General features: G+C 37.4%; 1 protein-coding gene and 1 long non-coding RNA gene across 4 annotated transcripts; both read left to right on the top strand.

Annotated features, from left to right (window-relative positions):
• The first annotated feature begins 2,986 nt into the window (after positions 1-2,986).
• MAD2L1 (mitotic arrest deficient 2 like 1) lies at positions 2,987-13,680 on the top strand. The gene is made up of 5 exons (XM_002815095.6): positions 2,987-6,515; positions 7,375-7,521; positions 11,045-11,165; positions 12,165-12,268; positions 12,826-13,680. Exons 1-5 carry the CDS (start codon positions 6,158-6,160, stop codon positions 12,996-12,998), a joined length of 903 nt encoding a protein of 300 aa, XP_002815141.3. The 5' UTR covers positions 2,987-6,157; the 3' UTR covers positions 12,999-13,680.
• A 23,036-nt stretch (positions 13,681-36,716) lies between these two features.
• On the top strand, positions 36,717-71,265 carry LOC129059066 (uncharacterized). Of its 3 annotated transcripts, XR_008524732.2 has the most exons (8): positions 36,717-36,968; positions 38,024-38,305; positions 41,903-42,050; positions 64,212-64,384; positions 65,769-65,919; positions 68,435-68,544; positions 69,393-69,581; positions 70,773-71,265. It is a non-coding gene; the product is annotated as an uncharacterized LOC129059066 (long non-coding RNA). The 3 variants fall into 3 exon arrangements; XR_008524733.2 differs by lacking the exon at positions 41,903-42,050 and having other exon boundaries at positions 36,722-36,968; XR_008524735.1 differs by lacking the exons at positions 36,717-36,968; positions 38,024-38,305; positions 41,903-42,050 and having other exon boundaries at positions 62,287-64,384.
• Positions 71,266-72,089: the final 824 nt, after the last annotated feature.

Genomic DNA, 72,089 nt, shown 5'->3' with positions numbered 1-72,089 from the left:
GCTGTCAAATCCAGTTGATTGTACCCAGGTTTCATATATATATTTATACATATACACATACACATAGTCTATATAATATATATTCCATATATATGGCCCACATATATATTCAGTCTCTGAAGATCAAATATTAATAAATTATCATCTACCTTTCAAATTCTATCTTTCTGTACCTGTGATTGAGCTATGAGAAGACTACGTGACTATATATCACTGACAAAATAAAATTATAATATCGAAATAAAATCATACTATAACATAGTACCGCTTTCTGGAAAAAAAAAAAATACCTGTAATTTTCATAACAAGACCTTATGGAACTATTATTTTTTCAATAATATTTAGTATTTTTTACTACAGCTAAAATCTTAATAGCCTATATATGCAACTGGATCATTAAAAATTATGAATTCTGCCAGTATGGAGATATACCTGTTGACTTTATTAAGCCATGGCTTGTTGATAAAATGTTATTAATCAAATTTGTGCTATTTTTTTGAGCATGCAAACCCAAATCAAAGAGGCCTTAGGAGAAAAGTATGGGAGAGGAGGGGACTTTAGGAGATGTAGATCATGCAATTTAATTCTTAGGCCCATGAAAAAAATCTACAAAATAAACCCTAAGTAATCAAAGTAGAAAATTACGGACTTAATCATAGCCCTCACATAAAATGAAAAATAAACTCTATGATACAACAAACAGAATAACTGTAAGTTTTATGAAAGAGTTTTAAAAAAAAGCAAATTCTCATACTGACATAATCAAATACATGTGGGCAAAAATATTTTTTCAAAATTTGTTCTTATTAAAATTATCATAAAAATAAGTGTTCCTTACTGTTTTATAAAATTTTAAAAAACTGCTCTGTTTCAAGATGTTGGCCTCAGGAATAAAATAACTTCTATTTGATTTAAAAAAACTCTGTAAGTTTATGAGAATAATAATATACTTTAAAAAATGTTTTCTAAGTAAGAATAAGCAAATTAAATGGTGTACGTGTACACACACACACACATATACACATATACATAAAACCTCACACAGGATAAGTACCCTTTTATCTGAAATGCTTGGGACCAGAAGTGTTTCAGAGTTTGGATTTTTTCGGATTTGGGAATATTTGCATTATATATACTTAGTGATTTAGTATCCAAAATTTGAAATGCTCCAATGTGCATTTCCTATGAGCATTATGTCAGTGCTCAAAACATTTCAGATTTTACAGCATGTCAGATTTCAGATTTTCAGATTAGGGATGCTCAACCTGTGTATGTATGCTTTCAGTATGTGTGTGTGTGTGCGTGTATACTAAATGCTTAAGAGGATTTAAATGTTTAAAAGGATACCAGTTCTGGGCCGGGCGCAGTGGCTCACACCTGTAATTCCAGCATTTTGGGAGGCCAAGTCAGGCGGATGACAAGGTCAGGAGTTGGAGACCAGCCTGGCCAACATAGTGAAACCCCGTCTCTACTAAAAATACAAAAATTGGCTGGGCATGGTGGCATGTGCCTGTAGTCTCAGCTACTTGGGAGTCCGAGGCAGGAGAATTGCTTGAACCTGGGAGGCAGAGGTTGCAGCGAGTTGACATCATGCCACTGCACTGCAGCCTGGGTGACAGAACAAGACTCTGTCTCAAAAAACAAACAAAAAAGGATACCAGTTTTGTAATATATTATGATTCCACATGTCATTCTGAAGTATTCCACACATATTAATACCTTAGAAAATAATAAATTCATTTTTCCTTGAACTAAAGCACATTCACATGTACTGGTTTTAAAAGGTAGTATTTCGCATGCATACGGTGCCACCTTGTGGCAGTTGCAACTATTTGTATATCTACATAAAATTATGGTTCGTATTAAATAACTGCCATTTTTTTTGACAAGTTATGTGTATAGGTTATTGAGTAAAAATCCTTAGCCTAAAATCTGTTGTTTTTTTCAAAATAACCTTTGAAAAAGAACATTTTTCAGAATGTCTTCAGATGGATATAATTTAAAAGGAGACTAAGTCAGAAACCCTAGATTGTCTGCTAACTATACCACTATCAAGATACTGAATCTTAAACTGTATAGCCATTCTGGACCTCAGTTTCCATATCTTTAAGGTTGTTCAACTAATCATTAATTAAGTCACTTTCATCCTAAAATTGTATTTGATTTTAGCTTTAGAAAATTATATTTCTATTTTTAGCACCCTAATATGAAATAAAGGGCTGTTTATGACACACCTTATCTCTTTTACTAATATTTTGTTTGGTTATGCATTCTGCTTGAATTTTCTTCAGAAAAAAGTCTTAATTTATTCTTCTCTCTGTCCAAATAGCCTTCCCCTAAACAATACACATTAAAAAGATTTCATTGAATTATAAAGAAAAGTAAGCTAAAGTAACTGAAAACAAGTTTTGAAACATTCTGTAAAGATAAGTGTGCATGTATTTGATAAGATGCGGTCAATGGCAAATCAAGTTCCCAAAAGTTAATATGGAAGAAGTCCCTCCAAAGCTTTTAGAATCTTGGGTGTTACTTTGATAAATAAGAACTAGTACAAGTTCAGAGGTCAGGCAGCTCTTTCTACCATAATGTGGATCAAATACTACCCTGTATTGCAGATGTGGCACCTCAGATTTATCTGAACTACCGCTTCATTCTTCCATTATCAATCATCAACTCAGTCCTTGTTTCAAAATGTCTTTTCCTAAAGTATCTCTTCTTATTCAACCTCTCTGGCACCCATTTATTTCAGACACTCAACTTCCTAGCCCTGCAGGCTAAAATATCCATCACAGTATCTTGTGTTTTAGCGACTGGTCTAAGAACTTGCATCAGAATCACTTGGAATGCTTGTTAAAACATGTCATTCTCTAGACCCCACACTGTAGACAAATACTGTCCAATAAAAATATACGAGTCACATACATAATTTTAAATGTCATGGTAATCACACTGAAAATAAACTAAAAAGAAGCCAGTGAAATCATTTTAATAATATATTTTATTTAATCCAATGCATGTAAAATATTATTTCAAGATGTAATCAATTAGAAAACATATTAACATAATACTTTATATCCATTAGTTTAGATGTCTTTGAAATCTGGTATTTTACACTTGCAGCATGTTACAATTTGGATTAGCATACTTCAGGTGCTTAAGTGCGGCCTGAACCAGTTCTGAGGGGAAGATGGAATAAAAGCCAGGAATTTACAAAACACACAGGTAATTCTACATGATCAAGTTTGAGGCCACTACCCTAGACTGTCCTGTACACAATCCATTCTACAACCATTACTGAATTAACATTTGAAAAAAAAATGCCCCTTTAATTATGTCAGTCCTAAGAACCTAGAAAACCCTGGTACCTCCAATTCAATCAATGCAGATGAATATTCACAGTTCTCTAAAAGTGACCTCATTCATCCATCCAACCTACTCTTCAATTAGAAAATGTTTTGGATTCTTCCATAAAGCTTTCCTAAGCAAATATTCATTCATTCAACAAATATTTGTTGAGAACCCACTAAATGCCATCATGGATCTTACAGGTGTTAAAAAAAATAAAATAAAAATGGAAGTCACAGTTTAGCTATACATCAAGACCAACTGCCCATAACCACATAAACCAAAACGTAAGTCATCCTGATTTCCCTGAAATGCTCTAATCATAAATATAAAACATAAGCTTTACATTTTTGTTAGTATGATTCCGTGAAATCAAGCCAATCAACTACAGACAAATCAACTTAAACAGCTGTTTGCCCCCCACCCCAAAATCTTAATGTATAAGGACCAATAATGGAAAAGCTCAAAATCCTTCCTCCTTTATCCTTATAAGCTGTGCCGTTACTGGTGAGTGCAAGCTTCTTACCACCCTTCCCACTTGATTTGAAGTCTCCTGGATTCTGATCTGTACTTTTTCTATGACAATAAACTTTTAGATTCATCTTAATTTTATTTTTGATACAGGAAAACAGATCAGGTATAACACAAACCATTACACAATTTTTTACAATAAAATAAATGCTCTGAAATAGCACTATGAGATGCTATGAAAATACATCAGAGAGGTCCTTATACAGTCTGAAGGGCCAAGGAAAATGTCTTTAAGCAAAGTAACATTTAAGTTAAGAAAGGGTGTGAATATAATTAGGAATCTGAGCAGATAAAATGAAATTTCTAGGTAGAGAAGGAGTGTACATTATGGAAAGCCCTAAGGTGGAAAAGAACATGGAGGGCCAAGTTACTGAAAGGAGCAGACAGATGAGGAAAGTGATCTGATAGGGGGCTTCCCAGGCAGGCAGAAACCAGATAAGGCCAAACTCATGAGCTTCCAATTTTCCTTTAAAAAAAAAGTATAAATACTTAAACCAAAGTAGACTACAAACTCCTCAAAAGACACAGAGCATTCCTTCTAAACCTCATGTCTTATGTTTCCTCACAGAGCACAGATATTTAGTACTTCCTCTGTACATAGAAAAATCGTAATTATGCCAGCCTTTTAATTTCTAGAATTTCCAGGTTATACTAACAATTATGTGTAGTTTCAGGTAACTTAAAAAGCACATTACCATGAAACTCAAGAAAACCTTTCCTAAAGTGCTGAGTTTTAACATAAAGTTCCTTAGAAAGAGAGGCAGTTTTTATGTGGAAAAACATGGGCACCATGGTCTACCAGCGTGATGCCAAAATTCTAGCTCTACCCAAGCTCCCAGTGGAAGGGGTGAAGGACATCCAACTCCCTTGCTTCTTTACTCCTCACTTTCCCTGACATTGTTCTTCATATCAAAGATTGTGATTTATACACACACAGAGATTAAAGGATTTAAGGAAAAAAATTTTACTGGGTCAAGTCAACCTGTTACCTAGCACACCCATGCCTTACTCTTCCAACTGATCGAAACATGATATACAGCGCTGTACAGGCAGAATTCTAAGCTAGTTCCCCACATTCCTGGCCCCTAGAGAGCGCATCTACATAATCCCCTCCCCTGGAGTTTGGGTAGAACCTACAAATATGAGCAGATATCACTTCTGGGAGAGGTTCATCAACAGGGAGATCTGACTGGGTCTGACTTAATCAGGTGAGCCTTTAAAAAGGGCTGGGGGCTCCCTAAAGCCACGGAGATGGGAAGTGTTAGAAGGCCTGTGAAAGGGCTAGCTGACATACAGCTGGCCTCTGGCCAACAGCTGGCGAGACAAAAAGGGACCTCAGTCCAACAACCACAACGAAATTCTGCCAGAGGGCTTAGAAGGACCCCAAACCTCAGATGAGATCCCACTTGCAGACCCTTTGATTTCAACCTTGTGTGACTGAGCAAAGCCGTCAACTATGCCACGTCCAGACTTCTGACCTACAGGACTGAGAAAACGAATAGGTGTTGTTTTGAAGCCACTGATTTGTGGTAATTCGTTATGCAGCAATAGAAAACTAACAACACTCAAGTATTTCTCATATAATGTCCGGCAGATATGAAAGTTTTTCAGGCGTCATTTTACAAATATCTTCCTAGCTGCTTTAAGAATAAAATTTTTTCAAAATTGACAGAACATTAATCGTGCAATATCTCCTTAATAATTCTCACCCTTTTCAATGAAAAGTCATTGAGTTTGGTGAGTCAAGATTCACTGAAATATTCTTCAATGTTGATGGGCCTCTTTGGTGAGGTGACCTTATTCCTGTCCTGCCCCGTAAGGGTGGGCAAGGTGGACAGAACGCAGCCTGGACTTCCGGACGCAGCCCCCTACCACCCCGGACTCGCCTACCCCCCTGGCCTCTGAGGGGGGGCCCTAAGCCCAGAACAGGCGTGGGAAAAGGGCAGTAAAAAGGATGCAGTTCTTCTCTTTAATCCCCAACCCAATTTCTCGGGAAAAGCCGCGTTCCCACACAGAAGGCGAACCCTGTAAAGCTGTGGCTTGGCTGCCGCGCACGCAGTCGCTTTACGAATTCCCAAAGCATCTAGCGGAACTTTAGACCGTTCACTAGGGGTCACATGGGCCACTTCGGGAGCAGCTGGCGAACAGTTCCTTTCAGTTTGAAAGTATCTTTGAAACTCGGAAATTGTGCTCCTAGGTCTTTCAGCCTAGAGGGTGGCTACTGAAATTGGAATCGTCATCTTCCCTCGGCCCCAACTAGTAGACCACAACCAGAAGACATATGCTAACCTACACCTACCGTAGTGTCACACCCGGCACAGCGCGACCAGGTCCACCAACTGCGCCTGCGCGAACCGGCCGCTCCCGCGAGATCACAGGAAGGCTGAGAGAAAGAGCAGGTCCCCGCTGCGTGGGGCTGGGCTTAAAGGCTCGTCGCGCCTGCGCAAAGGACCTGACGACGTGCTGCGTCGTTACTTTTGAAACGCTTGGCGGGGAAGTGCTGTTGGAGCCGCTGTGGTTGCTGTCCGCGGAGTGGAAGCGCGTGCCTTTGTTTGTGTCCCTGGCCATGGCGCTGCAGCTCTCCCGGGAGCAGGGAATCACCCTGCGCGGGAGCGCCGAAATCGTGGCCGAGTTCTTCTGTAAGTGCTCGCGCAGGCCAATATATTGGGGGGAAAGGAGTCGTGACGGCTCAGTAGGCCCACAGCTCGGCCTCTGATACCAGAGAAGTAATCTGGGGAGAGGCAGCTGCAGGCACTTCCTCCAGACGCGTTGCTAATGTGGAGCTACAGGTCTGCGTGCTGCTGGAGCCTACCTCGCGGCGTAGCCTATTCCGGAGCGTTTCTTCCTTTAAGTGCAGATCCGTCCCACCTCCCACCCCTTACTTTCCGATGCAGGACACAGTGTGACTGGAGTGGGCCCCAGTGTATGCGTGTGTGTGTGTTTTTCTTTTTTTTTTTTTTTTTTTTAAACTGCGAGAGCACCCTCACCCTCCCACTCTAAGTGATTATTAGGCCTGAGACTGGCGGTAAACAAGACTTTGGGAACTCTTGTTCTCGAACAGGCCAGCTGCACGTTGTAAAGGAACCTGGCAGGATTTGGGAGGGAAAGGGGAAGATATAGGCTTGTCTGGAGCACAATGACTATTCAGTCAGTTGCTGACTCGAATGCAACAGCCTGTTTTGACATCCTCTAGCCTCGTAATCTGAATTTGGACTTGCATTACAATGAGGTGAAATTTGGCAATAATAAGTTGATACACTTTGGCTTTTTTTTTTTTTTTTTTTGCCACATGAAAGCAATTATCTTTTTTTACTTAGAAGCAAGACTTAAGGAGTTTTAATGCCACTTTGTACCTACTCTGCTTTCAGCAAGATACACGTGTGTTCAGTCACTTATAGCTGTATAGCCTAATGAAAATATAGCCACATCTAAATATATTTTATTTTCCAGAGTTATGCAGTGATAATGAATTTTCTGTAACATTTCTTTTGCTTGCAGCATTCGGCATCAACAGCATTTTATATCAGCGTGGCATATATCCATCTGAAACCTTTACTCGAGTGCAGAAATATGGACTCACCTTGCTTGTAACTACTGATCTTGAGCTCATAAAATACCTAAATAATGTGGTGGAACAACTGAAAGGTATTTAATCATTGGAAACAATTTGAGTGCAGATTTTCTAGCAATCTAAGTAGTCATTCTTCCGCTCTGCACATAGGAGTGTACTGACATCTCAAATATATTTTCAATTGAGAGGAAGAAAATAATATATAAAATGGAAGAAATCCACTCTTCCCCTACTACGTTGTGAGTGGGCTGAATATTTTGATGTTAGAAATCTGATATGGCTAAAAAAATAGTCATCAACTCCCTTAGAAGTGGCTTTTGCAGTTAATGTGGCCAAATGGAACAGGTTGGAATTTTACATAATTATAATGGTGTTCACTATCTGAGACAATATACACTACATATTCTCAATATAATGTATTAATTTTCTGTAACTAATTAATTTTCTGTACTCTAATGTTATCATTAGATTAAGATCAAGGAAATTGGATTCAACCAGAGAACTAAACTTCAAAAAGAGAAAAGATTGGCTACTAAATAACAGAACACTCACAGTTTTTTTGTTTGTTTTTCATGCATTTCTATTTGTCGTTTTCAAAAATTCTGCCAGTGATTCAGTAAGCCTTTTCTGTCTGAACACTCGTTTTTCTTTAGCTCAAGACATTGCTGTATTACCTGTTGGGTGAATACTTGTTCTTCATCGATTTCTTTTTCCTTTCTAGAATTCCTGTTAGTTTCTCTTTCATGTTACCCTCCACTTAGGATTCTCATTTCTAATTGTTCAAATGTTTCTCCCATTTGATCTTCTAAAATTTTAAAAAGTACTACAGTGGCCATCTTTTTTTTTTAATTTAGAAATTATTTCTTTTGTTGTTGACCAGAAATGTGTCTTTTTTACCGTTTTTATTGCGTTTTTACTAACCCATTTTTAGTATGCCCTTCCAATGATGGCCATGTGAACTTTTTTAGCTTGGTAACTCTCTTTCAAGCTATACTATCCTCTAGATAAACTGTTAGCATTGCCTTGCCATTTATGTGTACAGGAGGGGAATCCCTCAACAACCTGTGGATGTCAGATCTCAAATTGATAGGCAAGGGAAGATAGCCCTGTTGACACTTTGGCCTGGGTATTTCTTTGGTATGGGTGCTTTTCTGTGTGTTATAGAATGTTTACCAACAACTATGGCCTTTACTCACCAAATGCCAGTAACAAACCCTCTTGCTCTGACAACCAGAAATGCCTCCATATATTATATTGCCAGATGTGCCCTAGGGGACAAAATTGCCCTTGGTTGAGAACTTCTGCTATAGTAGATTGGTATTGTCAAAGTAGCAAGATGAGACCTCTTTTGGTGTGGGAATAGACCTCTGTTCTCAAGTGTACACAGGAAAGACACTGATAAGAGTGTCCACCTCTCCCAGAGTTGCATCCAAAATTGAGGGTCAGGAATAAATCATCTATAGTGATTCATAGGGCTGTGCTCAGGTCGTTTGGCCTGGAACCTCCAGGCAACTATGGATGTGTGTTTTCATCTTAATTTGCTGGAGAAGCAAGCATTGCCTAAGCCAATGGTTTTTAGGTTGTCTTCCTTTGAGACTGCATTGATGACATTTCACCTTATTTGTGTCTAGACCTTCCTATTTAACTTCTCCCTTTTATTTTAGTTAAAGTGGAAAAATTGCTCTTCCCTAGAGGCAAGTTGTTCTGTTTGTTTGTTGTTTGGAGTCTCACTCTGGCACCCAGGCTGGAGTGCAGTGGCGTGATCTCCGCTCACTGCAACCTCTGCCCCCCACCACAGCCTCCCGAGTAGCTGAAATTATAAGCGCCTGCCACCGTGCCCGGCTAATTTTTATATTTTTACTAGAGACAGGGTTTACCATCTTGGCCAGGCTGGTCTTGAACTCCTGACCTCGTGATCCACCCACCTCTGCCTCCCAAAGTGCTGGGATTACAGGCATGAGCCGCCACGCCCGGCCAATTGTTTTGTTTTGAATGTAATTTCCTCTAGCCTTTTTCAGGGTCTTTATCCTGTTCTCTCTTATATTTTCTGCTTTTGTGTTTTGATTTTAATTATCCCCATTGGTTTCATCTTTCCAGTTTTAAAGGAAGAACAAATTACCACCCAGTCTCCTCCTTTTCAGAGTGAAACTAATAAAAAGTTGTTGATAAATGCCAGGGATCACAAGGCCCACAGGCCACATCCAACAAGTGGCCTGTTTTTGCACTGCCCACAAGCTAAGAGTGTTTTTACACTTACAGGTTTGTTTAAAAATAAGCAACAGAGATCTTGGTGGCTGATAAGCCTAAAATATTTACTAATTACTCTGTTTCTTTACAAAAACTTCGCTGACTCCTGAATATGCTGTTTCAATTTCCAAGATTACTTCAAGGCTCAATCTGAGCCCCCGTTCTGTGTTTATAATTTCTCTATAGGTGATCTCTGACCTGTGTATAGCTTCACTAACAACCTCTGTGTAGTCAACTCACAAACTTATATCTATCCCAAGCCTCTTTCTCCAGACTCATATATCCAGCAGCTATATCTTTATGTAGCTATCCCAGAGATAATGTACACTCAAGCATACTAAAAACTAAAGTTAGGATCATCTCCAAGATTGATACTCTTTAATTCTCTTTTTTTCTCTCAATGAATGACTAAACCGTCCAGCCAGAAATAAAAGAAACTTGGAAGCTGTCCCTGAATCATGCTTCTTAGTATCATGACTAAACCCAATAAATTTTAACCATGAAATCTCTTAAATCTACCTACTGCTCCATATCTACCAGTTTATCCTCCTACAAGCTTTCATTAACTCTTGCTTGAATTACTGATTGACTAACTAGTGTCTCTAGATCCCCTCTTTAACATCTCCAGTCCACTTTCCGTATCACAGCTAGAATGATAGTTTTGAAATACAAGTCTAATTGCTTTACATCCTATTCACACACAGTAATGACTTCCCTGGTCTTGAAGTGTATATTTTTTTAATTTGATCCACCAGGCTTTGCGTGGTCTGGCTCCTATTAATCTTGCAAGGATTACTTTGTTTTATTTTGTTTGTTTGTTTGTTTCTTGATTGCACTTGTAGTGGGCTGCTTCCAGCCCTCTATATGCTCTTCCCTTGGGAGTATTTGAGGCCTGTATCTTCTTTCCTATCCTTTTGCATATTTAATGCTGTTTATCCCTAGAGCTAAACTCAGACCTTTTCTGACCTCCCTGAGTGGCTCAAATTTTCCTTTTTTTATGCTCTCATTGCATCTTAATCTCTCTTTCATAGCAGCCATTACAATGATAATTTCTCATTTATTGGTGCGATGAGTAGATTAATGCCCATCTCCTATGCTTTTATCTTGGATTAGGATGAAACTACCACATGTTCAGTATTCTGTCCTCAGCACCAATTACTGTCTGATACAGATACTGAGAATTTGAAAACCGAAGTTAGATTATTGATGGTGCAAATTTTCTTGCACATAGGAGGAGGTCCCAGATAGCAGTGGTAGGAATTTGCTGAGGTTAGGGAGTGGGACCTAAGAAGAGAGCTACTTTATGATGCAGTGGACCAAGAAAGATGTCTTCCTTTTTATGTGTTGCAGATTGGTTATACAAGTGTTCAGTTCAGAAACTGGTTGTAGTTATCTCAAATATTGAAAGTGGTGAGGTCCTGGAAAGATGGCAGTTTGATATTGAGTGTGACAAGACTGCAAAAGATGACAGGTAAATAGAAATTACATTATTTCTACTTTGATATATTTTTTTCAAAACTTATTTTTATTACTAATTGAGTTCTAATTATATTGAACTAGTTTTATATAAAATATGGTTTGTTTCTAATTTATATTTTCTAAGATATCCTCAGTCACCTATGGAAAAGAATTGTGCTCAGTTTAGCAGATCATTGATTTGTATATATAATATAATTTTAACATAATTGCCTTTAGTCTAAATCAGTAGTTTTCAAACAGTATTTATGGTGATATATACAAAACTACACATGATATACTAGATGAACCATTTAATGAATTGTTCTAAGATATTTTTAACTATAAGGAATGATATTAGACTCATACAATTTAAGATGTAGCTCTGCTGTACTTCCTTTAATGCCATCTACTTCCTAAAACACTTCATACATTTCTGAAGGTTCCAGACTCCCCGGAAGAGAAATGCATTGTCCTAGGCATGCTTTTCTATAAACTGAGAACCATTTCTTATAGTGAAATGTAGTTTGCTTCTGAAGGCTTTGGTGTATTTTAGGAAATTTTTAGCTTATAAAATAATTTGATATACAATTTAATGTTTTATTTGAGAAAATAGGAAATTAGACATTTAGGCATTACTAAAAATGCCAAAATGATTATACCAATAAATATTTTACATATCACTTGTTATTTTTATTTCAAGAGATGCTGAAGTGTCCCGAACTTGAAGTGATTGGCAAATTTTCTAGTCATCTGATACTAAATGACCTGACACTAAGACCAGCTCTAAAAGATGACTGGCAGGATAAATGAAGTAATAAGGATGTATGTTGTGCCTACTAGGTTGTAGGTCCGAAGGATAGTTTCACTCACATTTTTTACAAACCTCCTTTCTCAAATAAGCCCTGCTTATTTGATGTTGAGAGCATTTAATCAGATAAATAATCTAACTACTGTGTTTGAAATAGCTTGTTAAGACCTGAAATGAATTAATTGATTTGATTTTTTTTGACAGTGCACCCAGAGAAAAGTCTCAGAAAGCTATCCAGGATGAAATCCGTTCAGTGATCAGACAGATCACAGCTACAGTGACATTTCTGCCACTGTTGGAAGTTTCTTGTAAGTATTATACAACTTCTTGTTGAATTAAATTGATTGGCAAAAAGACTAAGCTACTGCCGTAATCACCCCCTTATTAAATTTTGTCTTATTTATCAGATTTACGTAATATAAATTGAAGGAAAAACGTTATCATGCAAAAGTAATGTATCGTAGTCTCCCTTACCTGAAACCATGGATAGTATGAACCCTATATAATGTTTTTTTCTTAGGCATACATACCTATGATAAAATTTAATATGTAAATTAAGCATAGTAAGGGTTAATAATAAACTGGAACAATTATAACAATATGCTGGCATCACTATTCTTGCGCTTCAGGACTTATTAAATAAGATAGGGGTTACTTGAACACAATCACTAAATTGCACAGAAGTTAGATACAATATTTTCTTTACTGAAATAAATGTTCATTGAGCAAAATAAATTAACTAGTGATTGGAGACCAAGCCAAATGACCTTTTCCAGCAGTGAGTGGTTCAAAATAGAAGAGAGGCAGCAAGATTAGTTTTACTTTTAGAAAATAATGTACTTCAATGATCTTATCCCCAATTTAGGTTCATTTGATCTGCTGATTTATACAGACAAAGATTTGGTTGTACCTGAAAAATGGGAAGAGTCGGGACCACAGTTTATTACCAATTCTGAGGAAGTCCGCCTTCGTTCATTTACTACTACAATCCACAAAGTAAATAGCATGGTGGCCTACAAAATTCCTGTCAATGACTGAGGATGACATGAGGAAAATAATGTAATTGTAATTTTGAAATGTGGTTTTCCTGAAATCAAGTCATCTATAGTTGATATGTTTTATTTCATTGGTTAATTTTTACATGGAGAAAACCAAAATGATACTTACTGAACTGTGTGTAATTGTTCCTTTTATTTTTTGGTACCTATTTGACTTACCATGGAGTTAACATCATGAATTTATTGCACATTGTTCAAAAGGAACCAGGAGGTTTTTTTGTCAACATTGTGATGTATATTCCTTTGAAGATAGTAACTGTAGATGGAAAAACTCGTGCTATAAAACTAGATGCTTTCCTAAATCAGATGTTTTGGTCAAGTAGCTTGACTCAGTATAGGTAGGGAGATATTTAAGTATCAAATACAACAAAGGAAGTCTAAATATTCAGAATCTTTGTTAAGGTCCTGAAAGTAACTCATAATCTATAAACAATGAAATATTGCTGTATAGCTCCTTTTGACCTTCATTTCATGTATAGTTTTCCCTATTGAATCAGTTTCCAATTATTTGACTTTAATTTATGTAACTTGAACCTATGAAGCAATGGATATTTGTACTGTTTAATGTTCTGTGATACAGAACTCTTAAAAATTTTTTTTGTGTGTTTTATAAAATCAAGTTTTAAGTGAAAGTGAGGAAATAAAGTTAAGTTTGTTTTAAATTTGTCTTAAAACATTTTGATACTGGTTTGGTGTTGATATAGTTAAATGCTAATTAGAATTGATTCAGCATAGCTAATGAATTCTTGTTCCTACGAAGTTATAGAACTTAAGGATACAAAGCTGAGTGAGTCTTGAGGTGTCTTCAATCTAATGGATAAACTTTGATCACATCCTGTTCATCTCATAGCAATAGACTTAAAGCTATTCATCATTGTGAAAGGATAAATGTCCTTTGGAATTAGTCCAACAATTCCAGTTGAACAAGTGTTGATTTTAGTACTTTACTATACTCTTAGCCTTATTGTCAGCCTACTTTTCCTTATATGTTTAAATACTATGCTTATTTAAGCACAGGAATGTGCTTTCATTAATACCCTCATCTGGTACATGCTTTCTATCCAGTTCTCACCTGTTTTTCCAAGGTCAGTTTAAGGCAGATTTGTAAAGTCTTCTCTAATCTCTAATCTAAATCTGACCTCATTTTGTAAAAATTCAGTTTATTAATGCTTATTATTAGACACTCTAAGTTCTGTATGTGTATTAACTTATTTAACCTTCACTATTTTTAACTAATTGCACATAATCTGAATCTGCTCATTCAGAAATTACATATTGAGCAAATACTGTGGATCAATGGCAGTTTCTGGGTTCTTACTGTAGACTCTTCATATCTTTATGGAATAAGTGGACCACTGGTGTTACCAAGCTAGATGACTTCAAGAAAAGTGGCAATTAAATGCTTCATTTGTATTTTAACTATTTGAGAAGTCAGACTAAATTCTGTGAAATCACTTTTTTTTCCCCCCAAGATGGAGTCTTATTCTGTCGCCCAGGCTGGAGTACAGTGACGCAGCTCAGCTCACTACAACTTCCGCCTCCCGGATTCCAGCAATTCTCCCGTCTCAGCCTCCCGAGTAGCTGGAATTACAGGCATGTGCCACCACACCTGGCTAATTTTTATATTTTTAGTAGAGAGGGGGTTTCACCATGTTGGCCAGGCTAGTCTTGAACTCCTGACCTCATGAGTATTGGGATTACAGGCGTGAGCCACTGCGCCCGGCTCAAATCACATTTTTAAAGGTTGTGTATATACTCTGGTCATTTCAACTCAGCTACCATTATTAACAGGATTAAATTCTTAGATTTTTGTATCATTTGCATGTTACTATTTACTCTGAGGTTTCTGGAGAGCTAGTCATGATGAGTCATTTTACCCCTTACAGATTATATAATCAATTAAGAAATACACATTTTGAGCTGGGCCCAGTGGCTCATGCCTGTAATCCCAGCACTTTGGGAAGCCGAGGCAGGTGGATCACGAGGTCAGGAGTTTGAGACCAGCCTGGCCAAGATGGTGAAACCCCGTCTCTACTAAAAATACAAAAATTAGCTGGGCGTGGTGGCGGGCGCATCTCAGCTACTTGGGAGGCTGAGGCAGGAGAAACCGCTTGAACCCATGAGGCGGAGGTTGCAGTGAGCCAAGACTGTGCCACTGTACTCTAGCCTGGGTGACAGAGCAAGGCTCCATCTCAAAAAATAATAAATAAAAAAGAAATACACACTTTGGAGCTAAGTGGGAGCCAAACTACGAGCTTTATTGAGGTGAAGCTAGACTGGAAAAGCTTTGCCCTGTAGCTCCAAGTGGACTGTCCCATCCTCTTTCTAGACCTTGAGGCTTACCTCAAGAGGATGATGTTTAAATCAACAGCTGAAAGACTTGTGAGTGGTTTCTACACCATGTTAAAGATAAGGTTCTAAGACAGCATGATGGGCCTCTAGGCCTGGCCTGGACTCTGGCTCAGTGTTGCTTACCATATGTAGAGGGATGAAGAGAGGTTAAGCCCATCAAGGTCTGAAGTAGAGCCCAGGAGGAACTGAACTATATCTGGCTTTCGGGATCCTTTTCCCAGTGTCATCAGTCAGAGAAGTCAAACCTCTGTGAGAATGCTTATGCAGAGGTATAACAGTCTCATGTATTGGTTGGCTTTTGCTGCACCTATCTCATTCTGTTGGAGGGACATTGGTTAGTCAGGACTCAAGGCCAGCTTTTTCACACTGACCAAAGCAAGTGAAGGCCAAGCCTAACTTTAGTGGGACCAGGAAGTATACTCCCATGGAGGTGGTGGGAATGGCACGGAGAAGTTTGATGACGGTTATCTAATGGACTAGAGGTTGGCAAACTTTCTGTAAATGGCCAGGTAGCAAATAGTTCTGCTTTTGAAGGCATATGGTCTCTTGCACCTACTCAAGAAGCTGAAAGCAGCCATAGACAATACATAAATGAATGAGCGTGAGTGTGTTCCAATAAGAAAAAAACATGGCGGTTTGCTTCGGCCCCAGGGTTGTAGCTTACCAGTCCTGTAATAGATCACAGTTTGCTCTTTTGGTCACAAATACTTGAACCCCTCCCTAGTTCAGAGCATTTGATAACGTAATATTTAAATCTCACTTGTAAAACATCGTTTGTTGCCTCCATCCATAGTATCTCAAACAGAATGTCTCTCCCAAATATACCTAAATTCCATATTCTCTGAAGCATAACTAGCTATTTTCTTGACATACTTCCTAACACCCCACAGTTCACAATTTGATCTGAAAACTTAAGGGAGGTTCTTTGGCATGTGATGCCATAAAAAGAGAGGTATGAGCTCTCCTTTAAAAAAGAGACCCTTTTTATGAGACTCACAATAGGATAAAGAGCCCATGCCTATTTTTAATCATTTTTTCACTATATAGACATGCATGCTGAAAAGTGTTTTTATTAGTATAATGCTAATTATACTAATAAAAGCTAACGAACGTTTCTTATGTTCATTAACCTCCTATATATTTTAGCATATAGATTCAAAGATTATTAGCACAATAAGGTAGATAACTTCATAGACCATTTCTTCATCTTGTTTTCATTTAGTATGTAAAATTTATCTGAAATTTACATGAAAGATCAGAATAGCTATGTAATGCTACATTATAACTCATATTTTCCACCAGATGTCACTAATGCTGTAATATTCAAATTAAGATGACTTTCTTTTGGTTCTAAAGGCTATAAGCTTATTGGAAAGGCAATGTTACTCATAGCATTGGAATTTCTGGCAACAAATATATAAATACATTAGGGGAATAAACACTTAGCATTTATTATTTACTAGTCACTTCACATGAATTTTTATTTAATTCTCATGCTTTTGTGCACAAGTAAAACTGGGGGTCAATGGGCATGCAAATTGTGTCGTGGTTTTTGAAGTTTAGTGGTCTCTTCTATCCCTGGCCAAGGAAGTATGCAAATTGTATCGTGGTTTTTGAAGTTTAGATGATCTCTTCCTTCTATCCCTAGCCAAGGAAGTTCATCCTGACTCCCCAACAAGCATATCAAAAGGAATGTTTCGTCACCTTTTTCCTCTTACCCTTTACATCCTTTTAGCAATAAAGTGTTCAGAACAAATTGGTTTTCCTTTACTGTGCTTTGCAAAACTTGTTCATGTTTTATTGGGTGACTTTGTATTTACACTTTTCCTCAGATAGTCTGTTGTCAGATGACTTTGACCAATGATTGGGAGGAACCAAATACAGAGGATTTTATCCTATACCTAATCTATATTGTCTACAGAATGAATCAGATATGAATTTGTGAACAGTAATGAAACATAATTTTCCAACTAATCAGAAGAATTGTTTGTTAAGTAACCTTAATTACTCAGTTTTTGGTGAATTGTTTGCAGCTTAACTTGTAAATAATTTCTTATTCTTTTTTTAAATGTATGAAATATTTCTAGTTATTTTGTTCAATGTGACTGATAAAAAGTTTATATTGGAATAGCTGTGAAATGGAAACCATCTACTCAATTTTAAATTTTATTAGTTATATATTTTTAAAAATAGATCTTTTAGAGATCTTTCCATTCTTCATAATTATGACTTTTAAAGCCAGCAGTATTCACTGAGGCTAAAAAAAAAAAAAAACGTAGTTGGGCAAGCTACTTAATCTTCATTAGAGTTGACAATTCTGTTCCAATCTGGCAAAAACATTGTAGCCCTAGCAACAAGACTATTAGAAAAGGCCTAGAGTGAAAAATGTCAGAGTTGACCCTCTGATTACACAAGTCCGTTTATGTTACCATGTCACCTATTTTTGTCCTCCACCATGTGATCTATTTTTATACCAGAGAAACATAATATAGTTACATTTATTTGTACAAAGCCCATTTTGTCTACATTTATCTGCACCATTTTGCTATGCAAGCTTGTTTGCACAAAGGAACTTACATGAGATCAAAATCTTATGGTCTTGGAATTTTATCTGTGTGGAAAAAGCCATCCCAAATATAAGCTGGACCACCCATAGTCCATTTCCTTGCAAGGGAAAGATTCCAAACACTTTAAAAAACTTTCTAGATATGGACATATCTAGTGGATGCCTAGACGTGGATATGAATTTCTTTCTGAAATGGCAGTCTCACTGACCAAGTACAGATGCTAGTGGTTTTAAAGATTGGGTCTGTGATGTGCAAAATATTTCATATCTAACATGCAGTTATTGGATCACTGTGTTCACACTCATAATAGTCAGTACAGCTCTGTAAAAACAGGCTGTAAAGCCTACAGCCTCCAAGTCTAGGAAAGGAAATTCATGGGTATTGATCATCTACTGTGTGCCAGGCACCACTGCAGTGCTTTACATCTGTTCAGCTGTCTCCTGAATGAATGGAGGTTGGGGTTAGTGGGGAAATGGAAGACTTGGGCCACAAGCTCTGGTCTTAGAAACTGACGATGGGACATGAGGAGAGCCATGAGATAAAGGAAATGAAGTCTGAGTTCCAAATGAGGAGTCCTTGGGAGCAAGGAACAGCCCCCAAACCTCAATTTAGGGCTGTGAGGGAGAATAGGGTGGGGAGAGAAGGACTGCATCCAAAATGGAAGTTCTACAACTCCGCTGATGCCTCCATGGCCCCAGAAGAGACCCATAAAGCAAAACCATGAAGAAACACTGGGGAGTCCGAATCCTTTATAGAGCATCTTTAGCTCAGTTTGTGGACAGGGAAGGGATCAGGCTTCAAATTCATTCATTACATGCATTATCTCAATCCTCACAACAACCCTGTGAGAATTGATATCCCTACTATATAGATTTAAGAACTAAGATTCAGGAAGGATAAGTAATTTGCCCAACTGCAAACATCCAGAATCCATGTGCTGGCCCAATTCCCAAACCAGTTAAGAATCAAATCCTTTTATTATATCTTGTTTCCTCTCAGAGTCGAGGGGACAGAGGAAGGTTCTCCTGCTCCAGACTTAGCTACAAAGAGACTAGAATACTGTGTGAATCTCACTCCAAATTGAGGAAGTAAGAACTTGTAATCAAAATATTTGAATATTGCATTAACTTTTCATAATACTGCCGTTAAATGTTCACACAGGGCATTTTGCTTTAAAACAAGAGTGTTCATTTTCTTTCCAGCAACATTTCTTCTCTAATTCTTTCACTTGTTTTTGTAACCAAAGGTGTGTTGGAATTCGTGTTTAACATGTACTCCTGATCCTTCTACTTTGTGAGTTTTAACCAACTTGAGACATAGATGCAGGAAACAGAAGAAGATAGAAATTTATTATATATATTATTACCCAAATTACAGCACTCTATAGTAAAGCTGGGTTGGAGAATGAGCCTTACACTTAAGTCAGAAATAGGGTTTGCTACTCCTTCTTAAGTGAACCAAGCAGCCTGTGTAGTCACAGGTGGAAGGGCCAGACAACTTCATTCTTCCTTCTCCAGCCCAACTCCAACCTAGGAGGAAGGCTTGCATGCTGAATTGCCAAGGGCAAAATTAGAAAGCACTGTACTTGAGCTCCTACAAGCCACAGAAAAATTTCTTCTTTGCTGCTTGGGATGGACTGAGAGAAAATGTGGAGAGAGGGCTCCAGAATATTACTCCAGTGCTGTTTTCTGTCATCAGGATTGGAACAGAAACCCTAAGAGTGGAGTAACAAGCATCCCTCCTGCTATTTGCCAGCTTTTTCGTCTCTTAGTATATTACAGTGTGTGTTCCACTGGCATTACGTAAGTTGACTTTAGGTAGCATGATGACAGGCATTTTTTTAAAAAGTTTTAGTAATAATATATATGTTGTAATGAGAAAAATATGTAACACTGTTTATCATGAGTAAAAAATTGAGCGAAAGATTTTAAAAGTGTGCACAATATTTAAGGAAAAATATTATATCAGTATTAGTGTGAGCGATATGCAGACAAGAAGGCCACATACATATGAAGGAAGGCTGGGAAACAATGTCATAACCCACTGGACTTAAGCAACTTGGAAGTAAGCCAGGGTGGGCTGTTCCTCTCAGCAGGGAAGGTGCTTGCTCACAGGGCCGTTGTGTTCTCACTTTCCTAAACCCTCCTTCTTTCCACACTAATTCCCTCCAGAGCTGCCAATGGGCATTTTGCTTTTTGCCAACAAAAGTCTCTAGCAACATGAGTCAGACAGAACTGCATGCAGCACCCTAAGCAGAAAATGTATTCCCCATTCTATTTCCTATTACTGATTATGCTCAGTCATGTTGTCCAGAATGAATGAATGTATTCATGAAATGAATGCCAAGACCAGATCAACAACATAAAAATATTCTAAAGTTGAATAATATGAAACTCTTCTCATTTTTTAACCCTCCAAACTAAATTCCATTGCAAATAAAAAGCCCATACAAATTAAAGTCAAATTCCTTCATTCCCAATTCTATACAATTGGCTCATTCTCAGCCAGAGGGTCTTACACTGATCTCTGGGTTCCTATAAGTTCAGCTGTAACCTGGGCTGTCTTTCATAGGAATGGTTACAGCTTCTTCAGTCTCTTCAAAATTAATTCAAATTTCTAACTAGTTCAGCTCTCCAAGGGGTAACTAATCACAAAAGAAACTGCAGCTCCACTATGTAAGTTATTACAAGCAAAATTATGGTCCCCAAATTAAGTGAATGGTGTAATCTTTTTTGACACGGCTGTCGCCACCCAAAGGGCATGGCAGATAACTTAATGGTACCTGTGTTGTAGACAGAAGGACCTGAAAACAGCTGGGTTTCTGTTCCAAGGAGGGCCAGTCAGCTGTGCCAGTGTCAAGAGTTCACAGGCTGTAAATCTATATACACTGAGCAGAAACTGCCCATCAACAATTATGCTTCCACATGTTTAATGTGTGTGTATGTGTGTGTGTGTGTGTGGTGGTGGTGGTGGTGGTAGGTGTGGTGGCAATGCTTCTGGCAAACTCCTCATGTGTATTACCTACTTTCTCAGGAAATGGCATTTGAGACATTATTCCTTCTTAAAAAATTTAGATGTTCTGATTTCTTCATGTCTAGCATTTCATGCTTTTGGCACTTCAATGCAAGACTGTGATTAGTCTAGATTAAACCTGTACTCCCAAATATCTTCAGGCGCGTTCTCTCTAGGAGCGTGAAGTCTCTCCTTTGTGGAAACATGAGGAATGGAGTAGTGACCATCACTCTACTCCCTTAGCACTATTTTAACTTAATAATATATCACATTTTATTTATTCAGATAATAGTAATTGTCACCACTATTCCATAGGCTTTTCATTCCTACCTAGGCAGGTCAGGTTGGTCCCAGCTGACCAATAGTTAACCATAGTCAAAATTAAAAAAAAAAAAAAGTTAAAACTCAAGGATCACAGAAAGAGCCAGGGAGTCAAGCTTACTCTTCTCAAGAAATAAGAGAATGATGTTAAAGTTTAGCAAAGCTTTAAGGAGATTCTAGATCTGATGGATTGAAATAGTCAAAAGTTAGTATTCCAAAGAATTAGGCCCCTGTAAAGACAGAACACAGTAAATTGAAAGAAGACCCCAGAAACCCTGAACTTCAGGGCAGGTGATTTTTCTGTTGCCCTTTAATTTCTTCCTGTCTCAACTGGACCTGACCATGAGTATGAGGAGAGTGACTGCAGCTGGGGAAAGAAATAGTGCCAAGAGCTGCAGCTGCAGAAAGTTTTGTTTTCATTTTTTTAACTTTTATGGTGTAAAATTAATATACTCATAAGTTAATAAAATCAAACCGTGCAGAATGGTACCAAATGAAGAGTAAATTATCCACCTGTCTTCATTCCCCCACTCCCCACTTCTAATCTAGCTCCTTATTTTCAAACAGGTTTTGTTCTGTTAGTGGTTATCACCATACCTTTAAGCATATGTCAATATTCCTATTTTTTTTTGTTTTTCAACTTTAGGTCACATCTACTGAAAGAAGAGAAACTTAGTTCGTATTTCTTTACCCATCTACTCCTGAGTTTTTCTAGTCATATTATTTTCTTCTGGTGGTTATCTTTATAATTTTAAAGAATATGTTTAAACTCTATGTTTTGTTACATCAATTTTAGTATGTTGATTCCTTGCTATAGAAGGTACGAGAATTTGTGTCTGACATTGCTGGCCACATCTCTCTACTACCTTAACATTCAGACTTTTGTTTTTTTTCCATTATCAGTTTTAATACTAGTTAGATTCTCTTTTATAGTTATTATTGTCTTCCAGTTTCGTTGATTTGTTGACTCTACAAATTGAAATAGCATTTTCATTATCCTGATTATTAAATTACCCCTTATTGATGGATCAAATAGCATGAGTCTACCTATTAAGGGGAGAAAATGTAATCTAGTTCATTAATACTGAACGACGAATGTTCCAAGTGACAAGATCAAAAAGGAGTCCATAAACTCAATCTTCAAGCCTTCTTATTAAATTATTCATTTAGCCTATGATATCTTTAATATCCAAGAAATTAAACATAAGACATAAACATTTTTTATTGTGCTTGATTCTAGCCACCCATTCATTTGCTTCTTGACTATGAAGATGTTAATATTTGTTAAGAGATCAATTTTTCTTCTGTTCTCTTAATTACCTACTTTCTTCAGGAGTCACCTAGTATATCTGCTCCACTTGGACCTTCTCATTTTTGCTGTTTATTTCTCCTAAATTTTGTGAGTTTTAAAAATCTATATGAATGATGGAAAAAAAGGTGATCAATACTGGTAGCATGGTTTTCTACTGTGATACTAGGACTTTCCCTTTAATAAAAAGACAGATGCCATGGCTTGTGTATACAGAAGCTAGGAGTACGATTTAGGGTACATTTAGACGTTTTGTTCATCATGTATTTTTTACAGTTATTATGACTTTTAAAAATATTACATTAAAATATTATTTATCTAATTTAGTTAGTTTGGGGGCTCACCCTCAAAGTTTTGTGTTCCAGGCTTCGTTCTTCTCACTGTTGTACTTGCCTTGAGACAGGGCCTGAAAGAGTAACCATCATTTCCAGTTACGGCCAGCAGAGGGCAGAAAAGGGCAGTGGAGTACGTGCTTGCTCTCAGGGCCTGGGCATCCTTCACTTTGTGGAGGCAAAAATCAGGAACTGGGAAGTAGAGGTCCAGATGGCCAGAATTAGAAGGGAAACTACTCACAGTGACAGTGACCCAGGATAGAGACCAGGCTGAGCAGAGAGTGAAAAGGTTTAGTCAAAAGGGAGCCACAATTCGCAGCCCAGTACCTGCCATAGAGATGTGAGCAAGCCGACCTCAGGAGGTGAATCATCATTTGAGTTCTTTCGCAGTCCTGACTGCGACTCCCAGAGTCTCTCAAGCCCGCGGTGTGGCTCCTTAAAGTCTCAGGCATCTACTATCAACTGTGGAAGAGAATGCAAACTTCCTGTCTGAGAGTTGGTAACATGCTGCCAAGTGCTTAGGGTTTCCAGAACCAGCCATTTTGGGGAGGAGAGATTGAGTGGAGTATGAGCACCAAATACAAACGCTGAAGGATGATGACGATATTCCCATGTACATGCCAGCTAAATAATTTGGGAGCCTGCCTAAATGCGATGTGCTTTAAAATATAGTCCTGCCCCCCCGAGCCAACACACGTCTGGGAGGAAACGTTGTTTCGTTGTGGAAACACTATGTGACTTTGGAATCAGACACATTGGACTCTGAATTGTTCGGTATGTGGCTCTTGGTTACTTAACTGACAGAGCCTCAGTTTCTCCATCTGTAAAAATGAAAATACTGATTCTTATAAGGCTACTTCGAGGAAATGCAAATGATGTACATGAACTACCTGGCAAAGAGCTTGGCCACCTGTAGTTGCTCGATTGACTTTACTACCTTTTCTCTCTTCCTTCCCTTTGGTCATGGAAGAATATCTGTAATATTGCTTGCTATTTTGAAATGTAAAGTCTTCCCATAAGCATAATTGACATTAACTGAGAGATTACTATGTGGGTACCATAGTAAGTTTTCTATGGTATTATTTAAAATTCATAACAACCGTATGAGGTAACTTATCATCATCTCTGTCTTGCAGATGAGGACATGGAGGCTTTAATAGTATAACTGGTTTTCCCAGTGTCACATAGGTAGTAAGTAATGATCAGGGATTCAAAACCAGGTAGTAGTTTGATTCCAGAGCTCATGCTCTTAACAGTATACAACCTCCTTTTCTATACAGACATTTCATCATCGATTAAAAATTTTAAGAGAAAAAAATAGAATTAAGAAAAGAAAAAAGAGAAAGAGAGCGAGAGGGAGAAAGAGAGAGGGAGGGAGAAAGAGAGAGAGGGAGAAAGAGAGATAAAGAGAGAAGGAGGAAATAGTGTAGTTTTGTCTTTGCGATGTGCTTAAATGTTGGTATTACTGGCATAGCATCACCTTGTACTATCTCTTCTATTTGATTTTTAGGATGAAAATTCAGTTTAAAGAAATAAATGAGAGACTGCTATGGACTGAATTGTGTCCCCCTAAATTCATATATTGAAGCCCTCACCTCTCTCTCTCCCTGCCGTGTAAAAATATAGTGAAAAAGTGGCTGTCTACAAGCCAGAAAGAGAGCCCCTACCAGAAACTGAAAATGCCAGCACCTTGATCTTGGACTTCTAACCTCCTGTGAGAAATAATTTTTTCTGTGAGAAATTTATTTTCACTGTGAGAAATAAACTTTTGTTGTTTAAGTAACCCAGTCTATGGGATTTGGTTATGGTGGCTTGAGCTGACTGAGACACAGACTGTCTCACAGACTGAGACACAGACTGAGACACAGATAACAGACTGTTATTCTATTAAGAGCTCATCCATCAAATTAAAATAAATAACAAGAATAATTCTTATTGGCTTTTTTCTCATTTTTTTTCTAGTTTTTTAAATTGTTTTTTACATAACATAAATTTGCCATCATATTAAGTGTACAATCAGTAGCATTAAACACATTCATAATGTTAGGCAACCATCACCACCATCCATCTCCATAACCTTTTTCATCCTGTAAAATGAAAATGCTATTACCATTAAACAATAAACCCTCATTCTCCCCTCCCTCCAGCCCCTGGTAACCACCATGCTTCTTTTTGTAATCATAATTTTGTCTGATAGATCTAGCTGATTCATGTGTTAAGTTCACTATTTCCTATCTATTTTTTGTCTGGTTGTCCTATTCGTTATTGACAGTGGGATATTAAAATCTCCAACTATTATTGTAGAACTGATTATCCATTGAATTTTCAGTTTTTGCTTTATATATTTTAATTGGCTGTTTTTAGATGCATGCATGTTTATACTTGTTATAACTTCTTGCTGGGTTGAGCCCTCTAAGTGTGCAATGTCCTTCTTTGTCTCCTCCTTTGTCTCTTGTTCTTCTTGTCTTTTTTGATGTAAAGCTTTTTTAAAAAACAATATTTGTATAGCCATCTCTTCTCTCTTCTGGTTACTGTTTGCATGGAACATCTTTTTTTTCATTCTTTCACATTCCATCTATTTGTGCCTTTGGATCTAAAGTGAATCTCAATGTCAGGCGCAGTAGTATATGCCTGTAGTGATAGCAACCCGGGAGGCTGAGGCAGGAGGACCATTTCAGCCCAGGAGTTCGAGTCCAGCCTGGGCAACATAGTGAGATCCCATATCTCATAAAAAATTTTAAAATTAAAAAAAATAAATAAAGTGAGCCTCCTGCACAGAACATATATTTGGATTATGGTTTTTAATCCATTTGGCCAATCCTTTAATTGGAGTGTTTAATGCATTTACATTTAAAGTAATTACTAATAACAAAGGATTACTTCTAACAGCTTGCTGCTTGTTTTCTATATGGTTTGTAGTTGTCAATAATTTTCTGCATTACTGTCTTCTTTTGTGTTCACTTGATATTTTATATTAAAACATTTACGTTTCTTTCTCATTTCCATTTTTATATATTTTATAGTGATTTTTCTTTGTGGCTGCCATGGGGATTACATCTGACATCCTAAAGTTATGCCAATCTAATTGGAATTTTTACCAGCTTCACCTCAATAACATCCACATCTGTGCTCCCTTACAGGTTCGTCCCTACTCCTTTTGGTTGATGTCTTAAAATCATATTTGTGTACATTGTTTGCCCCAAAACATAAACTAATACAGGCATACCTTGTTTTGTTGTGCATTTTATCACACACACAGATACTGCATTTTTCACAAATTGAAGGTTTGTGGCAACCCTGCATAGAACAAATCTATCAGTGTTTTTTTTCTAACGACACACAGTCACTTTGTGTCTCTGTCACATTTTGGCAATTCTCACAATATTTCACACTTCTTCATTATGATCATATTCATTTTTGTGATCTGTGATCAGTGATCTCTGATGTTACTATTGTGATTATTTTGGTGTCCCGTGAACTTAAGATGATGAACTTAATCACCTCTAAGTGTTCAAGTGAAAGAAAGTGTTGCATGTCTTTCACTTTAAATCAAAAGGTACAAATGATTAAGTTTAGTGAGGAAAGCACGTCAAAAGCCAAGAAGACTGAAGAGTCTTACAACAATTAGCCAAGTTGTGAATGCAGAGTAAAGATTCTTAAAGGACAGTAAAAGTGCTAATCTAGTGAACACATGAATGATAAGAAAGCGAAACAGCCTTATTCCAAATATGGAGAAAGTTTTAGTGGTCTGGATGGAAGATCAAACCAGCCACAGCATTCCCTTAAGCCAAAGCCTATTGCAGAGCAAGGCCTAACTCTCTTCAATTCTCTTAAACCTGAGAGAGGTGAAGAAGCTGAAGAAAAGAAGTTGGAAGCTGGCAGAGGTTGGTTGATGAGGTTGAAGGGAAGAAGCATCTCCATAACATGAAAGGGCAACATGAAGCAGCAAATGCTGATGTAAATAAAAGCTGCATCAAGTGATCCTGAAGATCTAAATAAGATCACTGAAGATGGTGGCCACACTAAACAACAAATTCTTCAATGTAGATGAAACAGCCTTAATATTGGAAGAACATGCCATCTAGGACTTTCATAGCTAGAGAGTAGAAGTCAATGCCTGGCTTCCAATCTTCACAGGACAAGCTGACTTTCTTGTCAGGGTTTGATGCAGCTGGTGGCTTTAAGTTGAAGCCAATGCTCATTTACCATTCAGAACATCCTAGGGCCCTCAAGAATGATGCTAAATCTACTCTGTGCACTAGAGATGGAACAACAAAGTCTGAATGTCAGCACATCTGTTTACAGCATGGCATTTTAAGCCCACTGCTGAGAACTAATGCTCAGAAAAAAAAAAAAAAGAGTGCTTTCAAAATATTACTGCTTACTGATAATATACCTGGTCACCCAAGAGCTCTAATGGAAATGTACAAGGAGATTAGAGTTATCTTTGTGCCTGCTAACACAGCATCCATACTGTGGCACATGGATATTATTTAAGAATACATTTTTCAAGGATATAGCTGTCATAGATAGTCATCCTTCTGATGGATCTGAGCAAAGCAAACTGAAAACCTTCTGGAAAGGAGTCACCATCCTAGATGCCATTAAGGACATTTATGATTTCTGGGAGGAGGTCAAAATATAAACATTAACAGAAGTTTGTAAGAAGTTGATTCCATCCCTCATGCATGAGTGTGAAGTGTGCAAGACTTCAGTGAAGGAAGTAAGCACATATGTGGTGGAAATAGCAAGAGAACTAGAATTGTAAGTAGAATCTAAAGATGAAACTGAATTGCTGTAATTCTATGACAAAACTTGAATGGCTGGGTGCAGTGGCTCACGCCTGTAGTCCCAGCATTTTGGTAGGCCGAGGCGGGCAGATCACCTGAGGTCAGGAGTTGGAGACCAGCCTGGCCAACATGGTGAAACCCTGTCTCTACTAAAAATTAGCCAGGTGTAGTGGCAGGTGCCTGTAATCCCAGCTACTCGGGAGGCTGAGGCAGGAGAATCACTTGAACCCAGGAGGCGGAGGTTTCAGTGAACCAAGATCGTGCCATTGCACTCCAGCCTGGGTGACAAGAGCAAGACTTTCTCTCAAATAAATAAATAAATAAATAAATAAATAAATAAATAAAAATAAAAAAACTTGAACAGATGAGAAGTTGCTTCTTATGGATGAGCAAATAAAGTGGTTTCTTGAGATGAAATCTACTCCTGGTGAAGATGCTGTGACTTGTTGAAATGACAGCAAAGGATTTAAAGTATTTTATAAACTTACCTGATAAAGCAGTGGCATAGTTTGAGAGGATTGACTCTAATTTTGAGAGCAGTTACAATGTGGGTAAAATGCTCTCAAGCACCATGAAATGCTACAAAGAAATCTATTGTGAAAGGAAGAGTCAATCAATATGGCAAACCTTACTGTTGTCTTAGTTTAATAAATTACACCAGCAATTCCAATCTTCAACAGCCACTACCCTGATCAGTCAGCAGCTAACAACACTGAGGCAAGACCCTCCATCAGCAAAAAGTTCAGGACTCATTGAAGGCTCAGATGATTGTTAGAATTTTTCAGCAACAAAGTATTTTTATTTAAGGTAAGTAAAAAGTAATGGCAAAATCTGCAATTACTTTTGCACCAGCCTAATACATTGCGTTTCAGACATAATACTATTGCACACTGAATAGACTACAGTATAGTGGTATAAACCTAACTCATGCACTGGGAAACCAAGCATTTTGTGTGAATTGTTTTATTGTGATATTCACTTCATTGCCACAGTCTGAAATCAAACCTGCAATACCTCCAAGATATGTCCATAATTATTTTAAATGCATTAGTGTCTTAAATTATGGGAAAACAAAACGTAGAGTTACTAATTATCATAATGCTACCTTTTATACTAGTGGTTGTTTTTTTAAAAAATCTATTTTTTTTTTTTTTGGAGACGGAGTCTCGCACTGTTACCCAGGCTGGAGTGCAGTGGCGTGAACTTCTCTCACTGCAACCTCTGCCTTCCAGGTTCAAGCAATTCTCCTGCCTCAGCTTCCCAAGCAGCTGGGATTACAGGCACCCACCACCACACCTGGTTAATATTTTTGTATTTTTACTAGAGATGGGGTTTCACCATGTTGGCCAGGCTGGTCTCAAATTCCTGACCTCAGGTGTTCCACCCGCCTTGGCCTCCCAAAGGGCTGGGATTATAGGTGTGAGCCACTGCAAGGAATGTTGCGTGGCTACATAGTTTTCGTCTCACTTTTCAAACACGGTTTTGTAAAATATAGGATTCTTGGTTGACAGCTTTTTTTTTTCTCTTAAAACTTTGAATATATTGGCCTATTGCCTTCAGAGTCCAAAGTTTCTGTGGAGAAATGTGCTGATAATCTTAATGAGGATCACCTACCTGTGATGAGTTGCTTCATTCTCACTGAGTTCAAGATTCTCTGTTTTTTTTCAAAGCATGGTATAGGGTAATTTAAAAAAAATCTTTTTCTTTGACTTTTCAAAAATTGATTAAATGTGTGTCTCAGTGTTGGTCTCTTTGAGTTCATCTTGCTTGGAGTTTGCTGAGCTTCTTGCATATTTTTAGTCATGACTTTCATCAAACTGGGATGTTTTCAGCCATTATTTCTTCAAATATTCTGTCTCTTTCTCTCCTTTTCTTCTATTTCCCACAATGTGTACTTTGGTTCACTTGATGGTATTCCATATGTCTCTTAGGTTCTGTTCACTTTTATTTAATCTCTTTTCTTTCTATTCCTTAGACTTGATGTTTTTCACTGTCTTTTCTTTACATTTGCTGATCCTTTCTTCTTCCTGCTCAAATCTGCCTCTGAACCCACCTAATGAACCTTTCCGTTCAGTTAGTGTACTTTTCAGCTCCAGAAATGTTAGTTTCTTTTTAGGTTTTCTATCTCTTTATTAATATTTCCATATTGTTCATACACTGTTTTCTTGGCTTTCTCCACATCCTCCTTTAGTTCTTTGAGCATCTTTTAGACAACTGTTTTAAAATCTTTTTCTAATAGATTTGCCATTAGGCCTACTTCAGAGGACAGGTTCTATTGAATAATTTTTTTTCCTTTGAATGACAGTGCTTTCTTGTTTTCTTGTACACCTTTTTGGGGAAAACTGGACATTTGAATATAACGTGAGAATCCTAGAAATCAGATTCTCTCTCTTCTTCAGGTTTTTCTGTTTTCTGTTATTGTTTTTGTGTAATGTTAAAAATTGTTTTAGGTTGTTTCTACGACAAGGATCAGCCTGAGGTATAAATTTAAGGTCTTCTGAGGTCTTTTCTGAGCCTGTATTTGTCCCTGAGCATAAGTGTTCACTTTCTCATTTCCCCCATTTTGCAGTTGCTTTTGAATGTCCTAGTCTATATTGTCTGGCTCTCAAGAGCGGAAAAAACAGAAAAATGAAGGGGTATGGGGAAAGACCAGTGATACTTTATGTCCCTCGGAATTAACTTCAGCCTGAGGGGCAGGAGCTTATAACAATTGCGGGGAGGTGTAGATTTTTGGTGGGAGACAAATTTCTGGTGCTTCCCAGTCTTCCCAGAATTCTCTGAACAATTATATTTTGGAAGAAATTGAACTTTAGCTATTACATGTAAAAGTAATTATTACATGACTAAGGAAAGCTCCACTCATCTTTTTTTTTTTTTTTTTTTTTCTGAGACCAAGTCTAACTTACTCTGCCACCCAAGCTGGAGTGCAGTGGCACAATCTCGGCTCACTGCAACCTCTACCTCCCAGGTTCAGGAGATTTTCCTGCCTCAGCCTCCTGAGTAGCTGGGATTACTGGTGTGCAACACCACACCCGGCTAATTTTTGTATATGTTTTGTGGAGACGGCATTTCACCATGTTGGCCAGGCTGGTCTCGAACTCTTGACCTCAAGTGATCCACCTGCCTCGGCCTCCCAAAGTGCTGGGATTACAGGTGTGAGCCACTGCACCCAACAAGCTCCCTTCATCTGTCTAAGGAAATGTTTTCTCTCCTTTGCTTCACTATGAGAAGATGTTATCAGAACATCATATTTTTTTCAATATATGCCTAAAAACATCATTCACAATACTGGTTACATGTAAGAATCACCTGAAAAGCTTTTTAAAAATAGCGGGTTTTTTTGTATTTGATAAATCAGTACCTCTGGAGTGCAGTCAGGGGCGGGTGCATAAAAACTCCCACAAGTAATTCTAATGCATATAAGATTTGGTTGCCAGTGGCTAGTTCTAGAAGGACAGAGGTCTGTAACTCTGTGTAATGGAGGAGTAGGGATAGGAAGAGTCACCCTGCGATAATTTGGGAATTAGGAAAGGTACAGAGGTAAGTCAGCCTACATTTCTTACCTTGAATATGTTCTGACAGATGTTTCATGGAAGGCCAGAAAGTGTTACCAATGAAATTTCAAGATTCTAAAAGTCAGGCTGGTCCCAAACTTGCACTGTCCCTTTAAAAGCTGTTAGATGTCTGTTGAGGCCACTATCTAGAAGCCATTTCTATGCCAGTTGGTTTTTAGGATAAAAGGCCTTAACAAGATCTAAACAGACTAATGGGATTTGCATTTTTGGCCTCCACCTACCTACCACTCTAGAATTGTTTCACTTTCCTGTACTTTCAGTTGGTGTCTCCAATTCAGCAAACTATTTTATGTCTCTGAAACTTGATATAATCAAATTATATCCCTTCTTCATTAAATTATGAAATTTCTCCTCTCAACATATTTTCTCCTCCCACCTGTCCTCTCTCTCTCTTTTCCCTCTCCACCACCCTGCCCCAGTTAATTCCAAATTATTTTTTTAAAGCTTATTTCAAATGAGCTCTTCAAAGAGGCCTTCCTTGCCTGCCTCTCCATAATCTAAGTAAGGTTTCACTCCCTCTTTACATCTTGTGCCTTACTCTCATTTTTCTTTGCAGTATTTACCAAAGTCTGATGTTAAACAGTTATTGATGTGAGTATTCGGTAAATGTTTACCTTTCTCATTTAAATCTAGTTTTTGTGAAAGTTGGACCTGGCTCCTTTTTGTTCGCTGCCACCCAGATCTAACCAAGTGCCTTTCTCCTGCTACAGGCTCAAACACTATTTGTTAAATGAATGAAGTAAACAAAATAGAGACTTTCTTGTCCCCATCCATGGAAGAAAACAATTTATTCATTCAACAAAGTTTTTCAGATGTCCCCAAAGTGCCAAAGTCTGTGAGAATTAAATAATAAATCCGATATAGCCTCTTTCCTTCAAGTTTTCAGAGTCTAGAGGGGAATGAAAAATACATATTCAAATAAGTATTTAAAGAACTGTAAGGGAAACCATAAACTTTATTAGTAAGATCAAATTTCAGTCCTACAAGGATGCCAAAGGAAGGAGACTCTCCACATGAGAAGACTGAGGTGGCCTCACTGCCCTGGGCTTGTGACCTCCTACATCAGCTGGATTTGAGTCCCCGCGTTATTTCATGGTTGCTTGGCTTCCAGGCATTTCACCTATTTGTGCAGCCACCTCCTCCTCTATGAAAAGGTCAGTCTTCTAGTGGAAAGGGAATGCTGTTTTTACATAAAATGTTTTTGGCAGAATACTGTAAATTCTATAATACTGAAGAAGATATGCAGATGACAAATCAACACATGAAAATAAGTTCAGCATAATTAACCATCAGGGAAATTCAAGTTAAGTACACAATGAGATATCACTACACACCTGTTAGCACAGCTAGCATGAACAGTGACACCAAATACTGGTGTGGACATGGGGAAAGTGGATCACTCATACAGTGCTGGTGGAATTGTGAGTGATAAAGACACTCTGGAAAACCGATCGTTTCTTTAAAAATTAAACATGAGGCTACTACCCAGAAACCACATTCCTGGGCATTTATTCCAGAGAAATGAAGGCTTACATTGATTCGAAAACCCGTACACAAATGTTTATAGAGGATTTATTTGTTATAACCTCAACCAGGAAACAAACCAGAAGTCCTTCAACAGGTGAGTGGTTAAACAAACTCAAGTACAACCATACCATAGAATACTACTAAGTGAGACAAATAGATGAGCTATAAATATCCGCAACAATCTGCATGAATCTCCAATTATGCTGAATGAAAAAAAAATCTACAAATGTACCATATGACTGTTTACATAATGTTAATGAAAAGACATAATTATAGAAATGGAGAACAGATTAGAGGTTACCAGGGATTAAACGTGGTGGAGATGGGAAGGAAGTTGGTGTGGCTGTAAAAGGGAAATATAGAAGATCCTTGTGGTAATGGAAATGTCTATTATCTTGATTGCATCAATGTTAATATCCTGGTTATGTTATTGCACTATAGATTTGGAAGATATTATCATTAAAGGAAACTGGATGAAAGGTTAATGGAATCTTTCTGTATTATTTCTTGCAGCCACATGTGAATCTATTATACAATGATCTAACAATAAAAAGCTTAGATTTGAAAAGTTAAAAGATGAGCGCAATCTGGGAAAGAAGTATGTCAGTTTGTCAGTTATTGGATGAGCCTTAGAACCTTGACATCATAATGGTGAGTGATCCTGACTACTGAGGAATCCTTGGGCTTCAAAGATTTGCCTGTAGTGCTCTGTGAGGTGCTACAGACATGACTGATTTTCAGTACCAAGAATGGAAGAATGAAGGATGTTCACATCAATCAAAAAGGTGGTCATTTAAAGCTTCATTGCACAAGATATTCTTTTAATATATAATTTTTGATCATCAAAAAAGTTTTCTGTCTTGTTTCCTCTAAAACATATGAACTTATTCTTAACTTTAGAACTGGTTTCGTGGAGTTAGTCATGTTCATGAGATTTAGTGCTGCTGAGCTCAAGAGAGGTGTCTTTGTATTCTCAGGGAAGATACTTTCTTGGCTCTATAGGAGACAATTTTCTGTAGGTCTACGAAAATGTCTGCCCTATTTTTAAGAGTTTTTATGCTCTATTCAATCTAGCTGGTATTGCCTATTATGACCACAGAGTACTGTTGGAGCTTGATTATAGCTCAGCCAAATAATATTTAAGCACTTTGTTCAGTTTAGCAAGTTTTTGATGTTTCCAGTATTATTTGGTGTTCTTTAGCAATTTTTTTTACCAAAATTTCAATATTTATTTCAGTAAGATGGGAGTCAATTTTCCAGGATCCTCAGTTACCTAAATTTTCATGCTGATGAGGAGCCAAATTTTAATTACTTGTTTGCAAGCCTCTATATAATTTTGTTTTGTATATGTTGGGATGTCTTGTGTCTGTGTGCTTGTTTTTATTTTTATTAGTAAATGCTTGGTATGCAAAAAATATCAGATCCATCTGAGTCTTTTTTTGCACAGTGCAGCATAGTGGCTTAGGTAGAGTAAATGTTAGGTGATTCAGTGAAAAGATACTTCTAAAAAATATAAATTGGTTTAAAACATTAGGGAAATGTGATTATATTTTTAAAAATACAGTGAAACCCTATCTCTAAGGGTGACATATCTGTGACTTTTATTCAGAATTAACTAGTAATAAATATTTATGGAGAGCTTTACAGTTTAAGAATGCTTTTCACAGCTTACTTCATTTTAAGTCTCATTATAACCCTATGAAGATACTATTTTTCCAGATTATATGTTCTATTTTATTACTATCATTGACATTTTGCCAGATTAGAGACCTGGTAATTTAAATTGTTTTAATGGTCTTTTGACATATATTACATATGATAGGCATAGTGTATATTATACTATTAACTTTAAAAGTCTCTCCGAGGACGCTTCAAACATAATCCTCTGTGGCTCTTGGCTCCACCCTCTGGGTCCTTGGTTTTCCCTCCAGACTTTGGACACTGCTTTCTGTGTCATGTTTACATGTTCATGAAAAGTAGCACTTGTTTGCAGCTGAGTAGTTTTGTCTGTCTGTTTTCTGCCAATAGGATTTGTGAGTCTGACAGCCTTCTGTTATTCTGTACTCTTTCTGTCTTTTTCAAGCCAACCTGATGGTGCTTCTGCTAATATAAAATTCTCAAGAACTTCATGGGTCTCCATGGTTACCATTCCTACTCATCACTTCATTAGCTAGAAGTTAGGTGTACCAAGTTCTCTGACATAATCCCTTTGTGTTTTTGTCTGCTGCCTAGATGGCTGCAAGACAATGCCCCTAAGCTTTTTGAGTCCTTCTGGTTATATTGAGGGGACCTATGATCCACATCCCTAATCTCTTCAAAGAGCTTTTTCTGTGCCTGAGTACCATCATCATTTGATCTTTATGAAGGTTTAGTAACAGATTGTACAATCACACTCTGTATTTTTTATGCTACATTTTCTGAAGCATCCTCTTAATTTTGCTGTCTTTGGCGTCTGTATAGGGTGAGAATCTCCCAACTCATCAAGTGTGGGTTCTCTTTCATTGAACAAGTTTGGGTTATCTTTTGTTTAACAATTTCTCTTTCAACTTATCTTTCTCTTCTCACATGTTACTATAAGTAGCAAGAAAAAACAAAAAGCCACTTCTTTCAACTATCTGCTTGAAAATCTCTTTACCTAAAGATCCAAGCTCATCATTTAAAAAGTCCACTTTCCACATAACTAGAGGGCACTATTTTACTAAGTGTTTTGCCTGCTTATAACAAGGATCTCCCCTCTCCACTTTTCAATAACATGTTTCTTCTGAGCCCTCAGCAGCAGTGCCTTTAAAATCCGTATTTCCACCAACAGTTGTTTGTTTGGGGTGATGTAAGTAGTCTCTAAGGCAAGTTAGATTTTTCTCTATAATACTTCTCAGTATCTTCTGAACTCTTACTGGCAGAATCTTTACTGTCCATATTTTTGCCAGCAGTCTGTTCAAGACAATCTAGATAGTTTTTTCCATCATGCTCCTCAAAATTCTTCCAACGTCCACTTACTGCTGATTCCAATGTTGCTTCTGCATTTTAAGTGTTTATTACAGTAGCACCTCACTTTCAAGTATCACAATCTATATTTGTTTTTTAGCCATTATAACCAATTACCATACATTTAGTTGCTTAAAGCAACAAGAATGTATTATGTTGCAGTTGTGTACATCAGAAGATTATGTGGACTTGACTGGGTCCTCTGATTGGGGTCCCATAAGACTGATCAAGGTGTTGTCAGGGCTGCATTTCTTATTGAAGGCTCTCCAGAAGAAATTGCTTCTGATTAGCTCAATCAAATTTTGGGGTAAATTCATTTACTTGAGGTTGTGTACTGAGGTCCCCCTTCCTTGCGAGCTGTCACCCAGGGCTGGGGTTTGTTCCTAGGGTGTGGCGGTATTTCTTTTCATGCTTTCCTTGTGGCTCCTGCCAGCAATGATAGATTGACCATAATTTTTAGCATTGTATCACCCTTGAAATTTGGCATAAAACTCTATCATATGTTTGACTACTGACTCTTTGTTTTGTTGTGTGCAATGTGTTGCAGGAAAAGCTCTTTTTCTGAGACGGACACCCACAGTGAGAAGGGTGCCAACTGTACCCTGCTAATCCATGGCTCTGTAGAACTCAAAAGGGGCTGGAGGAGGCAGAAGTGGCACCTCTTTCTGTTTAACAATTTGTTGCTTGTGTCTAATAGCAAGTACATATAAACGACATGCTCTCCTGATTATCATAAAATGCATTTTTACTAACAAATTGCATTTTCACTAACAAATTGCATTTTCACCAATCCTTACTATATGAAAATATAATTTTTTCTTCTGCTTTTGCAAATGCCTTGATCCTTCATTTACTCAACAGGTATTCTTGGAGGTCCTGTTGTGTGCAGCACCCCTGTAGAGAATATCATCAAGAATGTGACAGGCAGGGTCCCTTTTGCCTGGGACTTAATGACAGATGATAAAACTAAGAGAGGGGAAATTGCAGATTGTGAATAGTGATTCTAAGAAGAAGATAGATAGGGTACCATGTGGAGAAGATGTCACAGGGTTAGAGAGGTGTCATCCAAGAGGGCCTCTGTGAGGTAATGACATTTAAACCTGAGCTCTGGGATGAGAAGCAGCAGCATTCCTAGACCAGGTGGCTGAACCTTCTAGGCTGAGGGGACAACAGGCTTATGGTGGGTGCAGCTTGGTCCTTTGGAGGGAGGGGCTCCAGGAAGGCTGATGTGACTGGGAACAAATGCCTGGAGACATGATGTCAGACACGAGAGTGGTCACACGGGTCTTCACAGGGCATAGTGAGGGGTTGGAATATTATTCTGAAGGGTCAGTAGGGGAATGACCAAATCTGGTAAATATTTTTCGTATATTGTTCTGGCTGTTGGTAGATAATGGATTGGAGGGCAAGGAAAAGTGGAAGCAGGGAGACTAGTTAGGGAGGCAATCGTTCTGAAAAATGATGACAATGGCTTTATGTTGGGAGCAACAATAGAAACGAATGATGCAGAAGGCAGATTTAGAATCTATGTTGGAGGCAGAACCAACTGCATGTACTTTCCTCTCCACACGGAACACAAATGCAATACTAGAAAAATGGTGATTTCTCAATAAATATCTGACATCAGGGAGATGGAAAGAACTGAATGGATGGCTATCTGTTTACCTGCTACATTTCTGTTTTCAATATTTATAAAATATTATGAAAACAAATAATATTTCAACACATAAAATCTCATCACAAAGCTTTGTAATCACCAGGGTGGAAAAAAAAAGAAAGAAAGAAAAAAACACCTTTTCTCTGCTGCCCTCATCCTGGTTTCCAATTAATCTGTGTCATAGATAAGATATGCAAGATCAAGTGATAATTTTTTTAAATGCCATATTTAACCAGGGTGACAGTAATGATAGGTATGATTTATCAGGGGCAGATTATATGTCAGGTCTTATGCTAAGGACTTTATGTGCCCAATCTTGTCTAATCCTTACAGCTGCTCTTGTGAGACTGAGATGGGTCTGTTTTCCGTGTTTTACAGAAGACCTTGAAGCTCAGAGGTCTAATGTTTCCCCCAGGTCACCACGTTATTAGTTAGTGGAGTTCACATTTGAAATTCGATCTGTTTATTTCAAAGCACAGGCTTTTACCCAACATGTAGTGCTCCTGCCTCTATTCTTTATTTCTTTTCTTTTGGATTTTATGGAATATTCTACAACTATTTGGTTTTTCTCTTACCAGCAAAATCAACCTTTCCCTTGCGGTGAGTAAAAACCAACTTGCATCTGCTTGGTATGCAGTAAAAAATGGAGCAGATTGCATAGTGACTGGAGAAATGAATGAGAAGTCCAGCTGTGAAAAAAAATCAGAGACAAAAATGAAGATAATAAAATATATTTTGGATGAGGGCAATTGCTTAAATATGTAACTGTCAAGCTGGTGAGGTCATAAAGAGAACAGAAGATTGTCTAGGTCTGGGCGTGAGGTCCAAGTGAAGTGCCCTGAAAGAGCCACTGATAGAAGGTAAGTTACTATTGAGAAATATTTTTAGATTAGTTACCATTCTCTGTATTTAACCCAAGTAAGTACATACAGGAAACTAAAATTTACTGGAGAGATTCACAGGACCATACTAGAAACATCACCGAGGGCTCACCTAGTTTTCCAAAGTGCCTTCCAAGGCAGGTATTATCATCTCCAGGTTTTAGATATGAAAATGGAGGCTGAGAAAGGAACAGTAAGTGGCCCAAGGTCAAACACTGGGAAATTGCAGGAGTGACTGGAGTTCCTTGGACTGGAGTCCAAGGCTGTGCTCTTCCTGCTACCCCTCATTGTAACCAACCGTGCTCAGCCTGAGAGATAAACAAGCAACTGGAGTTCTCATTCTCTGCTTCTTAGGACCTTGTGACCATCATGTTTGATCTTTAAGGGACACATGTTTTACTTTACTTCTTTTTTCTTAACCTTTGTAATTATGATAGTATCTTTAGAGAGAGTAGACCTTAATTTTCTTACCAGAAGCCATTTATGTCCTAGACACTGATAACCCGTTAATGGGTTTTATAGAACCTGTAGTATTTTGCTAAAGACATTTCCTATAAAGACAACGTTCCCTTTCTGCTAGAAAATTTCATATATTTAAGAGCTGAATTTTTATTTTGCTTGGCTCATTATTACAGATGTGTGCAACATTTTTCATTTTTTGAATACTGCTTTGAGATAGTTCTTTGTATCCATGCAAATGTTTTCATGATGTGATGAAATATACATAGTTAGTCAATAATATCCTTGTTTAAGATATGCTGTTCCTGAAAGATCATTTTTATATACATTCTACATTCATTGGGATTATTAGAAAGTGTAAGTCATCTAAAACATCTGAAATTGGTTTGTAAGCCCAAGGTCTTTGAGATAGAGAAAACAGATTTTTTGAGAAAGTGGCTATCAGCACTGAATGCTACCACCTTGTACAAGTTTTTACCATAATTTTTACGTTAGAAAATTCTGCTCTCAAATATTAAAGTCAGATGAGGACTTCGTGATTACTCTCTATATTCATTAGAATGATAAATAGAAAGTTCTTTTTCCAATAAAATTATGACTTTTATTTTTTAAGACAGAACGTGCTTTATAAATATTTAGGTATTAATACTAGTGGAGGTCCATGAAGAATTTACAAAAAGAAAGAGGCTGTACTTAGCTCACACCCTCTTTAGTCACCGCTGCCATCTTATTTAAAGAATAGAGAATGAAAAATGAATTTTGTTTAGGTCAAAAATGAAGATGACTATTGACTTATTATCAGTGGAATTACAAACAGATACTTATGGAATATGCCACGACCCTCACTCAGAAGCCTCTAAGGGAACATCTCTATCTTAGAACTGTTGTGTGCAGTTCTTAGAACTGGGGAAATATCCTTAGAATCCTGTAAATTTTCATGGTTCACTGGGGCTTCTACTCCAGTATAAAGACAGGTAGATCTCCTCCTCATCCTCCTCCTTCTCCTTTTTCTTCTTCTTTCTCCTCTTTCATCCTACTTCTCCTTCTCTTCCTCCTCCTCCTCCTTTTTCTCCCTCTTCTCTTACTTCTTCTCCCTGTTTCCCTTCTTTTGCTGCTACTCCTACTCTTCCTCATCTTCCTCCTCCTCCTATGAGCCAGTTTATGTTAGATTCATACTTTCTTATTTCTACTGAAATAGTATTAACAGTGTCAGTGATTGAAGAAACAGAGGGACCCTACGAGAATCCATTTGAACACAAAGCTATGTTGTAATACATTTTAAACATTTCCAAGGTATCTAGCTTTGTTGATATAATGTCATAAGATTTATCCCCTCATTCTCAAAGAACAATTCCATCAGCAAACCTGATGACTCTGGGGAAAAGAAGGACGAGGGTAAGAATGATGAAGGGACTATTCTTCCATGCAAGAGCTTTAGAAGGTGGGTCAACACCCGCAGACGTTAAGTAATTTTGAGGATAGGCTTGCAAGTTAGGTCATCTGTATTATAACGTGGGCAATTTACTTAACCTCTCCATGAGTTTCTTCATCTATAAAATGGGGCTAATAGTGACTATTTCATGTAGCTATTTGAGGAGTAAATAAAATAATGTGCATAAAATATTTAGAAGAGCAATTAGCACATGGTAGATGCTTAATAAATATTGTAGGAGAATGGAAACTATGTTCTGGACTTTGATAACTCCTTGGTTTGGTTTCAAGGAAGTGGATAATCTTAGCATTTTATTGAACTAAAGGGAAAAATACTCAAGTTATTCAGGTCAATATATATGGAAGTTTCCATACAGAATGTTATCTATTTGTACAGATAGATACCTACATTAGAAAATTTAAAAATCTGTAAAAACAAGCAAGTGTGTGTCTGTATTCTGAGTAGAACATACATTTTTAGTTTGATTAGTACCTTTAGAGCTACCTAGAAAAATAATTTTATCTGATAATTTATTGTTTCATAAAAATCTTCAATTACACAAACATGGGGTAAAAAATGTTGAAAAATGTAGAAAGATGCCCCCTTTTATCACAAGACACTTTTCTATCCTGTATTCTTATAATCAATGTGCCCTAAGCTTTGCATCTAGATTATTCTTCATGTGCGCTTCCAGCAAAGTTATTTCCATTTTGTAAATTCCATTGAAGAGTTTTAACGTTAAGTGTCCCATTAATGAATGAAGTCACAGGGAGATTTCCACATGAGATGTCTTTGATCTTGTAGCTTTAGTGTTTCCAAAAGTACTTCTGACTAGTGGAAAGTCCCCGAGTGCTGTGCCCACAGTGCCTGCGAATCCTTCATCAGGCTTATAACTATTTAAAACGCAGGTCCACCTGAGCATTAAATTTGTAAATTAACCCAGGAGATATGGTGGTTTCTATGTTAGAGGTCTAAGGTGGATTAGGCAGAAAAGGTCAAAAAGCAATTGCACTGCTGACAAAGTTGATCACCTTCTTACTCTCCATAGATAAATGGGAAGTGGGTCCATCACTTACATAGAAGACCTGCTGGCCTCTGGTTGGGATTTGTTTGGTTTTGTTTTCTAAGTTAGATTCAGTCTGTAGGCTATAGTTTTTCAGTTTTAATCAGAATCTATAAAAAAGTGGTATGAACAAAATCTTAGGAAAGGAAATTTAAAATAACCTATGCTTTAAAGGCTAGAAAGTATTACAAAAATCAAAGTTAAAATGTATTTTACATCCCTGTAATCCAAGGTTATATTTTTTAGTGTCTCTATTTAAGTACAACTTTTATAAATATTTTTAAAAATCATGTACTTTTAAATTTTTGTTGAGAACCTAAATTTTTTGAAGCAAGACATAGATAATAAATGAATTAATGGTTCTATAAAAAAGTAGTATCTTTATAAGATAAAGTATGGTCCACAGCTGTTTTCTACCCTCCATAAAGTGTGTGGCCAGGCTTCTCTCAGGACACACTTTGTAAATGCCCATCTGGCTATTCCATGGCATGTGTCCAGTAATAGAGATGAATGAGAGGCATGCTTTGCCCTGGAGTAGGGAGAACTGGTGTCTTCCCATAAGCAGAGCTGCTCCTACAACATTTAAGAAACAAACAGAGATCTTGCTTGATTGTCTTTCTAGGTATAGAAATTTTTCTGATAAAAAATAAAATACCTCTGAACAAGCAGTGGGCAGCTGACTGTGCGGACAAAGTTGGGAAAGGCCACACCTGTGCCAAGGGTTGCCTTCTCTTGGGCTGGCCCATGGTGAATTTCGTGGCCACCTTCCGGTAAGACCCCAGCTGCTGGTAAGACCCCAGCTTGGCCCTGTGTTTATAGGAGTTAGCTATGAAAGAACACAGTCAACTTCATAATGTCTAGGACAGGTAGAAAAATGTAATTAAAATTTTCTCTGAACTTTCTTGAAATGCATAACATTATAATATGATGTCTATTAAGCCAGTAACTCACTTTTGACCTCCTCTATGACACTTATATGCTTTGTACTTTCCCCAAAGAGGTTTTTATGTGCAGATATATGTAAATGGTTGTTAAATTGTGGAACCATTGGAACAATTTCCTTCGGCTTTGGTCAGTTGTTTTTTGACAGTGCTCTTTGAATACTTGGGGAGTGAGTGTTCAGGGCTGTGGAGAGTTGAGGGAACAAGGCTCTCGGCCTCCCTCTCCAACATCCTCCTTCCATTATGCCCAGTCTTATCTGTGTTTTTAAACTTCTAGGATAGATCATTCTTCACTGAGTATTATTCAATAGTCCATTTAAGTTTGAAAAAATGCTTTTATACTCCTAAATTGATTTCCCAAATAAATAGTGTTTAATGATACAAATAGACCTGGTGCAGTGTCTTATGCTTGTAATCCTAGCATTTTGGGAGGTGAGGTGAGAGGATCACTTGAGGTTAGGAGTTTGAGACAAGTCTGGGCAACATAGCAAGACCCCATCTTAAAAAAAAGTATATACATACAAATAAAATTAATGACATCAGCAAATACTGGGTTGCCTGAATTGTTACGTAGCAGATTATTGTATTTGGTATCCATAGAGAGATAACAACCTAAAAGAATAGTTTGATTAATGGAGCGTAGGCTAGTTTTCCAATATGCATTCTTAGTCTGGTATGAGGATGGGTAACGTGGCTTCCTACCCTGGATATCCTTTCGTTGACATCGGGTTCGGGTTCACAGGGATCATGCAACATGTATCTCCTGCTCTGAGCAACCACACACCAAGTGTCATACTTGTTTTACACAGCAAGGGTTCAACGCATGCACTCAACACTCTTCTTTCCTCCTCACTCCACTCCACCAAAATCTCATGCATCATCATAAAGCTGAAACAACTAAAATGTTTCCAAGTTCTTAATATACTAAATTCTATAATTCACCTATTTACTTAAGGAAAACATTTTCAAAGCTTACTGGGAACAAATACATGTTTGTATCATTCCCTGCATATCTTGTTTTCCATGACAGATTTCCGTAAAGGTGATTAGTTTCTATTGCTTAATGCCTTCTCCATGTTGCAGGTAAACGCAAGCAGTTTAAATACCTTTTAATCAAAGAGAAGTCTTTGATTAGAAGATTTCCAAGAAATTATTTTTAATGATGGAGGAAATGTGGAAACCAGGTTTACAAATGTCATATTGGCTATAAAGCCATATGGATATGTAAAAGGCAATTACAACAATGCCTGGCAACTAGTTCTTTTGCTATTTGCTGTTATTACTCTTCTACAGTTTGGCCTGAGTAATAAGACACTGCATCCATGTAGGTATGCAGATTGGGGGCAGTGGGCAGTGGCAATTGGGAGTGGGAGAGCTGTTGCTAGTGGATATATAAAATGTGGCAGACCATGCAGAAAAGTTTGATGGTTGCATAATAAGTTAAACACAGAATTACCATTTGACTTGGCAATTTATTCCTAAGTATAGACCTAATAAAAATAAAAAACATACATCTACACAAAACTTTGGCACAAATGTTTATAGCAGTATTGTATTAATATATAATTGCCAAGAAGTGGAAACAAACAAATGTTCATCAGCTGATGAACAGATAAACAAAATGTGGTACAGGTGCTGAGGGCAGTGGGGAATGAGGGGTGAGTGACTGCTTAACAGGCATAGGGTGTGCTTTAGCGGTAATGAAAATGTTCTGAAACTAGAATGTGTAGCTGGTTTCAAAATATTGTGAATGTACTAAATGTTACTAATGGACAATTGTATGCTATATGCAATTTGCTACTTTTTTTAAAAAAAAAAGCTAGAGGTTTATAAGTCCTTACATGAATGAGCCTTAAAATATTCTCAATTTGGATATGGAACACTGCAGTGAAATAGTGGAGAAAATATTCATCATTAGTAAGCAACAGGTGAACTGATCTCAATCAGAGAATTGCAGCAATGAGAAGTAAGTTTTCTAGGAAACAATTAACCTAGTGCAATTTATTTATCTTGTAAAGAAATAAAATATTTTGTTTTTTTCTCTAAAAAATGTATTGTTTCTTGGCCAAGAGTGTTCCATCCAAATGCCAAATTTCTTGTCTGATTTAACCTGAAAAATAATATTCTTTATGTTTGAATAGCACTTCAAGCTATAAGAACAATTGGAGGTTTAATTAACCCGCTTTTCAGTTGTGGAAACCGGAGCTCAGAGCAGTTAAGTGACTTGCTTGTGATGACATAGCTTGCATCACATAGTTATAACTAAGTATTTAACTTCCAAACCAACCTGTCTTCCACTCTGGGTGGATCTACTTCCCATCACTGTAATACTGCCTGTGAAAGAGCAGGGCCCATCAAGGCCCAGTTATGAGGAAGGTGCAATTTACACATGTACCCACATCGTAACAACCAGCTGCCGACATTTTTATCTAGAATGACAGTCTTAATATGTTGTTTTAAATATTTTATGTAGTTTAATTTTTTCTCCCATTTTTAAAAATTGTAGTTCTTCAGAACTAAAGGAATGCTGGTGCTCTTTCCTAGAAAGGCATTTTATTCTGTCAGTATACGTATTTTAAATATTTAACTTGTGATAAAAATGCAAATCTCTATTCACATTCCCCTTTTTATAATAGAAATTTTTAGACTATCCTCAAACAATTTATCCTGGCTGCCTTGTAAATAATGTTCTCTCATTTACCTGCATATTTTTTAAATTTTTATTTTTGAGGAAGTGCTGATTACCACTCTCATCTTTCTCTTCTCTCCCCACTATAGATAGGAGATAACATTATTCTTTTATTTATTTTTGAGACAGAGTCTCACTCTGTTGCCCAAGCTGGAGGGCAGTGGTGGGATCATGGCTCACTGCAGCCTCAACCTCCCTGTGCTCAGCTGATCCTCTCACGTCAGCCTCTGGATTACAGGTGTACACCATTATGCCTAGCTAATTTTTTGTATCTTTTTGTAGAGGAAGAGTTAGACCATCTTGCCAAAGTTGATCTCAAACTCCTGGGCTCAAGCAACCCACCCGCCTCGGCCTCCCAAAGGGCTGGGATTACAGGTGTGAGCCACCACGCCCAGCCTATTCTTAAGACATATAGTACATTTCCAAGCCAGGAATGGTGGCTTGTGCCTATAATCCCAGCTACTCCAGAGGCTGAGGCAGGATGATTGCTCTAGGCCAGGAGTTCAAGACCATCCTGGCCAATAGTGAGACCCCATCTCTACATTAAAATAAAAATTAAAAAATAATGAAAAAAAAGTTTTCGTAAATGTAGGTTACTCTACTGAGTGATTCTCAAAGCAGCTGCTACTTTCTACTCTTGAACCCAGAAAGATGGTAGGCCTTCCAATCTAGGCAGGAGTGCATGAGAATGAGATTGGTTCTGCTGCCCATATATTTTATTACAGAGCAACCTGTTATTTTCTGGGACATGTCTTATTTTCCTGAAATATTCTGTGTATTTTCCCAACCCACAATTTGATCTTGTTTAGTCTAGTCGTACATTTTAAAAAATAACATAAGGTATACTAAAAATATTAGCAACAAAGATTGATTCAATAATAAGCCCTTAGCTAATTTATGCTACTCTGGCGTTATTATTAAATCTAATTTATTACTGGATTTATTTTATTTATTAGATAAATCTAATTTATTATTAAATTTAATATTATTAGATGTAATTTATTATTACATTAGGTACATAAATCTAGCCAAAGAAAAGGACCACCCGAAGAACATTCCCCTTCAAATCTTCACTGAGGACATCAAGAAATGTTCCTCTGTAAGTGTTTTTAAGACCAAAAATTAAATTCAAAATTCCAGACTTAGGCAGAATGAAAGGGAGAGACAGAGTTGATAGAGCTAGAATGGGGAGGAAGGGAAGGAGAGATAAAGGGAGGAGAGAAAGAGTATTTAAAAAGTACCATATGGAAAACTATATTTTTATATATTCGTGTATGCTTTTGCATGTATAAAAAGGAAGTGCTAGGCAATATGAAGCAAGAGGATCCATTTTAACTACAGTGCTTAAGCTTGAAAGGAATATTGCATGTTAAATGTCTGTAGACTCTAGTGGTTTGTTGTAGTAAAGTGATTTTTGCAAGCAGGAATTTCTTGTTGGAATTAAACATTTTTTTTTTCCAATTGTCACTACTTACAGACAGAGTAGTTTTGGTTGTTTCCGTGTTTTTAAAAAACGTTTGTTTTATTTTTAAAAGTTATTCACTTGGAAATAATTGTAAACATACACAAAAATACAAAATAATGCAAAGAACACCCTTATGCTATTTACCCAGATTCACCTATGTCGTACCAGTTTACCAGATTGATTTTCCATTTATTTTTATTCTCTGTCTGTCTCTGCCTCTCTCTCTTTTTTCTCCATTTATGTGTATGTGTACACCTGTTTCAAAGGACAGTTATATACACTATGGCCCCTGATTCTTAAATACTTATGCATTTCCTAAGAATAAGGTTATTCTCTTCATAACAATCATTCAGCTGTCAACTTTAGTAAACTTAACATTGGTCGCATATTTTAATCTCCCATTCACGTTCTGATTTTGTCAGTTGACCCAAATAATGTTCCCTTTCTAGCACAGGTAATGCAGTTAATTGCTATGTCAAATACACAGAGTTTTGAGTCTTTCATTCTGAAGAATGTCAGGATTGAACTGAGCTGAGCGGGACATCACTTTTAAGTGATCAGCATGTGTCTACCTCATTTCTATTATGCTGTTAGTTTAAAAACATCAAACTTTTACCTTCAAATATTGTGTAAGTTTTGATACCTGAAGTTGTAGTGCAGTAGCCAGGTTGTTCATAATGATGACAAGATATTCTTCATATATTTTTATGGCACCTTACTCTTTACAGCAGCTCTGATCATGCAAAATAGTATCTGTAGGAGGAAAAATGATATTTCAAAAAAGTTATTTCCTGGCCAATAACAAAAGCCATGCGAATGTTCTGACCTATTTCCAAATACCAGATGCATTGCTTGAGGGAGCTGAGACTAGAGAGGCCTCCTGTGGGGAAGGACACTCTTGTCTGCCTACTTTGATTTCATTGCGGCAAATGGTAACATTCAGCATTTTTCATGAAAAATTGCCCTGAAATTTAAAAAAGTAAACTTTATTTAGTTACAATTTAGATGGAAGAAACATTTCTAATGCTCATCACTCATTTCTGTAGCTCCAAGTTTCCCTTTAATACTGTTTCATTTCATTTTATAGAAACTTTTCTTACCATTTCTTATAGTGTAGGTCTGGTGCCAACAAATTTTCTTAGTTAATTTTTAATTTAAAAAAGTCTTTATCTCACCTTCACTCTTGAAAGATATTCTCATTAGATATAGAATTTTCCTTGGCAATATTTTTCTTTCAACACTTTAAAGCTACTTCACTGTTTTTTGGTCTCTTTGCTTTCTGATGAGTAGTCTAACATCATTAAACGTCGATCCTCTGTCTTTGATTTTTCATCTCATTTTTACTGCTTTCAATATTTTCTATTTATTTTTGGCCTTGAGTAGTTTGACTATGATGTGTCAAAGCCCAGTTTTCTTTGAATTTATTCTAGTTGGCATTTTCTGAAGTTATTGATTTTGTTAATTTTTATGTTTTGCCAAATTTGGGAAATTTTTAGCCGTTATTACTTCAAGCATTTTTTTCTGTCCCATTTTCTTTCTTCTGTCATTCTGGGATTCCAGTTACATGTAAAACTTTTTTTTTTTTCTTTTGAGACAGGGTCGCACTCTGTCACCCAGGCTGGAGTGCAGTGGCGTGATCTCAGCTCACTGCAACCTCTGCCACCTGAGTTCAAGCAATTCTCCTGCATCAGCCTCCCAAGTAGCTGCAATTACAGGCACTCACCACCATGCCAAGCAATTTTTGTATTTTTAGTAGAAACAGAGTTTTACCATGTTGGCCAGGCTGGTCTTGAACTCCTGATCTCAAGTGATCCGCCCTCCTCGGCCTCCCAAAGTTCTAGGATTACAGGTGTGAGCTACTGTACCCATCCCATGTAAACCTTTTTAAAATTTCATTTTTATTTTTAGACACACAATTATACACATTTATGGGGTAAATAGTGATGTTTCAATACATGCAATGTATAATGATCAGATCAAGGTAATTAGCATATTCATCATCTCAAACGTTTACCCTTTCATTGTGTTGTGAACATTCAATTTTCTCTCTTCTAGATATTTGAAAATGTATATTATTGTTAACTATAATCATCCTACAGTGTGATAAAACACTAGAAGTTATCCCTCCTATCTAGCTGTAATTTTGTGTCCTTTAACAAATCTCTCCTTATCCTTCCATTTCCCCTGCCCTTCCCAGCATCTAGTAGCCTCTATTCTCCTTTTTAATTTCTTAAGATCAAGTTTTTTTTAGCTCTCACATATGAGTGACAGAATGCATTTATTGAACCTGTTGATATTGTTCACAGGTCCCTTAGGCTCTGTTCATTTATTTTTAATCCTTTTTTTTCCTCCTTCTTCAGTCTGGACACTTTCTATGGATTTATTTTCAATTTCACTGATTCTTTCATTTGTTATCTCAGTTATGCTGTTTAGCACATCGAGTAAATATTTTCATGTATTTGTCAGATTTAAAATGTCTGTTTTGAAATATATACTATGTCTATGATGAGATTGTCTATATTTTGTTACTTGTGAAATTATTTTTCTTTACTTAATTGAGCATAATTATAACAACTGCCTTTTGTTTCATAATTTGAACATCTAGATCATCTTAAAGTTGGCCTCAAGTGGAATTGGTCACATTTTCCTAGATTTTCATATGTTAAGAAACACTTTAGCTCATATGAAGAAAATAGCCACATTTCAATTTTTTAGGAAATTATTTAATAGTTTATTTTTAAAAAATATTTGTTTATAAACAGCACTACCTACTGGAATTTATCTGTTTTGTCTACAGGGAGAACAGCATTAGGAAGAAATACACATATCTTTGTAATTATTATTTTGGACTTAATATGTTCCTTATGCCATGAAAACCCATTTTCCTACAAACCATATTAAATAAGAGATGCATATTGTCATTTCAAAAGAGATTTTTACTTTACCAAAGATTTCATGGTAGAATTTTAAAATTATATGAAAGGACTTTCGGACATTTTAAAAAATAGTAGAACCTTTCCTTCTAATTAAATCCCACACTAGAGCCCAGAGCTTGCACCCTCCTAGGCAATTTAGTGTAGGCAGCCCGTGATACCCCTGAGTTTGGGTGCTCTGAGCCTTGCTGTTGGATTCTGAGACACTTTTTCACAATCCTTAGATCTACAAGCAGCACAGTTTGAAATCGATGAATATAAGATGACTTTGTTCATAAAAATCCAATTAATAACTTGCAGGACCATCTGTCCTGTCAAGCAGTTAGTCCATAAGAAAGAAAAATACAACGAAAAGAATAGTAATGAATTATAAAAGAGTTTCTCTAATTTCGTTTTTAACATCATCTTTAAGGTGAATGAGAGTCCACTTATGTTTTTAGTCTTCTTTAAGCACTGTTTATCAGAGAAAGGAGCCCTCATTATGGATGCATATGCATAGTAAATGTCCTTAGTTACATATTGCCTTATTTTAAAATAATATCTTTTGAAATTCAGAGTGCAATAGTTGTCATCTCAGAATCCTATTAATCCTTTTGGGTTATTTTCTGCAAATTATCTTCCTGTTTTTGTGGAGGAGTTTCTCAATGTGAAGTGCGGTAGAGAGCTATTATAGATACCCTATTCGTTGGCAGAGTTGGAAATGGAACTTAAATTTCTAAAATTTTATTTAATTGCCTCAATAGATTTCAACAATGAAGTTCTTAGTAACCATGATATCCGGCACAGAGAAAACACCTGCCACACAGGGGTTTAAAAGATGTCTTTTATAGCTAGTTCTTATTCTGATTTTACTAGAACTGCATTTGTGATGTGCAAAGATATAAGCCATATGATAAAAACATAACCCAGGAAGAGAGAAAGGGCCCAGCTCCTCCTTTTTAAACTGTTCTCTCCATTGTGGAAGTAGCCTCCCAAGGCTGAGGGGCAGCCCCTGTGCCCTCTGTAAATTCTCGGTCTTTCTATTTCTTGACTGTGCTATTATCTCACAAGTGCCACAAGTCCTTTATTTTAAGAGAGAGATATATGTTTTACTGAAATTCTTTGTACTGGCTTCATGTTATATAAAGGAATGAAAATAAATTATAATTAAGGATTCAGGCCCTACATGTGCTTAACTTTGTCATTACCTGGAAACAAGCTGTGTCTTTGGAATAGAGCTAATAATTTGACAATAATTATTTAATCTTATGCATTAAAATTCCAAATTTATAGTAATTTTTCTCATTTCTTTTTTATGGTCTATAACCATAGCAATAAAAAATTCAGACGCAACAAATGACAAAATTGACATGTCACTACTAAAACTAGGAATAACTGGAAGTTATCTATAAGTTATTTTTGTCAAAAACCAACTTTGATTTTTGAATTTATATACATTCAACTATATATGTGTATATGTATATGAACACACATACACACATGTGTTTGTATAATGCACTTCCCATGATAAGACAGCTATCATAGATATCAAAGTCATATTTTGTACTCCCTCATTTAGGAATGGAAGGCAACAAAGGTATTTTTTTATTTTTTTATTTTTTGAGATGGAGTATCACTCTGTTGCCAGGCTGGAGTGCAGCAGCGCAATCTTGGCTCACTGCAACTTCCGCCTCCCAGGCTCAAGTGATTCTCCTGCCTCAGCCTCCCAAGTAGCTGGGACTACAGGCGCCCGCCACCACACCCGGCTAATTTTTGTATTTTTAGTAGAGACAGGGTTTCACCATGTTGGCCAGGATGGTCTCCATCTCTTGACCTCGTGGTCCACCTGCCTCGGCCTCCCAAAGTGCTGGGATTACAGGCATGAGCCATCACACCCAGCCTAACAAAGGTATATTTTAAATTTGGTGTGAACTGAAAGTGAAAACATAATGAAATCAGGCTACAATTTTAGAGCACTAACATATATGTGTAAATATATATGTTATTGTTGCTCTAAAATTGTAGCCTGATTTCAATATACGTTTGAGTATATATTGAAATTTGATATATATTCAACTATATAATCAAATATATATTGAAATTTGATATATACATACAATTTTAGAGCACTAATATAATTACACTAGTACTTTCAGTTCACACCAAATTTAAAATGGAAATACAAGAAGTGTACCCATATATAAATTAATATTACATTATACCTTTGTTGCCTTCAATTCCTAAGTGTGGGAGTACAAAATATGACTTTGATATCTATAATAATCAGCTGTCTTATGATGGGTACACATACACAATAAAGTTTTGTAAAATTCTTGATAAAAAGTTCCAAACTCTTCGACTGCACTGTTCTTTCAATATCTTTTTTCCTGATTCCTCTCCTCTCGTACTTATTACTCACTCTGATTATCACCCAAGGGCTCAATCTCAGTATGAAGAGTCCTAAAGCATATATTTTTTTGTAAGTTTGGCACAAAGAACACCTGGCTAGAAACCACATCCCCTGGATGCTGATCCTGAGAATTCGGTATCTGATGCCTCTCCTGAATTTATAAAGGAAGAGTGGTGTGTCCACCAGTGCCCACAAATCCATGGCCTCCAGGTTTGCATGACTGTTTTGTTTTCAAGTGTCTGTTTCTTTATGTTTTGATGGAGCTAGTATAAGTTGTTGAGTTTTTTTAGTGGAAGAGGTTGACATATTTGAGGATGAAGTTGAGGGTTGCATAAGAGGAAAGAGGTAAGTCCACATAATTGAGAACTTTTATTGAAGAGTGACATTCAGATGGACAGAAACAAGAAAATACTTACATAGCGTGGCTCCTTATACAAAACGTCCCATAAACATGAAAACATGTTGTTGTGGTGACATGATGTGAATATTTTAAGTTTTGTTTGAGTGTTATAATAAAGCCCCTTAAAAACTCACAACAACCAGAATTTCGCATAAGAAATCAATTATTTCTGTACTAGCGGATTTGTGTAACACATTTAAAACAAAATTGAATTTGTATGTACTAAGTAAAGCAGACACTTCTGCATTGCTTTCTAACCTATATGATATGTGTGACCTATAAGAATGTAATCTTGGGCTGGGCACGGTGGCTCACGCCTGTAATCCCAACAGTTTGGGAGGCCGAGGTGGGTGGATCACCTGAGGTCAGGAGTTCGACACCAGCCTGGCCAACATGGTGAAACCCTGCCTCTACTAAAAATACAAAAAAAATTAGCCAGGCGTGGTAGGGGGCACCTGTAATCCCAGCTACTGGGAAGGCTGAGGCAGGAGAATTGCTTGAACCTGGGAGGCAGAGGTTGCAGTGAGCCGAGACTGCACCATTGCACTCCAGCCTGGGCGACAGAGCAAGACTCTGTCTCAAAAAAAAAAAAAAAAAAAAAATGAATAAAAAAGAGGAATGTAATCTTGTCTTGAAGACAGCAAGTGGTTTTAGGTGTGGGATTGGGGAGATTAATTAAAAATAAAATGCAGGTTAATTTATTTCAGGTTTGTGATTTTTGTTTTTTAAAAAATGACCAGTCTCACTAGACAACAAAGGAATCCTACTGCAATCAAGAATTGAGGTTATGGCCGGGCATGTTGGCTCACGCCTGTAATCCCAGCACTTTGGGAGGCCGAGGCGGGCAGATCATGAGGTCAGGAGATCGAGACCATCCTGGCTAACACAGTAAAACCCCTTCTCTACTAAAAATACAAAAAATTAGCCGGGCGTGGTGGCAGACGCCTATAGTCCCAGCTACTCAGGAGGCTGAGGCAGGAGAATAGTGTGAACCCGGGAGGCGGAGGCTGCAGTGAGCCGAGATCGCACCACTGCACTCCAGCCTGGGTGACAGAGCAAGACTCTGTTTAAAAAAAAAAAAAAAAAAAAAAAAAGGTTATTTGGCTAGATATATATACCTGACTTAAGGGATTTCAACAGAACGTTTCCAAACTTTACATTAAAAGATTTTTATTAGATCTTACTCCCTATTTGCAATACAATTTTGAGCAAATATACTCTCTCTCTCTCTGTCTGTGTGTGTGTGTGTACATGTGTGTGCATGAGAAAGAGAGAGACAGAAAGGCAGAGAGCATCCCTACCTAGGACACTCCATAAGGACAAAGCCATGATTTTTATTAAGGAATGAAGGGCAATCATAGTGCTTATCAAGAATAACTCCATTTGAAACATGCTTTCGCTTTAGCCTTTCTTGAAGGACTATTTACAATAATTCAGCAGTCTACATAATTTAGATATGTTTGTGGCAAGATTGCCAGTATTGCTGGGCAATACTTCTGCTGTGGGTAATTGTTCCTTGCATCTGGCCTGGTCCCCGGGTCAGTGTTTGTCCCTTCTTTCCCCACAGTAGGGCTTATCTGAATGAAAACCAGAGGCCTGACTTTACTCTCACATCTCCTCAAGACCTCTTGGGCATTTGTCTCTTTGTGCTCAGGGTTGATGAGCTTCTGATGCCTTCCATGTGGATGTATGGTTGTCTGTGCAACAGGCTTGTCTGGGAGGGGAGATGTGAAGGCAAAATTCAACATTCTCCAAAAAGTCTGGATAGCAGAAAGCATGACTCCCCAGCTAGCCTTTTCTTTCTTAGTGAGGGAGTGTATATGTGATTTTGTATTCCATGGGTCACTCAGAAAGTGAGGGGTTGATTGCACTGTGGTTTCACAGATCCATGGCATTTCAAAAGGGACAAGGCAAGAATCTGGAATAGTTTATTAGAAGCTGGGGGGAAAACAGGGGTTACTGAAATCAGCCCTGTTAACTCAAAAACCATGGCCAGCCCCATAGATAAAATTGCATTTTGACTGGTCCTAGTTCCTTTCCTTTCTGAAAATGTAGAAATCCTAAGGAAATGTGATACTCTTCAAATATTTACTGTGAAAGATTTGTTGTAATGCTTTAGTAGTTCATTTTGTCTCCAAGGGCGCTGAGAAAGATTACCAGTTATGGGTAAGTTCTGGCAAGAGAGTCCCCATCCCCACTTTCCTAAGTGTCAAGGAAAATCTAAAATGAGATTGATTGGGTTCGAAATTGTAACTCTAAAGTCTCCAAGTATTGATTGTTCATTGCTCGATCTTAAGGTTGAACAAGCTTAAAAGCAACAATCTTATGCAATATTCATTCATACATTCAACAAATAATGGCCAAACACTTTATCCCAGGTACCTGATAACATCTATTCATTCAGCAACTTATGGTCTAATTGGGAAGAAAAATTTGTTTTTTGTTTGTTTGTTTGTTTGTTTTTTGTTTTTTTTTTTTACTGTCTGCTCTTTTACTTGACAAACAGCTTTCTTGAAAGAAACTATTTTTTGTCATGAAATTAGCATGTATTCGAATTTCTTTTTCTCCATGTGAAAACTGTTTCATTTCCTAACTACTAGGTAACTTCTACTTTGTAAGGAATTTCTAAAATCCAGTCATGCCTCTGAATCCAAGTACAAATATTTATTTAACACCTGCTTAATGCCCAGAACTTTTCTCAGGATAATGAAAACATGATTCAGACTTCTGAAGAGCTTTCCTGACTCACCAACTTTTACTTTGCCATTTCTTAGGTTGAATTTTCTAGCATTTGTTCTTGAGATTATTGATGAGTAGATTATACCTATCCTAAAACAGTTATTAGGATAATTTATCTAATGAAAGATAATTCTTAGATTACCAACATTGTTAAATGTGATTAATAGAAACAGAGTGATTAAAACGAGGGAGGGTATTGGATCTGTGGCTGACCTTGCAATAGCGTGATAGTGATGATTTCTGCTAAAAGTCATAGAGTATTCCCTCTTACCTGCATTCTTTCTCTCTTTTCCTTTATCCTTTCAAGAATCTTGTGAGGCCATTACTGTGTAATGCAGGATGTTTTCAAGTGATTCAAAAAATCTAAACTACCAAGTTGTTTTCTATGTAATATACATTCTCATCTAGAAAACAGTGTCACCAAGTACCTAGCTGAGAACAAAATTCACTCATCCATTTCATTTTTGAAATTAATGTTGACATCTTTGCAAAAGTATTAGCAATAAAGTAAGTTAAAAAAAGTAAACGAATACTGGAAATATATTTATTTAAATAAAATGCTTTAATATAGTTAAAACAGTGTCTAAATGACAGATAACTCTTAGGCCTAGAGCAGCACCACTCATCATGGCTAGCATTAAGAAATCCGAAGAGTCTATCACTCATGATGGCTCCTGAGTAGCCATGCTGAATGCATATTTTAACATGTTCTCAATTATTGATTGTGGATTAACTGCTGGTTATCCTGAGGATTTGGTTTTATTGTATAGCTATCATAGAAGCTTCTTTTGCCTTACAAAATGCAAATTGTAATTCATGTTCTAAACAAAGTATTGACATCCTATCAATGCCAGATGAAAAAGAAAAAACAAGAGCTCACCAGGATAAATTCAGTGAAAAATGAGAAAAGGGAACTTTATTCTTAAAAAGGAAAAAAAAAAATCATAAGAGCTGTGAGACAGAAACACCAGGTAACCTACCTATAAAGGAAAACATATCAGATTAACAGCAGATTTCTCAGCAGAAACCCTGCAAACCAGAAGGGATTGGGGCCCTGTCTTCAGCCTCTTCAAACAAAACAATTATCAGCCAAGAATTTTGTATCCAGCGAAACTATTCATCATATATGAAGGAAAGATATAGTAATTTTCAGACAAACAAATGCTCAAAGAATTAACCATTACCAAGCCACCAATACAAGAATTGCTAAAAAGAATTCTAAATCTTGAAAACAAATCCTGGAAACACATCAAAACAGAACCTCTTTAAAGCATAAATCACACAGGACCTATAAAACAAAAATACATGTTAAAAAGCAAAAGCAAAAAACAAAAAAACCCAAAGTACACAGGCAACAAAAAACACAGTGAATGCAATAGCACCTCACATTTCAAAACTAATATTGAATTTAAATGGCTTCAATGCTCCACTTAAAAGATACAGAACCACAGAATGGATAAGAATTCACCAACCAACTATCTGCTTCCTTCAGGAGACTCACCTAACACATAAGGACTCACATAAACTTAAAGTAAAAGGGTGGAAAAAGGCATTTCACGCAAATGGACACCAAAAGCAAGCAGGGGTAGCTATTCTTATATCAGACAAAACAAATTTTAAAGCAACAGCAGTTAAAAGAGACAAAGAGGGACATTATTTGCTAGTAGAAGGTCTTGTCCCACAGGAAAATAGCACAATCCTAAACATATACACACCTAAAACTGGAGCTCCCAAATTTATAAAACAATTACTAATAGACCGAAGAAATTAGATAGACAGCAACACAATAATAGTGGGGGACTTCAGTACTCCACTGACAGCACTAGACAGGTCATCAAGACAGAAAGTCAACAAAGGAACAATGGATTTAAACTATACCTTGGTACAAATGGACTTAACAAATATATACAGAACATTTCATCCAACAACCACAGAACACACATTCTATTCAGCAGCATATGGAACTTTCTCTAAGATAGACCATACGATAGGCCATAAAATGAGCCTCAAAAAATTTCAGAAAATTGAAATTATATCAAGTGCTCTCTCAGATCACAACAGAATAAAACTGGAAGTCAACTCCAAAAGGAACCTTCAGAACCTTGCAAATACATGGAAATTAAATAACCTGCTCCTGAATGAACATTGGGTCAAAAACAAAATCAAGATGGAAATTTAAAAATTCTTCTAACTGAATGACAATGACACAACCTATCTAAACCTCTGGGATACAGCTAAGGTGGTGCTAAGAGGAAAGTTCATAGCCCTAAATGCCTACATCAAAAAGACTGAAAGATTACTAACTGACATTCTAAGGTCACACCTCAAGGAACTAGAGAATCAAAAGCAAACCAAACCCAAATCCAGCAGAAGAAAGGAAATTACCAAGATCAGAGCAGAACTAAATGAAACTGAAACAAACAAACAAAAAATACAAAGGTAAATAAAACAAAAAGCTGGTTCTTTGTAAAGAAAAATTAAATTGATAGAACATTAGCAAGATTAACCAAGAAAAGAAGAAAGAAAATCCAAATAACCTCACTAAGAAATGAAACAGGAGATATTACAACTGACACCACTGAAATACAAATGATCATTCAAGGCTACTATGAACATCTTTACGCACATAAACTAGAAAACCTAGAAGAGATGGATAAATTCCTGGAAAAATACAACCCTCCTAGCTTAAATCAGGAAGAATTAGATACCCTGAGCAGACCAATAACAAGCAGCAAGATTGAAATGGTAATTTAAAAATTACCAACAACAAAAAAAGTCCAGGATCAGATGGACTCACAGCAGATCTACCAGACATTCAAAGAAGAATTGGTACCAATCCTTTTGGCACTATTTCACAAGATAGAGAAAGAAGGAATCCTCACTAATTCATTCTACGAAGCCAGCATCACCCTAATACCAAAACCAGGAAAGGACACAACCAAAAAAGAAAACTACAGACCAATATCCTTGATGAACATAGATGCTAAAATCATTAACAAAATACTAGCTAACTGAATCCAACAACATATCAAAAAGATAATCCACCTTGATCAAGTGGGTTTCATACCAGGGATGCAGGGATGGTTTAACATATGCCAGTCAATAAATGTGACACACCACATAAACAGAATTAAAAATAAAAATCACATGATTAGATGCAGAAAAAGCAACAAAATCTAGCATCCCTTTATAATTAAACCCTTCAGCAAAATCAACATACAAGGGACATAACTTAATGTAATAAAAGTTGTTTATGACAAACCCACAGCCAACATAATATTGAAAGGTGAAAAAGTGAAAGCATTCCTTCTTAGAACTGGAATAAGACAAGGATGCTCAATCTTACCACTCCTCTTCAACATAGTACTGGAACTCCTAGCCAGAGCAATCGGACAAGAGAAAGAAATAAAGGCCATTCAAACTGGTAAAGAGGAAGTAAAACTGTCCCTGTTTGCTGATGATATGATCGTTTACCCTCAAAACTGTAAGGACTCCTCTAGAAAGCTCCTAGAACTGATAAAAGAATTCAGCGAAGTTTCTGGATACAAGATTAATGTACACAAATTGGTAGCTCTTCAATACACCAACAGCGACAAAGTGGAGAATAAAATCAAAAACTCAACCCCTTTTACAATAGCTGCAAAAAAAAAAAAAAAAGGCAACAAAAAAAAAAAAACACTTAGGAATATACCTAACCAAGGAGTCGAAAGACCTCTACAAGGAAAACTACAAAACACTGCTGAAAGAAATCATAGATAACACAAACAAATGGTAATACATCCCATGCTCATGGATAGGTAGAATCAATTTTGTGAAAGTGACCATATTACCAAAAGCAATCTACAAATTCAATGTAATCCCCATCAAAATACTACCATCATTCTTCACAGAATTAGAAAAAAACAAATCTAAAATTCATATGGAACCAAAAAAGAGCCCACATAGCCAAAGTAAGACTAAGCAAAAAGCACAAATCTGGAGGCAACACATTACCTGATTTCAAACTATACTATAAGGCCATAGTCACCAAAACAACATGGTACTGGTATAAAAATGGGCACATAGACCAATGGAAGAGAACAGAGAACCCAGAAATAAACCCAAATACTTACAGCCAAATGATCTTTGACAAATCAAACAAAAACATAAAGTGGGGAGAGGACACTCTTTTCAACAAATAGTGCTGGGATAATTGGCTAGCCACATGTAGGAGAATGAAACTGGATCCTCATCTCTAACTGTACAAAAAAGCAACTTAAAATGGATTAAGAACTTAAACCTAAGACCTGAAACTGTAAAAATTCTAGAAGATAACATTGGAAAAACCCTTCTAGATATTGGCTTAGGCAAAGATTTCATGACTAAGAACCCAAAAGCAAATGCAATAAAAACAGAGATAAATAACTGGGACCTAATTAAACTAAAGAGCTTTTGCATGGCAAAAGGAACAGTCAGCAGAATAAACAGACAACCCATAGAGTGGGGGAAAAATCTTCACAATCTACACATCTGACAAAGGCTAATACCCATAATCTACAACAAACTCAAACAAATCAGTTAGAAAAAAACAAACAATCCCATCAAAAAGTGAGCTAAGGACATGAATAGACAATTCTCAGAAGAAGATATACAAATGGCCAACAAACATATGAAAAAATGCTCAACATCGCTAATGATCAGGGAAATGCAAATCAAAACCACAAGGCGATACCACCTTACTCCTGCAAGAATGGCCATAATCAAAAAATCAAAAAACAGTAGATGTTGGCGTGGATGTGGTGAACAGGGAACACTTCTATACTACTGGTGGGAATGTAAACTAGTACAGCCACTATGGAAAACAATGTGGAGATTCCTTAAAGAACTAAAAGTAGAACTACATTTGAGCTAGCAGTCCCACTACTGGGTATCTACCCAGAGGAAATGATACTTGCCCACACATGTTTATAGTAGCACAATTCACAATAGCAAAATTGTGGAACCAACCCAATTGCCCATCAATCAATAAGTGGATAAAGAAACTATTTTTTTATATATATATATATACACACACATATACACACATTTGTATATTTGTGTATATGTATGTATATATGATGGAATATTATGCAGCCATAGAAAGGAATGAATTAACAGCATTTGCAGTGACCTGGATGAGATTGGCGACTATTATTCTAAGTGAAGTAACTCAGGAATGGAAAACCAAACATCGTATGTTCTCACTGATATGTGGGAGCTAAGCTATGTGGATGTAAAGGTATAAGAATGATACAATGAACTTTGGGGACTTTTGGGGAAGGGTGGGAGGGGGATGAGAGATAAAAGACTACAAATATGGTGCAGTTTATACTGCTAAGTTGAAGGGTGCACCAAAATCTCACAAATCACCACTAAAGAGCTTACTCATGTAACCAAATACCACCTGTACCCCAATAACTTATGGAAAAATAAAAATAAATTAATTAATTAAATAAAAGAATGGATCATATAATTTTAAAAAAATACCTTACAGCACGTATTCTATGGAAAGGAAACTATTTAAAACATGAAAGAGGAAAACACATCCCTTGGCAGGCAACTCCTGATGATTGCAGTGTGGTTTTCCATTCTGCAAAAACTGTTTTGCCCATTGTTTCTGGACTTCCAACACCCTGCAGCCTTCCCTGTGGCTGGTACCTATGAGGAGCTCCTTCCTCCAATTAGGGCAGAAGTGGGAGGAAAGGTCAGAGGCAAACACCCTGCTCCTCTGCTCTTAAGAAGCCCTGGCTACAAAACTGACTAAGGGAAGTAAAATCTCCGTTAAACCGACATCATGTGTAAGAGAATAGCAATCATAGCTATTCTTGACATGGAATTATTTAACACATATTGTATATATGGAGTTATTCAATAAATATTAACCACCAATGTGAAGGAATATATTTACTTTTATCTTCATAAGTCTGTATGATAGGAAGGGTAAGTATTTAAAATGATGACTGTAAGCGTAAAGGGGTCATTTGTCTAAGATGTAAATATCTAGATTTGTCGAGACAGAAACTAGAGGTTCTTAAATATCTTCAAATGGAAACAGAGCAAAAGTCACCATTGTGGAATGTACTGATGGATCTATGCATCCCAAGTGACACAACATGTTCCAACTTTATTTTTCTCTGTACTTTTAAAAACTCTTCGCCTGGCATGGCTGCTTTATGTGGGGACTCTCCAGAGAGAGTGCACACGATGCTTGCTCGGGAGACGCAGCCTTCCTTATTCTAGAAGCTCCCAGATTACTACAGCAGGCACCAGTGGGGTGCATTCACCCACAATAGGTAGGTTTGATCACACCCATCACCATCAGCCTGAACCTGTATTTAGATTTTGCTTCACGCAGGACATGAACATCCCTGTGGAACCGAAATGAGCCACCTTCAAGGCACTATGCTCCTGCCACAGGAACCAGGGAGCTCTACCTCTTCTTCCACACTCCAGGAGCCCTTCCCAGAGCAGCCATCCCAGACAGAAGGCAGGTTCATTCTGAAACCCAGGCAGCCAGCCAGAGGCCAGCAGCGGAGTATTGAGTGCCTTTCTTTCCTGCAAGTGCCTTCTCTCAGATCGTCTCCATTCCTAAAACCAAGCCCATGACACAGACACGTTCTCCATGCAGAGGGAGGAGGACAGTATAGGCAGGAAGCCAATACCTGCCCAGAATCAGGCTTAGAGAAACCTGAAATGTCTGAAATCAAGGCCCAACTCACTTCTAGGAAGATTTCTTTCATGTGTGTAAGTAGGTAGATACACTCTTCTCTGTATCCTCAGAACAATGTACACATAATTACGTGTGTGCAGTCTGTGTGTCTGGTGAGAATATGGCTTTTGAAGGCCTGGAAACTCATGCATTTTCTATCCCGGGGTTTTGCTGTTGAACTGAGCCCAAAGCAGGAGGTGATCAAATGATGGCATGGTTTAAACACATCTGGAGTGGCAGAGTTAGAGAGAAGCAGAGTTATAGAATTGAACTGCAGTCTACTCTGGACTGGCGCTGAAGTGCCCTTTGGGTTCTATCCTGAATTAAACTCTCAATTCTACTCTCTCCCCACCACCATGCTTACTTTCCAAGTCGGCTTCAGATCCAGGTTTAGACTGGAACTAGCATGAACATTTATGATTGTGGGCTTTTTCATCTCCCTTTCTGTCATTTTCCCCACTACCATTTCAGTATCCTACCATTCATATTTCTTTCTCTGAAGAAAATGTGTTATTAATTTGGGAAATATTTTGGCAAGAATGGAATTTCTAAATAAAGCATTTTTATTATTGTGACTGTTAGCCTATGGGCAGAAAGTTTCAAAAGTTTTACACATATCCTAATTTGAGCCTGCAGAAACCACTATCTCAATTCCTCCAGGGCTATTTAAGAAAGGCCAGTTAGCTTGCTTAATCATCCTGCCTTTTTCATGGCAATAGCATATACTTTTATTGTTTAAAAAAGTGATAGGAACTCTTGCACCAAATAATGTGCATTACAAAAGGTGCAGCTAAGCCTGAAAATATTTTTGAGAAAGTACAGGATTCAATGTCTACTTTCCTCTTGGCCTTTATTCAGAGAGTAGCTAGTTATATAGCTTTGCATCAAGGGCTAGAGAATTCTTCCTAAGAACATTCTCTTATTAAAGCTAAATAACTGAATACATCTGGATAGTTCTAGAAACAATAAAATCAAATTAAGAATAGGGAAACCAGGTTATGTACAACAACTTAGCCTATATATTAATGTGTACTATAATAAACATTTGCACATGATGACATACAGATATATCCTTCTGGATTGAAGGATGGCTTTGCTTCTTCCTTACCTTCTTTTAAAATAACAAGGGCATGACTGTTAGGTAGAGTGGTGGCATGCCTTTGTGACTGCATACCTTGCTAAACCAAATGGAGAATGGTGGTGGGTTCTGTTCTGGGGGGAGGAGACTGATGTCTAGTCTGCCTTAGGCCATCTGAGTGAGGGATAAAATTACTTTTATCAAGACTGCTCTGAACCATGGTTTGTCCTGAGCAGTCCATTCTATTACTCAGTCCAGTAAGCTGTAGGTAGCATCATTCATGCTACAGTTGAGCAAACTGAAGCTCAAAGACTTCTGAGGAAGTTGTCTGACTACATAGCAGAACCAGGAGCCCATCCTGACCTCTTGAGTCAGCATGAGTATTGCCACTATGTGCGTGTACAGAGAGATGCACTCGATGTCCCAGGGAAGCCAAGTGAATGGGTGTTTAAGAAACATTGAAATGGTGAAATATTGCTCATTTGTTTATCCTTCTACAACTTGCCTCCTCTGTTGACTTTTTCAGTATGTGGTATAAGGAGGTTATTTATAAAAATATTAAAGTACCTTGTTAGGAAAACACCCATAGTTGAGCAGTGGGAATCTTCAACTCAACCTTTTATTGCTGATCACTTTTCCTTGAGAAGCTCTTCTTCAGCATTTCTTTGGTAGGGTCGTTGGGTAGGTAAAAATTATTTCTGGATAGCTGGGCAGGGTGTCACAAGGACCAGGGCCACCAGGGATCTTACCACAGAACCAAGGACTGACTAGAGAAAGTGGACTCAAGTTATCCATGGAGATGCCTAAGAGTTGCAGCCTCCAAAACAAAGAAGCCAGAGGCTGACTGAGAAGTGGGGTCAGGCAGGTTGTGTCATGAAGGGCAGGATCCTTTTGATGGGAGAGAGTTGACCATGGTTGAGGATTCGGAAAGTCCAACAGGAAATCTGAGTGGCAGGAGACATACTACAAAAGTAGATAATTACTGAACTCTATTTTATTTGAATATCCAGTATTTTCAACTTTTTATTTTCTCATAGAGACTGAGTCTCCCTGTCACATAAGCAAAAGTGTTGTGGCGCCATCACAGCTTCCTGCAGACTCTAACTACTGGGCTCAAGCAATTCTCCTGACTCAGCCTTTTGAGTAGCTGGGATTACAGGCATGAGCCACCATGCTGGCTATTTTTAGGTTTTAAAGTGGATCTGACATGTGACTCCACTGATTACAATTAATATCAGTAAACTTGAACAACTAGATCTTAAGTACCTTACGATAGAATGCAAGAGGTGGTAACTAGCACTGTCTAGGAAGTATTCCTACTGGAAGAATGGAACATAAGTCTGATCAAGCCTCCAGGTTTAACTGCAGTCTGTGGGATATAGGGAAGAATAACACATTAATGCCAAGTATGCAGTTAGCCAATTTCAGAATGTGGGAAAATCTACACAACAAATGATTGTTTCTCTCTCTTCTCAACATCACAACAAACATGTTGTAAAATGGAAATAGTCAAAGTTAAGTGGATTAAACTACTACATCGAATAATCTCACTTTTTACTTATGTATTCAGACCAGAAGGGAGTTAAAAGAAGATGTTCTATGATAAACTGGGCCTTTTGGTGGGCCTCTAGCACTTGCCAGGACAACCTGTGCATGGCTCCACCAGCCCCAAACCCAGGACAGCTGTTTGGAGCTTCTCTCACAGACGTTTGTGAGAATGACAAGCTGCCTGCCCCTCTGCTGGTAGGTCTCATTTTGTCTGGTCTTCTTTTTGGTAGCCCTCCTGAAGAGAGAGAACTCTCGGGGAGTCAAGTGTTTTCATCCAAATCTATCGCAAAGTGGAGAAATCTTTAGACAATGACAAACCCTAGCTTTGATGGACAAGATTTGTCAATTTTACTTCAGTGACTAGAAATATGATTTAGATGCTGCAGGATCATAAGGAAAAGACAATAGGGAAGGATATTCTTTCGATGGTTTCAGCCGAGACCCATGTACACGGGCTTGGATAAATCAAAATGGGCTCTGTGTTATGAATCTCTGGGACTTCCCCTTCCCCTCGCATCCTCGTTTCAGCTTCTTCCTTCAACTCCACACTAGTCCCAAATCTCCTGTAATTATGTCTACATCTTACACTACTCAGTCTTACAACTCAAAATATCTCCCATAAATTGATTTGTATTTCCAGTACTTAAGCATAAAAATTCATCCTTTGGCATATAGTAATCCTTTAATCTTAACAGAATATGTCAACTTAAAGCCACAGAGTTTAGCCTGTGTTGCTTCAAATTGGTGTCTGAAATTGTCTGTGGTGACATTTGTTGAGTGTATAGAATCTTTCCAAGTATTCTACTAGATGTAGGGAATGTTAATGGGAAGAAACTAATCATTTTAAGTGTATGCTAGATACTACCCTAGACCTTGCATTTTTCACAGAGAATTCAGGGGGTGGCTATGATTATCATCACTCCCACTTCACAAATGAAAAATTTTCAAATGGCTTGGTAGTACTGTGTCCAAGGTCACACAGTAAACAAGTGGAATAGTAGACACAAGTTCCTTGAGTCATTTTGCTGTGACATTATTTTCTTTTACGCTGCAAGGAGGGGACATGAAGATAGAACAAAAGGATGTGGAAACTGGTGAAAAGAAAATGTAATCAGAGAAGGCTTCAGGGAGGAGACGGTTTTAAGCCTGATTTAACAGAGCCCAGAAAATATAGGAAGTAGGAATGGGGCATTTGGACCCTTAAAGGGGAGCGAACAAGTGGGAAATTGGTGTGCAAAAATATTTCCATAATTGGGGAACCCATATTAGGGAGTAATCAGAAAAGAATGGTGAAGGAGAAGATTCCACAGAGGCTTCGATGTACAGGAGTTTGATTTCCTAGTGTAAATTCACTGAAAAGGAAAATCGGATTTAAAAGGTTTCAGTATATTAATATAGAATGGATTAATGGGTAGAAAATACAGAGACACACAAAGAATTCAAAATGTACTTCACTCCTTCCAGCTCCAGCACTGTAACCTCAGATCCCTTAGCTCTGGCTGCAGAAAGGAGGCAAGCTTGTCCTTTGGGCTTGTAAATATGAAACACCTTGTACCTTTCTTTCGTTTTCTCCCCATAGGATATGCTTTCCTTTGTCAATCAAAAAGGGCCATGCATAGAGAAAATTGGGTAACATAAACTCATGTAGACTCCTGAAGGAGAAACTCAATTCAGGAGATAAAGTAAACTTGGACAGCGAGTCTGTTGTCGTGGTGGCCTCTATCTTTAAGGTAGGTAAAGTTTTAGCATTATCTATGCACAGGATATCTCTGAAGTTTTATGATTGGTTTCTCTTATCTTGACTGCCTGAGAACAATAATTGGCATAGTCTTTCAAGAATCTGAAAAACTGAAAAACCCTTGACAGTGTCAAAATTTAAGAAGATTGATTTCCTCTGTTTTTCAAAACTTTATATGATAGATATGCTGTCCTTTCTCATCACACACCAACCTTTCCATCTTCACTCCTGAACACTCCGTGCCAAATAATAACAATGATTAGTAATCATAATACAATACGTGTTAAAATACACAATTACATACAGAGAATGTTTGCCAAATTAAGCATCCTACATTTGATGACTTCCCACTGCCTAAGACATCTCCACGGCATGCTTTGACCTTGATGTTGAAAGTGGTGTAGCAATGCCTCTACTATGGTGCCTTCTTTAACCTTTACCACCTATGACTCACTTTGGTAATATTTGTTATGCATTGCCTACCACCCACAGTTATAGTCACGCAGTCACCAATTCTTACCACAAGCCTCTTGTAAATCTGACTTTTAATGTGGGTGCAGCAGCCAGAATTAGTTTGGAATTCAGAAAATTCCATTTCTACAAAAATAGGTAAGTTTTGAATAGATACAGCAAAATCACAAGTGTCTAGGTACATTTCTACAAGGGAAAATAATAAGGAATTTAGTCAGTCCATTTCGGCACATGTTAACAGCTCTGAAAAAAATTATGGTAGTGTGGTAATGACTAAACAGGTTTTTTAAATTGTCTTAGAATCTCAGTTACCTTTGGTCATTCGTTATCCCCATTAATGTTCAGCCATGTGATAAATAGCAACATTTCTGTAATGATGTATGGAGGACTGCTACTATGGTAGGAGCATAGTGATATACACTAGTATGGAAATCACTAGTTGGGTGCTGTCCTCTCTGAGGTACACACATGAAATTGATTTAATATTTCACAAAGACTTAAGAGTTATCATCTGCAGATTTTGCAATCTTAGTCTTGATAATACTATGTCAAATAACTGGAGAGTTGGCTTAAGCCAGAAATGAATATATGACTTGGACCACATTGGGCCTGCCTTTGTGCTGTCTATAGACAGAGATCAAATAGCAAATACCCTTGGCATAGTCTGCTTGGCTCCTCTTCTAGCTTCACCACTCATCCCTATCAATGGACTCTGCTGCACAGAGTCCAGAAATCCAGAGAAGAGACACATGCTCTGAATGCATGTAAGTGTGGTACACATCAGACAAAGGTGTTCCTGAACTCAGCCTCCTAGAGTCAGCCAGAGCTGGAGTGTTTCCTTCCTCCTAACATATTGGGACCCTTCCATAGGAAGTGAAGTGAACAGCCATAACTACCAGACATGGCTGTATAACATAACCACAGTACATAGTGATGGCGTAGGGGGACTGAGACTTCACATTTTTTACTCTTCTGTCCTCAGTCCTCCAAAGCATGCCTAGCACAAACCACAGCTCAATAAATATTAGTATGAAGGAACAATTACTGGATTTTAATCATGATAGTTGCCTAAAGGTATTTCCTGAACTAGTTGCGTTAAGAGGAGTGTTGGGCTATTCAGTGAGAGCAGTGGAAACAAGGTGTGCCTTTGAAGCTAGCAAGGTAATAAGACAATTTTCCCTTTCCCTCATTGTTACACAGACACACACACACACACACACACACACGCATACACACATGAATGAAAGCATCACAAATTTTAATTGGCTCAATTGCATAGTATTAAGATTTGTTCATCAGCCCGGTAATGTGAGACGTTTTCATGCACCACTTAGGACGCTTACACTGGCATGCATCTAGCACTAATACTCAGAGGACTGAAGTTATGATATATCTAAATGTCGATTAAGCATCCTTTCTATGGAGGGTGTTTCTGTTCCAGCCCAGAGGTTTAAGGAGTAACATGTAGTTTCTCACGGGAGATTTCTGTATATATCCAGCAACTTTCTACTCATAAGTAAAGAAGTGACGTATTATACAGTTAAAGAGAGAATGAAGCTATTGAGAGAGCTTTCTCCCCAGGAGCACAGATAGCCCAAGTCAGAAGGCCCAGTCCTCAACATGTGTGCATGAGCACATGGGTGTGTGACTTTAGTTCATTCGGTTCTGAAATTTTCTTGCTAGAAATTAAAAAACTGTGTCTAAATAAGCAACATTTTTATGCTTATTTCTTTTCAAGAAATTTATAGGATTTAGGGTGCTTTATCACCAGGCCCTGTCAGTTTGTGCAAGTTTACTAAAATATGCATAAAGAAGTTTCAGACCATAGGAGGAGACTTTATCTTCTTTCCCACCACTGCCCACACTCTGCTTGTTTGTATGCTGCTGGTTTTCGTTGGAGAAAAATCCAAGCACTTGCTTCTGGGTGTGCAAGTCAGGAAGGAAGAGAGTACTAAGCTGAGTTTTTCAGTTAAGTGTTTTCTTTGTAATTTCTCTGACATGTATTTGCCATAAGAATAATTTTTAATCTATGTAAGGATTTTCTTCGAAACATCTGAGAAAGTATATTTTCATCCCAACTCTTTGATAAGCGGCATGGTGTTATGGATCAGGAGAACAAGGAAGAGATAATAACTGCAATCCAGAGGTAAGGAAGCAATAATTACTGTATTCTAGGCACATCTCAAAAAACCAGCTAACATATTCTTTAAAAAATATTGGTTTGTTGTATTTTTTCAGTTTTATGCGCTGAAAAAAATGACCAGTGCCAAAGAGGTTTACAGGGTCATGCACATACAGTCTAGTTTAAAAATAAATGAATACCTTAGTACTGTCACTGAATTCTTGCTTTTCTCCTAATATTATTAATATAGAATCTTTGACCATTGCACATCTGAATACATAACATTGACAGGAGATGAAATTCTTTGGTCCAAGAAAAATAACAGGGGACCAGTCTACCAGTGGTATAATCTTAACTTTGTCAAATAGTCAAATAACCAGAGAAATCAATATCTGCTTCAGGAATTGAATTTAATAAAATATTTTTGTATGCATTCCTGCCTGGAATGAGTCTTAGATAACAGATAAGCTTTGGGTACTTATCGTTTTTTTGGGCAGGAGACAGCATTCCTGTATTGCTACTTTAAAAGTGAAGGGAGCCCTTTAAAATGAATTGTTTCATATTATCAGCAAGTTTTTGTTGAGCATACTATGAGATGTTACAGGGGTTTTAAATATGCTATTGGATTTTAGTAATGTTTTCCCAAGTTAAAACACACTGTAGTGGTTATAAGGAAATATTTTCTGATATATCTCCTAAGACACATTTTAAAATGCTGTCTTACAACATATGAAGAACATATTTCTCTATTCTTTTGCATTTTCACTGAGTTGTGTAAATGCTATATAAAAAAAATACTTGTTTCATTTCTCTGTATTTACAACTTCCTGAGTAAAATTCCTGGCTTTGAGAGTGCATATTTTTGTGTTTAGGCTTTTAGACCAGCTGCCAAAAGCCAATGTTGTTCTCTTGTGATACCTTTTTGGAGTGTTACATAACATTGAGCAGCATTCCTCAGCCAATCAGATGACAGCTTATGATTTATCTGTGTGTATAGCCTCAAGCATTATTTTCCTGCCTACTCCCTGTAGCTCAGAAGTGGTAAATGAGTCACCAAAAAGGTAATGAGATCTTTCATTTTTATTCCCTGGGGAGCAAAGTCCTCACTTTGAACTTGAAATTCAGGATATTAACTCAAAGGAACCAGCTTTTTTAAGATACACAGTTTAATTACACTTCTGAAGTGGCAGTTTCATTAATACTATTCTAGGGGTTGTAGAAGGTAGATGGTGTATGAGAAGGTAGGTTGTTAAATAGGAAATTGAGAGCAGTGAGTCACTTCTCCTTTCCCATCTAGGAGACAAAACACTAGATTGACTATACCACACAGAGATAAGAAAGTGGTGTGACATAATAGAAAAAAAAATCTGTTCTTTGGAGTTTGACAAGCCAAGATTCAATTCTCAGTCTCATCACTGAGGGATGTGTAACCTGGGGCAAAGATTCCAAGCCAAGGTTTCCTCATCTCAACAATGGCAGTAGTGATAAGGCCCAGCTCCTCTGGTCATTACTGACACTTCATTAGCGGTTTGGATAATATGAACACTCTTGGCTCCACACATATTGCCTTCCTCTGTCAATCGGGGCTCACAATTGGCATTCAGGGATCTACTTGGCTACCATTTTGTCTCTGCTGCTGGAATGAGAAAACTAGTAAAACATTCTAGAATATCCTAATGGAGCTACAATGTACCTAATAAAAAGACCCCAGCTCTCTCCCAAGATCACCCAGAGAGCAATCCTGAGGCCAGGCAATGGGTGGAGAGGGACTGCACTTGGACGAGCAGAGATTTTCTCTCCAGCTGCCTCCTTCCTTCACAAAAGACCCTCAGAGAATGTCTGTTTCCCAAGTTCAAGATACTTAACAAGTGAATTTGACAAGTTTTTATCCATTGGGTGCTTTATAAATTTAGAGAATATATATCCTTAACCCAAATATCGTATATGAGTTGCTTGAAAATTATCCTATTTTTAAGGATGTGACCATTGATATAAAATGTTAGCTATTAAGCTAAGCTATAAATTATAACTTTAGCCCACTGATAAGTATTTTAAGATATGTGCCATAAATGCTGTTGAAAAGATCATAATTGTTTCTTAGAGAAAACTGGTTCATATCTTTCTACATCTACTCTGATTTTTTCTTAGAATTCTGAATTCCATGTTTTTTCACTCCAAGATTCATAGATGAAATATGATTTAAAGCTATGCCAAATGAAAAGAGCACCCTATTTTTCCCTTTTGTGTTACAGGTTTCTATTGTACAATTTCTCATTGAAAACTGCCTCAGCATATTTGGAGAAGACATCACTTCCCTCTTGGAGAAGAGCTCAATGACTTGTGACAACAGTGATGCTTCAGGTACTTTGAGAAATTCGGCTAGTTTTGATGAGAAACAGTGAGTAGGGCTGCCAGGAGTCATGAGAGATGCTTAGGCAGTGGCTGTCCTGGATTCCAAGGCAAGCCCCAAGCACAATGATGCAGGACCCAGGACTCCATCTGCTCATTCTTTATAAGGTTAGCTCACAGGTCATCTGCTGAGAAGGTCATCTTCTCCGTCTTCACTGTGCTCACTGAATGAGGACATTCCAAGATCCCAGCTCCTCTCATTTGAACTTTCCTTTTCCTAATCCCATGCATCTGTGTTTGAGAAAATCTTCCCACATGATTTTCTATTTTCCCATTTCTTCCATGTTGTATTACTTTATTATTATTATTAATAAATGCACATATTGTGTATATGCATATTAGTCTGTTTTGTGTTGCTATAAAACAATACCTGAGGTACGGTCATTTATAAATAAAAGAATTTTATTTGGCTTAAGGTTGTGCAGATTTTACAAGAAGCAAGACATCAGCATTTGCTTCTGGTGAAGGACTCAGGAAGCTCTTACACATGGCAGAAAGTGAAGGGGGAGCGGGTGGGTCACATGGCAAGAAAGGAAGCAAGAGAGATGGGAGGAAATGCCAGCCACTTTAAGCCATCAGTTTTCCTGTGAACTAATAGGGCAAGCCCTCGCTCATTACCTTGGGGAGGGCACCAAGCCATTCATGAGGGATCCACCCCCATGACCCAAACACCTCCCACTTAGCCACACCTATCACATTTCAGATCAGGTATCAAAAAGAGATTTGGAGTGAACAAATATTCAAACTATCTCATTATGTGATGATTTGATACATTCCTAAAATATAATCAAAGTAGTTGGAATATCCATCATCACTGGGGCTTGCAACTGATATTCAGGGTGCCACACCCTGACATTTCTCTCTTCAGGGATATTTTTCTCTTTCATATTGGCAAAGAGTTTTTTTGTAATTTGGCTGTTGAATTTCTTACTTTTCCAAGTCATCGCTATTAGTCATCTTGTTCTCAAGCTCAGTTGTTTTTTTCTTTCAGAACTTCGCAAATGTCTTCTCACTCCCTCCTGGCCTGTATGGATTCCACTGTCACTCTGTTGCCAGATAAATTGGAGCTCTTTTCTGTGTTATTTGCTTCCTTTCTCTTGCTGCTTTTAACGTCCTCTCTTTGTCTTTGACTTTTGAGAGTTTAATTATCGTGTGTCTTG

Source organism: Pongo abelii, chromosome 3 (genome assembly GCF_028885655.2).
Source record: "Pongo abelii isolate AG06213 chromosome 3, NHGRI_mPonAbe1-v2.0_pri, whole genome shotgun sequence".
Lineage (NCBI taxonomy): Eukaryota > Metazoa > Chordata > Mammalia > Primates > Hominidae > Pongo > Pongo abelii.
The sequence above is the reverse complement of the archived record's forward strand: the minus strand, read 5'-3'. Positions and strand labels throughout refer to the sequence as shown.

What these genes read in the sequence shown, in the direction of transcription:
- MAD2L1 (XM_002815095.6), top strand. Translation starts at nt 6,158, where the DNA reads ATGCTAACCTACACCTACCGTAGTGTCACACCCGGCACAGCGCGACCA. An exon ending in AATCGTGGCCGAGTTCTTCT is followed by an intron (nt 6,516 to 7,374) that starts GTAAGTGCTCGC and finishes TTTTGCTTGCAG; the next exon opens with CATTCGGCATCAACAGCATT. An exon ending in AAGACTGCAAAAGATGACAG is followed by an intron (nt 11,166 to 12,164) that starts GTAAATAGAAAT and finishes TTTTTTTGACAG; the next exon opens with TGCACCCAGAGAAAAGTCTC.